Genomic DNA, 71,805 nt, shown 5'->3' with positions numbered 1-71,805 from the left:
ATAAGTACAGATAAAGAACAGATTTTTTTAATTTAAAAAAACACATGAAAATGTTATGACATTTTAAAAATTAATAATATAAACATATTTTTAGAAAAAGTTTCAAGTTGGCTGAAGAAGAAATTTAAAACCTGATTCACCCGATAGTATCAATAAAATTGAATTGGTTGTTAAACATTTCAATCTCTTAAAGGCACTAGGACCCAGATAAGTCACGGGAGAGATTCATCAACCTTTCATGAAACAGGTTATTTCTGGTTGGTTGTGAAGAAGGAGTAGGAGGACCCTAAGCTTGCCTCCCCCCCTGGATACAACTAGACAATACTCACAGCAGTGCAACTAACCCAGATAATGACCTGAAGACTGGCAGAACAAACTCCACAACTACAGGCAGAGAAGAGGCCACATTGAAGAAGGTTGGAAGAGTGAAGACATGGTCTAGGAGCAAAACAGACCAAAGCCATACTTGGTGAAGAGGGAGCTGGTGGTGCAGACAAGGGTGTAAAACAGACTCTCACACCGGGGAGCCAAGCGACGAGGGGGACAAATCCCCATAACATTGCCTTTGAAAGAGAGAGGGGCCGAATTTCATGAGCTCTTACAACCAGGAGGGTCTTAAAACCTGGAATTTTAAAAATTAGCAGGCTCCAGCCTTGGGCTCAGGGGGAGAGAGCACAATCAACAGCCCTTGCAGATATAACATAGAACCAGCAGTTTGAAAAACGCAGGGTGCAGACAGGAGGAAGAGTGATTTGCTCATATCAGAGTGTGGCCCAGAGAGACAAGGATCATGGAAAGACCCCTCCAAGAGCAAAGGAGCAGGCAGGTGCCATTTCCCTCCCCTGCCCCCAGCATAAACAACGGCCATCTGTGGGGAACAGTGCTATGCTTATACTACAGAACTTGTCTGCACCGAGCCCCCAACCCCTCAGTTCTCCAGATCTTCCCTTCCCAGTCATGCAGGGCCCCTCCCCTGGAAGATCGGCCCAAACCCTGTCTACCCCATCTCTGGACCCACAGGTCTTGCAGGGCCTCGGTTCCTGCAGCAGCAGGGGCACGTCTCATTTTGCAAGGAGACAACTGCACACCTTGTTAAAATTCATCCCACTCCTGCTGGGGACCAAATACTGCCCACAATAGGCAAAGACAGACTTTGCAGACAACTGGACTGAAGAAAAAAAGAGGCCAAGACCCAACAGACGAGCACATAGGCAACACACATAGGAGGCATTCCCTGAAGCCCCAGGCCCTAGGGAAGAAGGGACACTGCACTGCAGGGCACTTCAGTACCTCTTCTTCATAAGGCTATTATTGTTAAGAGTAAGAGAAGTCGCTGATTTTCCTAACACAGAACAGACACAATGAGGAGAAAAAAATGAGAGGGCAAAGAAATATCTCCCAAATGAAAGGACAGAACAAAACCACAGTAAGATATCTAAGCAAACTGGATATAAATAATATGTATGATAGAGAATTTAATGATGGTAAAGATACTCCCTGGACTTGAGAAAAGAGCAAAGGACATCAGTAAGACCCCTTCACACAGAGATAAACAGCCAATCAGAAGGCAAGAACACAATAAATGAAAATAAAAATACACTTGGTAGAATAAATAACAGGGTAGGTGAAGCAGAGGAATTAATTAATGACCTAGAAGGCAGAAGTAATGGAAAGTAATGAGCGACAGAGAGGAAAGAAAATTATGCAAATTGAGGACAGTCAGGGAAATCAGCGATTCCATTAAGCATAAAAACATTTGCATTATCGTGTTCTCAGAAGAAGAAAAGGGGGCAGAATTTTTTTATATGAAATTTATTGACAAATTGGTTTCCATACAACACCCAGTGCTCATCCCAAAAGGTGCCCTCCTCAATACCCATCACCCACCCGCCCCTCCCTCCCACCCCCCATCAACCCTCAGTTTGTTCTCAGTTTTTAACAGTCTCTTATGCTTTGGCTCTCTCCCACTCTAACGTCCTTTTTTTTTTTTTTTTCCTTCCCCTCCCCCATGGGTTCCTGTTAAGTTTCTCAGGATCCACATAAGAGTGAAACCATATGGTATCTGTCTTTCTCGGTATGGCTTATTTCACTTAGCATCACACTCTCCAGTTCCATCCACGTTGCTACAAAAGGCCATATTTCATTTTTTCTCATTGCCACGTAGTATTCCATTGTGTATATAAACCACAATTTCACATAGTAATTAAAATGTCAACAATCTGGGTCACCTGGGTGGTTCAGTCAGTTCCGCATCTAACTTCAGCTCAGGTCATAATCTCATGGTTTGTGAGTTCAAGCCCCATATTGGGCTCTGTGTTGACAGCTCAGAGCCTGGAGCCTGCTTCAGATTCTGTATCTCCCTCTCTCTGCCCCTCCCTCACCCATGCGCTCTCTCTCTCTCTGTGTGTGTGTGTGTGAAAAATAAGTAAACTTAAAAAAAATTTAAAAATAAATAAACAGTAAAAAAATTTTAATAAAAAATTCTAAAAAAGAATGAAATCTTGGCATATGCAACAATATGGATACATGGATGAAGCTAGAGTGTATTATGCTAAGCAAATCAAACCAGAGAAAAACAAATACCGTATGATTTCACTCGTATGTGGAAGTTAAGAAACAAAAAAGCTGAACATAGGGGAAGGGGGTGGGGAAAGAGGCAAACCATAAGGGACTCTCAACTACAGAGAAAAACTTGAAGGTTGATGGAGGGAGGTGGGTGGCAGATCGGCTAAATGGGTGATGGGTATTAAGGAGGGCACTTGTGATGAGTACTGGATATTGTATGTAAGTGATGAATCACTAAATTCTACCCCTGGGGAAAAAAAAAGAATGGGTTTAAACTTAAGTGACCATCAACTTAATATAGACTGCTATATACAGAAGATGTTATATCCAAACCAAGAATCAAAACCCAGTAATAGATATGCAAATAAAGAGAACGGAATCCAAATATATCACTAAAAGAAAGCCAACAAACCATGAAAGAGAGCAAGAGAAGAAAAGATCGGAGAAAATCTATGGAAACAACCACAAAACACTTAACAAAATGGCAATCAGTACATATCTATCAATAATTACTTTGAATGTAAATGGACTAAATGGTCCAATCAATCGACATAGGGTGACAGAGATCCATCTATATGCTGCCTACAAGAGACTCATTTCAGACCAAAAGGCATCTGCAGATCCAAAGTGAGGGGATGGAGAAACATTTGTCATGCAAATGGAAGTCAAAAGAAACCTGGAGTAGTAATACTTACATCAGACAAAATTGACTTTAAAACAAAAACTGTAACAAGAGACAAAAACATTGTATAATAAAGGGGACAATCCAACAAGAGGATATAGCAATTGTATTTATGCATTCAAATACATAAATCAGCTACTAAAAAACATAAAGGAAATAATCGATAGTGATACAGTAATTGTAAGGAACTTTAACACCCCCCACTTACGTGGATGGACGGATAATCCAAACAGAAAATCAACAAGGAAACAGTGGCTTTCAATGACACCCTGGACCAGATGGATTTAACAGACATATTCAGAACATTCCATCCTAAAACAGCAGAATACATGTACTTTTCAAGTGCACACAGCACATTCTCCAGAATAGAACACATATTCGGCCACAAAACAAGCCTCAACAAATTCAAAAATATCAGGCAGCTTTTCTGACCACAACGCTATAAAACTAGAAATCAACCACAAGAAAAAATAGGGAAAGGGCACAAATACATGGAGGTTAAAGAACATGCTACTAAATAAGAAATGGGTCTACCAAGAAATCAAAGAAGAAATAAACATGACATAGAAACAAATGAAAATCAAAATGCAATGGTCCGATATCTTTGGGATACAGCAAAAATGGCTCTAAAAGGGAAGTTTACAGCCATATAGGTCTATATCAAGAAGCAAGAAACAACTCAAAGAAACAGCCTAACCTTGCACCTAAAGGGGCTTGAAAAAGAAGAGCAAACAAAACCCAAACCCAGGTAAAGGAAGGGAATAATAAAGATTAGAGCAGAAATAAATATTAAAGTGGTGCCTGGCTGGATGAGTCAGAAAAGTGTGTGACTCTTGATCTCAGGGTTGTGAGTTCAAGTCCCAAGATGGGTATAGAGATTACTTAAAATATAAAATCTTTTAAAAAAATTTTTAAGAAACAAATGACAAAGAAACTTAAAAAAAAACCAGTAGAAATGATCAGTGAAAGCAGGGGCTGGTTTTTTTTTTTTTAAGATCAACAAAATCGATATACCTCTAGCCAGACTCATAAAAAAAGAATAAAATAAAATTTAAAAAACGTGAGGACCCAAATAAACAAAATCATTAATGAAAGAGGAGAAATAACAACCAACACCACAGAAATAGAAATAACTATAACAAAATATTATGAAAATCTATATGCTAACAAATTGGACAACCTAGAAGAAATGGATAAATTCCTAGAAACATATAAATTACTAAAACTGAAACAAGAAGAAATAGATAATTTGAACAGACCAATTACCAGCAATGAAACTGAATCAGTAATCAAAAAAAAAAAATCCCCCAAAACAAAAGTCCAGGACCAGAGAGGTTCAGAGGCGAATTCTATCAAACATGTAAAGAAGGTCAATACCTATTCTTCTCAAACTATTCCAAAAAATAGAAAAGGAAGGAAAACTTCCAAATTCATTTTGATGAGGCCAGTATCACTCTGATACAAAACAAGATAAAGACACTACAGAAAAAGAGAACTACAGGCCATATCTCTCATGAATATGCATTAAAAACCCTCAACAAAATATTAGCAAATCAAATCCAACAATACATTAAAAAAATCATACACCATGATCAAGGAGATTTTATTCCCAGGATAAAAGGAACAATCAATGTGGTATGTCAGATCAGCAAGAGAAAAGATAAAAACCATATGATCATTTCAATAGATGAAGAAAAACCATTCAAAAAAGTATAGTATCCATTCATGATAAAAACCTTTTGCAAAGCAAGTCTACAGGGAACATACCTCAACATAATAAAGCCCTGATCTGAAATCTCCACAGCCAAAATCATACTCAATGTTCAAACACTGAAAGCTTTTCTCCCAAGGCCAGGAACAAGACAAGGAAGTCCACTCTCACTACTTCTATTCAAAATTGTACTGGAAGTTCGAGCATAGCAATTAGACAACACAGAGAAATAAAAGGCATCCCAACTGGTAAGGAAGAAGTAAAACTCTCACTATTTATAGATGACATGATAATATATATAGAAAACCCTAAAGACTACACGAAAAAACGACTTACTAGAACTGATAAATGAATTCAGTAAACTTGCAGGATTCAAAATCAATGTACAGAAATCCATTGCATTCCTATACACTAATAACGAAGCAGGAGAAAGTGAAATTAAGAAACAATCCCAGGGGCGCCTGGGTGGCTCAGTCAGTTGAGCGTCCGACTTTGGCTCAGGTCATGATCTCACAGTCCGTGAGTTCGAGCCCCGCGTCAGGCTCTGTGCTGACAGCTCAGAGCCTGGAGCCTGCTTCGGACTCTGTGTCTCCCTCTCTCTCTGCCCCTAACCCACTCACATCCTGTCTCTGTCTCTCTAAAAAATACATAAACATTAAAAAAATTAAAAAAAATAAACAATCCCATTTACGTTTGTACCAAAAATAATACCTAAGAATAAACCTAATCAAACAGGTGAAAAGCCTGTATTCTGAAAACTATAAAACACTGATGAAAGAAATTCAAGATGACACAAAGAAATGGAAAGACATTCCATGCTTATGTGTTGGAAGAAAAACAATATTGTTAAAATGTCTAAACTACCCAAAGAAATCTACAGATTTAATGCAATCCCTATCAAAATACCAACAGCATTTTTCACAGAACTAGAACAAACAATCCTAAAATTTGTAAGGAACCACAAAGACCTTGAATAGTCAAAGCAATCTTGAAAAAGAAAAACAAGCTAGAGGTATCACAATTCCAGATTTCCAGTTATATTCCAAAGTGGTAGTAATTAAAACAGTATGGTTCTGTCATATAAAGAGACATGAAGATTAATGGAGTAGAGTAGAAAATTCAAAAATAAATCCACAATTATATGGTCAATCTTCGACAAAGGAGGAATGACTACATAATGGGGAAAAGACAGTATCTTCAATAAATAGTGCTGGGGAAACTGGACACCTACATACAAAAAAATGAAACTGGACTATTTAATACACAAAAATAAGCCCAAAATGGAATAAAGATCTAAATGTGATGAAAAAATGCTCAACATCGTTTGTTATCAGGGAAATACAAACCAAACCCACAATGAGATACTACCTCACACCTGTCAGAATGACTAACATTAACAACTCAGGCAACAACAGAGGCTGGCGAGGATGCAGAGAGAGAGGATCTCTTTTGCACTGCAGATGAATGCAAACTGGTGCAGCCGCTCTGGAAAACAGTATGCAGGTTCCTCAAAAAATTAAAAATAGAACTACCCTATGACCCAGCAGTTGCACTACTAGGTATTTATCCAAGGGATACAGGAATGCTGTTTCAAAGGGGCACATGCACCCCAATGTTTATAGCGGCACTATCAACAACAGCCAAAGTATGGAAAGAGCCCAAATGTCCATCAACAGATGAGTGGATAAAGAAGGTGTGGTATATATATGTACAACAGAGTATTACTTGTCAATCAAAAAGAGTGAAATCTGGCCATTTGCAACAATGTGGATAGAACTAGAGGGTATTATGCTAAGTGAAATTAGTCAGTTGGAGAAAGACAAAAAACATATGACTTCACTCATATGAGGACTTTAAGAGAAAAAACAGATGAACACAAGGGAAGGGAAGCAAAAGTAACATAAAAACAGGGAGGGGGACAATACAGAAGAGACTCTTAAATATGGAGAACAAATAGAGGGTTACTGGAGAGGTTGTGGGAGGGGGGGATGTGCTAAAAGGGTAAGGGGCATTAAGGAATCTACTCCTGAAATCATTGTTGCACTATATGCTAACTAACTTGGACGTAAATTAAAAAAAAAAAAAAAGCTTTCCAGAATACTTAAAATACCACTAATGGTTCTAATAAATTAAACCTAGAAACAAAATTAAATATAAATAAAAAATAAATAAATAAATAAATAAGACCTACATGTGAGACCCAAAATCATAAAAATCCTTGGAAAGATCTGAAAGGCAGGACTTTCTCTGACATTGGCTGTAGCAACATTTTTCTAGGTATGTCTCCTGAGGCAAGGCAACTAAAAGTAAAAATAAACTATTGGGACTACATCAACATAAAAAAGTTTCTGCACAATGAAGGAAACAATCAACAAAACTAAAAGGCAACCTATGGAATGCGAGAAGATATTTGCAAATGACATATCTGATAAAGGGTTAGTATCCAAAATGTATAAGGAACTGATACAACTCAATACCCCCAAAATGAATAATCCAATTTAAAAATGGACAGAAGACATGAACAGACATTTCTCCAAAGAAGGCATCCAGATGGCCAACAGACACAGGAAAAGATGCTCAGTATCACTCATTATCAGGGAAATGCAAATCAAAACTACAATGAGATATCACCACGCACCTGTCAGAATGGCTAAAATCCAAAACACAAGTAACAACAAGTGTTGGTGATGATGTGGAGAAAAAGGAACACTCTTGTGTGGCTGGTGAGAATGCAAACTGGTGCAGCCACTGTGCAAAACAGTATGGAGGTTCCTCAACAAATTAAAAATAGAACTACCATATGATCCAGTCATTGTACTGCTGGGTATTTACCCCCAAAATATAAAACTCTAATTCGAAGGGATACATGCATCCAAATGTTTATTGTAGCATTATTTACAATAGCCAAACTATGGAAGCAGCCCAAGTGTCCATCAATAGATTAATGGATAAAGAAGATGTGGTGTGTGTGTATGAAATATGATTCAGTTATAAAAAAATGAAATCTTGCCATTTGCAATGACATGGATGAAGCTAGAGAGTATAATGCTAAGCAAACTAAGTCAGAGAAAGATAAATACCATATGATTTCATTCATATGTGGAATTTTAGACACAAAATAAACCAGCAAAGGAAAAAAAGGGAGAGAGAAACCAAGAAACAGACTCTTAACTAGAGAGAACAAACTAATGGTTACTAAAGGGGAGGTGGCTGGATGAGGGATGGCAGGAATGGGTGATGGGAATCAAAGAGTACACTTATCATGATGGGAAAATATAATAAAATAAAGAAAAGGAGAAAAAAGAAACAGATCATTTCTATCTTACACAAACTCTTGCAGACAAGAGAAAAAGAAAGCTACCCTTATAAGGCTGGTATAACATTGTTATCCAAATCAGACAATATAAGAAAATTATAGGCCAATCTCACCTATAAACATGAATGCAACCATGCTATATATAAACTTTAGTTAACTGAATCCACATTATATTCTTTTTTTTTTTTTACAGAGCAACCATTCACTCTCTATTCATTACTGAAAAATCTTTTTACCATGTGGCTTAATTACACTTTACTTAATGCAACTTTAATTGATTATGAGAAAGCATTTTACACATATGTGAAATATCTACACAATCCTCATCAACTAGAACACTGGGTGACATAGACAATTAGATGTTAATGTTGAAAAGAAGGTAAAATATTCGCAGGAGACAAAGGATTTTAAGGAACAGAGTATTTTATATTCCATAATTATTTGAAGCATCCAGGACAGCGAGGCTTCTTTTTTTCCATAAGTATGTATGGGCCTCTTCCTTTGCTTGGCAATATTCTCGATATTCTTCCTGAATGAGGTTTATTCTGGCTTCTTGGGCAAGCTGACCTTCTGCCACAGATCTAATTACTTCTTTCACTAACTCACTCTAGCAGGAGAGAATTCAGATGAAAAAGTTCTGTATTTGGTGTATGTATGCGTTACTGCTTCTTATTTCAAGCCTGATTGTCTTAGAATGGCAACGTGATGTCTGTGCTGATAGTCTTACTGTTATGAATCCACATTATATTCTGACACTTAGGGTTTTAAAGCATTTTTTAGGATTAAAGAATAGTAATACTATTTGCCACATACATAAAGGAAGGAGAGACTCCACATGATCTTCCCAATAGATTAACACACATGATTTGATAAAAAATTTAACTCATTGGGGCACCTGGGTGGCTCCGTCGGTTGAGAGTCCAAGTTCAGCTCAGGTCATGATCTCCCAGCTCGTGGGTTCGAGCCCCACGTTGGGCTCCGTGCTGACAGCTCAGAGCCTGGAGCGTGCTTCGGATTCTGTGTCTCCCTCTCTCTCTGCCCCTAACCCACTCGCATTCTGTCTCTGTCTCTCTCAAAAATAAATAAACATTAAAAAAGTTAAAAAAAAACATTTTAACTCATTCATTATAAAAATTTAAAAAACCCACTTGATAGCAAACTCTCCTTACCTTCATAAAGGTATAAAACTAAAACAAACAAATAAAAAATCCCACTCGGGGTGCCTGGGTGGCTCAGTCGGTTAAGCGTCTGACTTCAGCTCAGGTCATGATCTCATGGTTCGTGGGTTTAAGCCCCACATAGGGCTCTTTGCTGACAGCTCAGAATCTGGAGACTGCTTCGGATTCTGTGTTCCCCCACCCCACCTCTGCTTCTCACCCGCTCGCACTCTGTCTCTCTCTGTCTCAAAAATAAACATGAAAAAAAATTTTTTTTAAATCTAACAGAGGAAACTAGAGTAATGTTCCCAGAGGGAGCACAAGCCCAGGAGATAACTGAGTAACTGCAGGTGCTCTTGGAGATATTCCCTTTAAGGACGGGAAAGCTAGTCAAAGTGGTTACAGAAAAACTGAATAGACTTTTAAGTCAAGAACTTGGGCAATTAGAATAGATGCCTTCACGTATTATTAAGTCAGTGTCCAGGTAAAGATTTTTGTATCTCCTGAGCCCTAGGGAACCAAGAGTTTCTAGAGTTAAATCTCAGAAGAGAAGCACAGAAGAAGGAGAAACACTAAAATGAATGAGGGAGGACCAAAGTGATTGACCCTAAGTCCATGTGGGGTAATGGCAGAGAATGAATTCATCCAATGGAGGTGAAGGTGGGCAAGGTTAGGTGAACAGTTGGTGGTTTGATAATTCAATAACTCCTTGGCTTCATATTTCTGCCTGTGGGAGCCTTCCCAAAACAAAAATAGAATCTGTTAGGGAAAAAACCAATGTCTGAGCCCTAAATCAAGGGGAAGTAATAAAGAGAGAGCAGCCAGTCCCACCAAACAGGGCTGCTTACAGGTTTCTGAGAAGGAAAGGAATCACTGTGAGGGTCAGGATAGGATTTATAAAACTAAGGGAACCTTCCTGAAAAGAGGAGAAGAAATGTAGCCTGGAAGAGTGGGTAGTTTTGCCATGGATCTCCACCACAGAAATCGGTGTGACAGAGGAAAGATTTCCATCCCATTCATGTGAAGGAAGTTCTTAGAGTATAGAAAATCCAAAAGCTGAAAAGGGTTAGTTTTTTGCAAGAGAGAACATGGCAGTAGGATTAGTCCTCACTAGGCCCAAGGGGTAAATACTTCAGTAGTGTGAATAACAGATTCTGTTCAGAAATCTGCTGAGGATGATTCTACAACTGAAACGGATGTGGGGACCTCAGGGTAAAGCGTCCCTAGGACATAGATTCTAGGGCCTACACAGATTCTGCTCAAGTAGGACTAGACAGAATCCACACTCAATCCAGGAGTACATGGTCTACACAGGCAATGGAAGTTCAGTGGCATTGGATTTTTTTCAAGGCATTATGGCATGCTAGTTAAAAGTATGGACTTTGAGGCCATTGTGCCTGGGTTCCTATCCCAGCTCTACCTCTTACTACCTGTGTGATTTGGAGCAAGTTACTTAGCTTCTCTCGGTCACATTTTCCACTTGTCAAAGCGAGAAGATAGTACTTCGCTCATGGAATTCTTAGGATTAAGTTATTTAATATGTGTGAAATTACTTAAAACACGTGAAATTCAATAAGGGCTATTATTATTAGACATATTTTCACCATTGAATGGGACTTAAAAAATGTTTTTAATGTTTACTTATGTTTATTTAATGTTTTTTTATGTTTATCATGACCTGAGCTGAAGTCAGATGCTTAACCAGCTGAGCCACCCAGGCACCCCACCTGTTAGATTTTTTTTAAGACTCTGGTCACTCTCTCCAGCCAGTTAGTTACTAAATTATTTCCCTCCTTTTAAAGTCCTACTCCATAAGCTGTCCATTCTGGTTGTTGTTGCTGTGTTATTCTTTCCATATGTCGAGCGTGACCTTCAAGATCTCCTTTTTCCTCTTCTGTTTAATGTGTTCTCCCAAATTCCAACACTTCCATTCAGGAAATCTCTATTTTTCTTTTCTCCAGCATTTTCCAACTTGTCTTCTGCTGTTTCCTGAGCCATCTTTTTAGGTATTGCTATACTACAGAAAAGGAGAAATTCACCTTATTATATAAAAAGGAATTTAGGGGCACCTGAGTGGCTCAGTCTGGTGAGCATCTAACTCTTGATTTCCGCTCAGGTCATGATCCCAGGGTCGTGGGATTGAGCCCCACATCAGGCTCCACACTGAGCAAAGAGACTGCTTAAGATTCTCTCTCTCTCTCTCTCTCTCTCTCTCTCTCTCTCTCTTTCTCTCTCTCTCTCTCCCTCTGCCCCCTCCCCTGCACTTTCTCTCTAAAATAAAATTAAAATTTTTTTTAGAAACTTAATGAAAGCCAATGATAAAGTAACTACTTCAAAGAGTTTTGCCATCAGCATTATGAACCCCAAGTCCATAAACCTGAGCTCTCTTGCTTCCAAGCCAATCCCAATGTACAAGAACTTATCAACCTTCGGCTGTGTCACAGTTGCTAATGTCCCATTGGACCAAGTAAGTCACATACCCAAACCCAGAGTCATTGTGGGAGGGAACCAGGACAAATCATAAATTCTGGGAGCCATGATTCATTGGAGACCATCAATATAAGAGCCTACCACCCTACCATAATATGTACATGCATCTTAACCATATGTTTCTTCTGTAACACTACATTCATGGTCAGTTCTTTCTGCTGCCTTTTCTTCAGTTTCTTTCTTAATTACTCGTGTTTCAGTTTTAGAGCTTCTTCTCAATGACCAATCAATTTATTAAATCTTTACATTTCAGTTTAGAAAAGGAAAACTGAGGGACTCCGTAATGCTCTGTGACAGATTATTATACAAGTTAGGAGAAACAGCTACACTGTGTTAATTGTAGCAACGAAGAAAGGAAATGGCAAATAGCTTAAAATAGGGCAGGGGAAAAGATGCAAAAAGATACCTCATGTCTCAGTGAGAACACAGGCATCTGAGCAGACCCTATGGGATCTACAGAATACATTTCAGCCATGATGTCTGCCATATTTGAATTAGATAATTTCTAGAGCGATGGAAAGATAAACAGGACCACCTAAGTTATGACTAACATTTGAGTGTCTTCTGAGTACCTCTGAGTAGGCAGGGATGAATGAGACAGAGCTTCTCTGAGGAGCTCATGGTCAAGTGTAGGAAACAGATTATCATAGAACTAAAATACACAGTTAAAACAAAAACATCTTATAAATATTAATGGGCAAATTTTTTAATAAAAAAATAAAATTCCCTTTATTTATATCAAACTCAGTTTGGCTAATGTGGGAGAATAGGTATTAGAAAAGGAGAAGGGGCGGGAAGCAAAAGAGAAGGGAGGAGAAGAGAAAAAAAATGGAGCACAGGGGCTGCTGGAGAAGGACTGGGGAACAGAAGGAAATGGAATCTACATGGTGATAGAAGATAAAAGGAATGCTTTGTCTGCTTCATTTTATCTAGACTGAAGGTGGAGAAGAAGTAGGCTAGATACAATTTTAAGTTCTAAACTATATTCTTGAATTCCCAATACCCATCCTCTCCTCATACAAAAGGCATTTTCTGAAGGATGGGGAATCCTATCCTGACACAGTAGACACCATTCTCAAATTGAAGGCCAGAGGGTCTTCCTGAATTGAAAGGAAGAGCCTTTAGAGACTTCCTTAATTAGAAGCCATGTCACTTCTAGGCCATGTGACAGCTTCACCTGGAGAAGTGTAGAGTTCTGAAACCAATCTTTCAGAGCCTTTCAGGCTTTGATCACTCAAAAATAGGTGATGAGCTCATTTTGGAAATGCTCTATTCCTTTTATGAAATGATGCAGAAAAACTGGTGGAAAATAACTAACAGTGGTATTTTTGATTGACATTCTAGACCCGCACAAACATTAGTAATCTAGATAGCGAGATTAATAAAATAATCTGGAATCAATAATCTATAATTAAGAAACTAGATAAAATCAAATCCCAGGGTGCATATTTTACTATGGAATTTATTCGCACTTCACAATGCCTGATTTAGGAGCAATTGTAGAAATTTACTTGTGTTTTGAGATGAAAGACACACATTGATGTTGTGCTAGAGAAATACTTTATAAAGATGGGCAGGAAGAGGCCCTGTGTTTGGATGTGTACATTATAGGGTACTTGTGAACACCTTCACCCTACCATTTCCTCTTAAATGTTTAGGAGAACAGCTGAGCCATTCTCTCCATAATGTAGACATGGTCCAACAAATGGAATTCTCAGGTCAGTTCCTGTATCTACAGACTTGAAATGTGATACAGAAGCCACTAGCTTTATAGCACACCAGCGATGAACTCAAGATGTAGCTATAATTAGGACTTGGAAACACAGAGGAAAGACAGAAGGAATCTTCAGTTTCCTTTACCATAACTTTGAAAATAGAAAACGGGTGCCATCCCTTTTGGGATGAGCACTGGGTGTTGTATGGTAACGAATTTGTCAACAAATTTCATATATATATATAAAAAAAAAAAGAAAACGGGTGCCATCTTGTGGTTATTTTAATAAGGTCGCTCTTAAACAATGACTTTCTGGAGAGGCAACTTAACAAAATCTCCTATTTCTTTCTCCTTGAAAATACTGTTAAAATTATCTTTCTTAAACTCTTGGACTTGGTACTCTTACAATCTGGAGATTTCATTAAAATGCTAGACCTACCCACATAAAAACACAATAATATTAGGTGACTACCAACCATGAAAAACATGGCAAGCAATTTTCATAATTCTTAAGAACCGCTCAACACCTGCCTCTCGGTTGCGAGCATGTTGAAAGGTAGGTAGAGGTTTTCGTAAAAACGGTGACATGAACACAGGGGTCCCTCCATCCTGGGAACTGCGGGTGGAATAGATCCAAGATAAATACCCACTTTTCAGCCCACTTATTTACTTCTAACTTTTTACAAGAAGAATATATGTTACGTTTGTAGTTAACAAAAAGAGTCACTAAACCAGGCATACGAGGTTCATCTTACCGGAGAACTGTGTTACTGGATGCTCCCCGGAAAGGTGACACCACGTGTGTGTGTGTGTGTGTGTGTGTGTGTGTAAGCTTTGTAGAAGAGGCACGCATCTTACCGTTAGGTAGTGTTTGTGTACTAACTTTCTGGGAGCATCAGGCACGCCACAGCCAAATTTGGGGCTGGATGGGCTATGAGTCAAAACACGTGCTCCCCAACGGAAGCCTCCGGGATCCTGGCGCAAGCGGCCAGAACTCAAACAGACTTCTGCAGAATTTCTCCAGGAAACCGTCGTGTGGGACGGAGATGGGCGCTCGGTCCAGTGGCTGTTTTCTAATCTGCTGTCACGTTTGAGACCCTGGCCTTTCCTTCCCGGAAATGAGCCTTCGTCCCTGCAAGGTAGTGCCAGAGGCCTGGCCGGAGGCAGAGGCGCAGGCGGAGCGGGAGCCCCCAGCGGAGGAGCCTGGGCCCAGGTCAGAGCTGAGGCGGCAACCCAAGGCAGGGCCTGGGCTCAGAGCCACTCCCGGCCTCTAAGCACGAGTCAGAGCAGTTCTTCGGTGGAAGACAGGAACCCGAGATGACGTGGGCTTCGGGGCACTTGCCAGAGCCCGCTGGGGTGCCCCATTCACATCCGGTGTCAGTGAGGGGAGACTCCTCGCTGCCCGCCTCACCGTCGGAAAACCAGGTGCCCGGGAGACCCCGTTGCCACACCGACTGCCTGGAGGCGCCCCTCTCCTGCCTCTTCCGAAGGCTGGGATGCGAAGTGGGCGCGCACCCCTGGATCTTCCTGCTGGTGCCCATGGTGCCGACGGCCGCTCTGGGCACCGGTTTGATTTACCTGCCCAAGGATGTAGAAGAAAACCTCGAGGAGCAGTACACCCCAATAGGGAGCCCAGCCAAGGCCGAGCGGCGCTTTGTGCAGGAACGCTTCACCGCCAAGGCGCGGAGGGGCCGGTCACCCCGCAGCCTGGCCTCAGCCTAAGTATGTCTGTTCTTGTTGCAGCTCCTTTCCAAGCCTCCTTCCTGCCTGGCTGGCTGGTTCCGATTCTGGTAGGGTCCTGGAGAGAGGGGTGAGGAAGGGTTTGGTGGCCAGGAGAGGCCTGTGGCCCCTGGGGTGGTCACAGAGGGTGAGAGCTATACCGGCTTGAGCTTTCCAGCCCTCGTGGGTCCGTCTTGTGGATCAGAGCAGGCGAGGAGGCTGACAGGGAGACAAATGATGGGGAGGGGGTAAGTTCACTCTACACACCATCCCCCCACTTTGGCTGGCAGAAGTGGTCTGGGGGCAGCTGTGGCCAGTGCTGGCTGGCTGCAGCTTCCAAGTTTCCCGGAGGTAGGGTGGGTAGGCCTCTGGTGCTCTAACTGAGCACTTGAGCCCCTTCAAGCCCGGGCGAAGGGGAGGTGGGTCCAGGCTGGGGAGGTGGGCTCTGCCCCCTCCCAGTTCCCACGTGTCTGGAAGGGCCACACCAGTCCAGAACACTCCTGCTCCCATCACACACACATAACATACGAGGGGGGAGGGAGCATACGAGGAGGGGTGTGGCCGTGGATAGTTAGGACTCCGCGACACCGCCGGGAGGTTTCCGGGCCAATTCTAAGAGGAGAGAAGGAGTGGGAGGGGCCGCTTCCCGCGTGGGTGCGCATAGGTCCCGGGAGCGTTCTCCCGGCGCCCTCTGGCGGGTGAAAGCCGCGCTGCACCTGGAGGGGGCGAGACGCGGGGCGGCCACAAACCCCGCCCCCTAGGGCCCTTAGGTGGGCCCTGGCTTCCCCACCCTCCCACCCGGGTGGTCGAGACGCCCGGACAGAGGCCACCCGTCCGGCAGCGGGACTCCGCCTCCGTGCCTATGCGCGCCTATGCTGGGCCCTGCCCTCCGAAGCAGCCTTCCGGTGGCTCCGCCGGCGGCCCAATTTCCAAGCGACTGTTTCCCGGCGACCATGAGGGTGGGGGTGGGGCGGTCTTTTTCCCCGCCCGCCCCGCCTGCCAGCGCCCGCGAGGCCCCGCCTCTGGTTCGGTGCGGGAGCCGGGCCTGCCTGTGGCTGAGACCGCGCGCGCGGCTCAGGGCGCGTCCGCATTGGCAGAGGCATGGCCCGCGTGGCCTCTGGGGTCAGCCACACCGCGGGTGGGCAACGTCCCTTCTCTGGGCCTCAATTCCCGCGTCTATTAACGGGGGCGAGAACAGAGCTTCAGGGCAGTACCGCCTGTGAGTCCCTCCTGAAAGCCCTGCCCCTGTGGGTCTGACCCGGTCTGGGGTCCAAACGCAGCGATGGACTCGCCGGCAGCACCCCAGGACCGCCTGGTGGAGCAGCTGCTGTCACGGCGGACCCGGGCCCAGAGGCGGCTCAAGGTGTGTGTGGAGAGGGGAGTGGAATGTGGGTCAGCGTTGTGTGTGCCTGCCGGGTCCCGGTCCCAAGGGCTCTGGGACGTGACAGGGACCGGCAGGGCCAGGGTCCACCTGACTGGGCGCTGGGACCCCGAGGGTGGGGGAGGCTCGGTGCCGCTGTCTATAAATAGCCCTTGCTCCCCTTGGTAGCAGCAGCCAGCCACCCCCCGCGGCTGGATGGTGGAGGGTGGCCTCCCACCCCCTGGTACACTCAGGAGGGGTGAGTATTGAGGCCAGGGGGCTTCTCCCGCCTATGGAGGGCCTTGGATGTGTGTGAGGGGTCTGGGTCCTGGTGCCCTCTGCCCACCACCCAAGGGAGGACCCAGCCTAGGACTACTGCAGCCAGGCATCCTAAACTCTACACACACAGACACATTCTCAGGTGCCTGCAAAGCCACTCACTGAGGCGGGGGCAAGGATGCCTGTCACCCCCTTACCTGCCTTCCCAGCTCCAGGCCTTTGCTCACAGGCCCTCACCCCATTTCTGCCATTGAAACTCCCCACACAGAGGACTCTGCCCTCTGCTGCCTCCATGTCTGAGCCGGGTAGGGAACAGGGCATCGGACTGCCCCAGGAATCCAAGCCTGCTCCTGACTTGCCTTGCCCCTGCCCCCCAGGATATCAACAAGCAGTACGTGGGCTTGGTCACACTGCCCGATCAGGTGCACCAGAAGTCTGTGAAGAAGGGCTTCGATTTCACTCTTATGGTGGCGGGTGAGTGGGCTGGACTCCCAGGTGGGGTGGCTTGGGCCATAGCCAGCTAGGCTTTGTCAGAGGGGTCCCAGACTTAACCTGACTCTTTCACTGTACCTGCTGGCAGGTGAGTCGGGCCTGGGGAAGTCCACGCTGGTCCACAGCCTCTTCCTGACCGACTTGTACAAGGACCGGAAGCTGCTCAGTGCTGAGGGTGAGTGGGCCCTATGCAGCCCTGGCATTGGTTCCCCATCCTCTGCTGTGTGACCCTTCAAAGGGGTCCCTTCTGGGTCCAGACCCTGCTCCTCTCTCCCCACAGAGTGGGTCTCTCCTGTTCAGGGTCCAGGAGGAGTGGCCCAGACCACAGTCAGGCCATGAGGCCAGGGCTAAATGCTAGAATGGATGAGAACAAGGGTCCTGGCTGCCCAGTGGGGGTGGGGTCTGAGAGTTGGAGAGACCCCTCCAAACGATGCCCCGACACCCACAGAGCGCATCAGCCAAACGACAGAGATCCTGAAGCACACGGTGGACATTGAGGAGAAGGGGGTCAAGCTGAACCTCAACATTGTAGACACACCGGGCTTCGGGGATGCTGTCAACAACTCTGAGTGGTGAGGAAAGCCTGGCTGGGGAACAGTCTGTGCCTAGGCTGATCCAGTGTCCCCCTGGCCTCACCAACCCTCCTGCCTACCTGCAGCTGGAAGCCCGTCACCGATTATGTGGACCAGCAGTTTGAGCAGTATTTTCGTGACGAGAGTGGCCTCAACCGCAAGAACATCCAAGACAACCGCGTGCACTGCTGCCTCTACTTCATCTCCCCTTTTGGACACGGGTGCGTGAATGTCCTGGGAACAGGCTCAGGGTGGGGGGTGGGGCCCGCCTCCGTGGTTCCCCGTTGGCTGCACCTGTCACTGCTTATCTTCTGCCTGTGCCCTCACAGCCATGCCCTCCCTGAGCCCATCCCACCCTCTCTCTGTGCCCCCACCACCCCCACCATGCCCCTCTCCACCCCTGGATGCTCTCTGCAGGCTGCGGCCAGTGGATGTGGCTTTCATGAAGGCTCTGCATGAGAAGGTGAACATTGTGCCCCTCATCGCCAAAGCTGACTGTCTCGTCCCCAGCGAGATCCGGAAGCTGAAGGAGCGGGTGAGCCTGGCAACTGGGCCTGGGCTAAGTCTCCAGGACCCAGAACACCAAGTGTGCTGATCCTGGGTGCCAGCGCACCTGGCCCCGGGTCCCTGGCCAGCCTCAAATCTGACAGCCCTTGCCCTGCCACAGATCCGGGAGGAGATTGACAAGTTTGGGATCCACGTGTACCAGTTCCCTGAATGTGACTCTGACGAGGATGAGGACTTCAAGCAGCAGGATCGGGAACTGAAGGTGAGCGGCCTGGGGTGGCAGAGGAGGGAACTGGAGGTCAGTTTACATGGCACCAAGCATCCAGGTCCAACCCGGTGGGGGAAAGAGTCTTTTGTCTGGGCAGCAGAGCCCCTCCACCTGGGGTCGGGTGGGGTGGGGGGGTGGGGGTGGGGTACAGTCACTCATGTCCCCACTGGCTTATGCAGTTTGGGCCCCGTGTGGTTAGCGAGTCATGGAGCACTTGCCAGGACCCAAAGGCACAGTCCTGGCCAGGCCTCCACCCGGACCCTGCTCCTCAGTCTTCTTCCAATGGGTCACGAGCAGAAGGGTCTGGCCTGATGGCCACAAGCCTGTGTGTGCCCTGGCTCCCAGAATTCTGAGCTCCAGAGGGTGGTTGTGGCTTTGGGTGCCCCGGGATCTAGAGTGGCAATAACCAAGCCTAAGGCACGGGATAGGCAGCCACTGGGCCAAGAGCAGGGTGGAGCCCTTGGCCCCAGCCTAAGTCAGCATCAGTAAGAGGAGGCAGGGGCTCAGCTCTGGGGAGGGAGGGATGGCGATGGTAGCTGAATGGAGCACTTCCTGATGGGGGATGGTGTCAGAAGGGGAGGATATGCCTGGCTGGGCACATACCCTGTGCCACGGGTATATGCCATGCCAGCTCTGGCTTCAGAGAAGCCACAAGGGTTGGGCAACCCCAGGATCTCTTTGGGGAGGGGCTGTTGATAGTGATACTGGAGGAGCGACCAGGTGCCGAGTGCCCATGTCCCTCTTCAGCCACTACCCCATACTCACACTAACTGGGCGCGAGCCCTTGTACCTGCCCTTCCCAGGAGAGTGCGCCCTTCGCGGTTATCGGCAGCAACACAGTGGTGGAGGCCAAGGGGCAGCGGGTCCGGGGGCGACTGTACCCCTGGGGGATCGTGGAGGGTGAGTTCAGGCATGGGGTGCGACAGAGGGAGTGGGGTGGCTCCCCCGGGCCTGCACCCACCCCACACCCGCTCTTGCCCCACAGTGGAGAACCAGGCACACTGCGACTTTGTGAAGCTTCGCAACATGCTGATCCGCACACACGTGCATGATCTCAAGGACGTGACATGCGACGTGCACTATGAGAACTATCGCGCGCACTGCATCCAGCAGATGACCAGGTGCGCAGCTCTGACCCGGACCTGGATCGTGCACCTCATGTTCCCAGCCAAGGCTCCCTAACAGAGGGCTGATCCTTGCTGCCTTCCCAGATCTGAACTTTGCCCCGACTCCCAAGTAGGCCCCCCACCCTGCACCTTGTCTTCCCAGAGCCGACCCAACGGTGTGGGAGCTCAGGAGGGCAGAGCCTCGGTAGTGTTGGGGGTCAGACAAACTGTGCTTCTTGTCCACCCCACAGCAAACTGACCCAGGACAGCCGCATGGAGAGCCCCATCCCCATCCTACCACTGCCTACCCCGGATGCTGAGACAGAAAAGCTCATCAGGATGAAGGATGAGGAGGTTAGTGGGGCCACAGGGGAGGAGAAGGGGTGGGGGTGGGGGTCCAGCCCCTCCTATCACGTTTGTCACTCTACCTTCTGCTATTCCCGTCTCACCTCCAGCTAAGGCGCATGCAGGAGATGCTGCAGAAGATGAAGTAGCAGATGCAGGACCAGTGACCCCAACCCAGCCCCGCATTGCCATGGATATACTGCCAGTTTCCAGGCTGGCCCTTCCCGTCCCTGGACCCCAACTGGCCTGGACTCCACCCTGGAATAAATCTGGATCTCCAACAGACCTGGGCACAACAGCAGTCTTGGAATGGTCCAGACCAGGACTGTTCCCGACTATTCCCAGCCTGACCCAGAGATGCAGGCTCATAGCCCCCAAACAACCCTAATTTATTCTCAGCACCAGTCCCTCCCCTTATTTGTATCTGCTTCCAAGGGGCCTGGACAGCAGCCCCCACAGCTGGCCCTCTTTGGCCTCGGGGGAACAGGAGCTAATTTGGGCCATGACTTTTGAGATCTACCCCTGCCCCAGAAGGTCATGAACTCCGACTCCAGGCCCTACTCAGGTAGGGGGGTAAAACAAGGCAGAATAGGGGAGCAGATCCTCGGCATCCCAGGTCTATTTCTCCATCCCAGTGCCGCAGAGTGGACGTGGGAACCCTCATGTGCCCCCTCCCTCGGGCCACCCAGCTTACGCTGAGGCCTCACTTTGTGCCGAGGTGGGCCAGTCCTTCCCTACCTCCTCACCCCTCACTGGGTAGCTCAGTGGCAGGTTGGGCAACAGAAGCACTTAGGATCCCTCCAGACCGAAGGAGAGCAGCTGGCTGCAGGCAAGGATCTCCCGGGGCTGGTGGGGCAGGGACGCCTGCAATTGCCCAAACTCCTCATCTAGGGCTGTGGCCTGGCCTGAGGGCTCCAGGAACAGTGGGTGCTGGGCAACCTGGGAACCCCCCACCCCTAGACTGCCATTCCCTGCCTGTGGCTGGAGGTCCTTTCTCCCCAGCAGCACTGTTGCCCTGGGTTTCCTAGACCATCCCTCCCCCACCCCCAGCATGATACCTTCCCCCCCCAATCCCAGTCTCCAGCTTTGTTCAGTTGTGAATGCTGCATCCCGTCCTGGTGACAGGAGAACAATGTTGGTGAAGTCGCAGCGGTGATCCGTGCTCCCCTGGGTTGGTGGGGGGGTGGAAGCCCTGGTAGCCTGCGAGCCCTGGTGATAGCGCTCTATCTGGGGCCGCAGCGTCTGTCTACTGGGCCTCTGGGTTATTTCTGGCGGGTGGCAGCGCTGTGGTCGGTTTGGCCAGGGTGCTGGGGCCTGGCAGGGGCGGGGCGGCATTATCACTTGGCTCTCCGGCCAACGCTCAGCGCTCCAGAACAAGCCAGGTCACCATCCTCTCGCCATGGGCTCCGGTGAGTTTGGGGTCAGGCAGGCCCGGGACTGCGCTCCTTGAGCAGAGTCGGGTTGGGAGGCGCTGCAGTCATCTGGGCTGCAGTAGGGAGATTTAGGGCGGACTTCCAGTCAGCGCGCGGATGGTCGAGGTGGAGAGGCTTTCGGGTAAGGCGGGGCCCTGGGTCTCCGGGGTGTACAGGGACCCGCTCAGGTGCCACACAGGCCACCAGGCTCACTGCGGCGCTTCCCTTGCAGGGCCGCGCCGGGCGCTGAGCCTGCTGCTCCTGCTACTAGCGCCGCCCAGCCGCCCAGTCGCGGGCTGTCCCGCGCCGTGTGGCTGTGCGGGGACGCGCGTGGATTGCGGGCGCCGCGGGCTGACATGGGCCTCGCTGCCCGCCGCCTTCCCGCCGGACACGACTGAACTGGTGCTGACGGGCAACAATCTGACGGCGCTGCCGCCGGGGCTGCTGGACTCGCTGCCCGTGCTGCGCGCCGCGCACCTGGGCGGCAACCCCTGGCGCTGCGACTGCCGCCTGGTGCCACTGCGCGCCTGGTTGGCCGGCCGGCCCGAGCGCGCGCCCTACCGCGACCTGCGCTGCGCCGCGCCCCCGGCGCTGCGCGGCCGCCTGCTGCCGTACCTGGCGGAAGACGAGCTGCGCGCCGCCTGTGCGCCGGGCGCGCTCTGCTGGGGGGCGCTGGCAGCGCAGCTCCTGGTGCTCGGCCTCGGGCTCCTGCACGCGCTGCTGCTGCTGCTGCTGCTGCTGCTGCTGTGTCGCCTGCGCCGGCTGCGCGCCCGCGCCCGCGCCGCGCACCCGTTGTCGCTGACCGCCCCGCTGGTGGCGGAGACGGCCGGAGCCAGCGAGTTCTACGAGTCGTCCTGAGAGGCGCTGAGCGACGCGGACGTGCCAGCCCGACAGGACCCTGCTCCAAGGAGCCCTCGCCCTGACCCGGATCGGGGCTCGTCCTCCGCCTGGGCACAGTCTTCCAGACCTCACCACCCCCCCTGCGGGCCCCGGGCCACACGCGCCCCTCTACAGCGAGGCGAGCCAAAGCCCAGGACGCTTAGGCGGGTCAAGGGGGTGAGCCGCAGCCCAGCCCCTGCGAGGTTCCCCACACCAAACTCCAGTGCAGAATAAACCCTTCTCCCAATCTGACTGGTCTCTGTGCCCCACCACCCGGAAATTCCCCTCCCAAACCACAGGACAAGCCCTAGGAGGTGATTCAAGGGGGATGCATCACATCTTCCTACACCCAACACGGGATCAGTGACTCTCCCAGACCACTCACTTTCAAAGGAGTTCAAGTGGAAGGCACACAAGAACTCAGACAGTGACCACATTATAGGGTAGTGAAGACATTGTGGGGACAGTGAAAACAGTGTTGAGACAGTGAGGACACTGAGGGGCAGTGAGGACACGGGGACGGTGAGGATACTGGACAGTGAAGACAGTGGGGACATCGAGGGCACTGCAGGACAGTGTGGTTGAGAGAAAGAGAGAGGATGTTTGGAGTTGGGGTCTCTGGGGGGTCAGTGAGGGGCCGTGAGGAGGCTCTGAGGACTGTTGGGAGCGTGGATGGGCAGATTTCAGGGCAGTCAGGGATGGGTCAGGGTGGTGAGAATAATCTGATGACCCACCTGGAACTCCCTGGGCATCTGAATTAGAAGCTCAGCCTCTGGAGGACAGGTGAGGCAGGTCCCTGCAGGGTTGAGTGGGTACCAGGGAGTTGCGCAGTGTCTGGAATCATGTTCTGCACTTGACCACCACTTCCCGTGGGAAGGTGCCTCTGACCGCTCGGACCAGCCTTGGTCCCTGGTCTCCCCTATCCCACCCCTGAACTCAGGCTGAGCAGCCAGGGCCTGGGACTCCTCCAGGGTGCCCCACTGTGGCACAAGCTGCTAACAAGGGACCCAGGGTGCCCAAATGAAGGGCTGACACTTTCCTCAATATTGGAGTCCCATTCCTGCCCTGGGTGGGGCCTCCACCCGGCTGGCCCTGTAAACAATGAAGGCCACTCTTCATGGACCCAAACAGGACCCTGACAAGAAGCCTCAGGCCTGGGCCTGGGGCGCCTGGCACAGGAAGGCTCTGGCCCCCATTGGCCGGGTCGGGGAGGCTGCCGCTGACATGGCCTTTGTCCCAGTCTTTGTGGGACAAGATGGATGGCCCTCCGGTTGGGCTGATGCTATCTCAGGGCTGCCGGTCAGACGTGAGGCAGGAGCCACCCCCTCCTTTGTGGGCAGGTGCGGGGCATCCGGCCCATTGTGGGCTGTGGCCGACTGTCCAGCTGTCCATCCGGCCTTATCACTACATCAGGGATGGCCCCTTTTGTACAAATGAACTGTCAACCCCCCCCACCCCACACACACACACACACACACCCTCAGGGATGGCCCAGCACACCCAGAGCCCCTGGTGGGGGTCAGAGGTAATAGTCTTTGTCACAGTAAGGTACACAGGCAGCCTAACTCAGTCCCAGCATGGTACAGGGAGGGGATGTTCCCCCTCACTTTCCAGAGGAGGAAACCAGATGCCAGAGAGGGGTCTTCCTGCTGGGCCTGAGCTTTCTCCACGCTGCACTGGAAGCAGAGCCCCTAGGACTCCTCTCTTACTCCTCACTGAGGCCTTCAGGGAACAAATGTAGGGCTCAGGAGAAGATGGCCTGGGGGTCTTAGGTGACCCCAAGCTAAGAGAAGGAAGCCTCCTGGGCTGTGAGCCCAGGCTCCAGCAGACACTATGGGGAGGGGTCAGCAGGAGCCCAGGCCCACTGCCCACAAGTTTGAGGGCTTCTGGGCTGTGTCCCTCTGAGAGGGTGGGCACAAGGAACCCTGAGAGCCCGGAGCTGCAGAAGCAGCTGGAGCTCCTCTGATGTAGGAAAGAGGCTGGTGTCACAGTCTGGTCAGACCTGAGGAAGAACTTCCTTACTCCCTGGTAAATAGGGCAGCTGAATTCCATGGTTCCTCCTAGACTCTCTCTCTCTCTTTGGTCAGTTCTCCATGATTTAGATTGGCTTCTGCCCAAGGTACTGACCACAGAGGGTGCTGGCCTGGCCTCCCTGGCGAATCTTTTCCGGGCTGCCTGGGAGTCCCCGGTCCCAACTTGTGACCCTGAGCTGACCCTCCATGCACTGACCCTGGGGCCTCCAAGGAGTGTGGGGAAGTGGATGGTCCCAGCTCAGCGCCCCTGAATGGCCCTGTGCAGGGAGGGGGAATGTACACCTCTACCCCCACCTCAAGGGCCTGCCATGCCCCTCCCCCCAGCGTGGTCCTCCATCTAATGGACACCACACCTGTCCCAGGGGCCCTTCCTTCCCCACTGACAGCCTGGTCCTCTCTGCGGTTTCAGACTCCTTCTCCTTCCAGATGGGAACAAAACGGTGGCCACTCAAGGCACTACGCATCCCCCCACACCTGCAGCCCCCAAGCTGTCCGATTCAGGGTCCTTTGCCCTACAGCCCAGGGGTCCTCTGACCACATCACTGCCCACCCCCAGCCTCTCTGAACAAGCCCCGGCAGGGCCAGACGGCATTCCTGGGACAGATACAGCCGTGACGTCCCTCTGGCAATCTTCGTGTCCTTGTCTGTGAAATGGGTTGCGGCCTCGGCTGAGGACCTCCCGCCCCCAAATCGGCATCCGGTTCTCCCCTCACGCGCCGCGACCCGAATGAGCCACCAGAGGGCGCTCGTGGTCTGCGGAAAACCCCCCACGTGGGGCGAGGGCAGCCGAGGTGAGCCCTGGGCGTGCAGACAACCAGGGTCCGCAGAGGAACAGAGGCCAGGAGAGGACGGATTTGCCCAGGCTGGTGGGGGTGGATCGCCGAGACGGCGGACAGGTCGCGCACCCCACGGGAACAGGGAAGGGTGCATCAAGTGGCGGCTGACAGGGAGGGGTGAGCGCGCCCCCTCTACACCCTTCCCCTCCTTTACCTTCCTCTCCCTTCCCCTCCCCGGGGTCGCTGACAGCCCATCAACAGGGAAGATAAGGGACTTCTTCCGCCAGGCGGAGGGAGTGTCAGCTCAGGTGCACCAGCCGCACTCCTGCCGCCTGTTTGCTCCATAAACATATATTGGGCCCCTGCTGTGTGCACCGAGGCGGGGCTGGAAGGAGCGGCTGCGTGGTGGCCGGTGGCGTGGAGGGCGACTAGAAGGAAGAAGCCGGTGGGGATGGTGGAATGGGAGCCCCCCAGGGGGAGTGGAACAGACGCTTCGCCACCTCCCGACCAACCTGGGGGCGAGGAGTGGGTGCGGGTCCTTTGTGGGCCCCCTCTTGCCTGGGGAGATGAAGGGGAGCCTGGGGAGGGGGGCGGCCCCTCGGTGGGCGGAGACTTGAGTGGGGCCCGCGTGGACGAGGCCCTGGGAAGGTCTGGGGGCCCCCGAAGCCCTGGCCACGTTGGGGTGGGGTGCACCCGCCGCCCAGACAGAGCAACAACATTGGGGTGGGTGGCGGGGCCCTGGGGGCCCATAGCTCACTGCACCGTCTGCGCCCACCCCCGGCGTTTCCGATGGAAGACAGGCAGCAGGCGATAAATCACCGGCTCCCACTCCCACCCACCCAGGCTGCCTCGGGGAAGGGGGGCTGCATGTGACAGAGACAGAGCCTGAGACAGAGACAGAGACAGAGACAACCACAGAGAGAGACAAAGGCAGCTATGGCTGGCCAGCTGACACTGGCCAGGTCCTTTTGCTCAGGGTGTCTGGCCTCCCACCCCAAGATGCCCCCCCTATCAGGCCCATCTGGAAACCAGCTGAGAGCCACCCCACCCCAACCGACCCCCAACAGGGAGGAGGAAGAGGGAGGGAGCAAGGCCTTAGCAGCCATAACTCTGTCCACCCTGGAGAACCATAAATCAGCAGGGGGCTCTCGGGAAGCACTCGCCCCCTAGGCTGAGGGGGGCCTTTAGGGTCATTGGTCCTGGTGACTGGGCCTGGCCTTAGCTCTTGTGTCCCGCCCTCCTTAAACAGCCCCTGGGGTATCCCCCAGGCCTACCTCCGTTTTTCCCCAACACAGTCACGTGCCCAGAGCTGTCTACACCCAGGGCTGTCTACAATGGATGCAACACTCTCCTCGTCCTCACCTTCTCTGTGCACAGACAGGAAATGTCTGCAGAGGATGACGTCCTGTCCTATCAGGAGAACCCATGGGCTGGCCCTGCAGGGTCTGGGGATCAGCAGTCCTTCCCAGAGAAGCCTTCCCATGGGGATCTTCTCTGCCCCAGAGGAAACACGGTCTTTCCCTCCTTCTGTCCTGCTTTCCTGTCACCACCACCCCGCAGCGTGGTGGAGGCCAGCTGGACAAAGGGTGCTGGGAGATCGACCAGGTGGGGACCCCTCCATTACTGTGGACATCCCCTGGGGGGTCAGTACTCAGTGGGCAAAGCTTGAGAGAGCCCATGAAAATGTTCCCAAGACCTATGGAGTGTGCTCAGCACCCCCACTGCCCAGACCCCCAGTTCAGCCACTGGCCTCATGGATCCCTGGCCCAGGGGTCTGTCCTGCAGACAACCCCTCAGGGCTCTTGTGGCAGAAAGAAGGCCACTTATACACAGGGAAACAAATGTCCACCATGAAATCTCTCAAAGAGCGGAGGGAGCGGGGACGGGAGCGTCCTTCAGAGCTCTTGGAATTCTGTGCCTGAGAGAAACCCTGGTCCTCATCATGTGGATGATCCCCTTGACCCTCAGAACAAACCTGAGTGCCCCAGCCCCGGGACATCAAAAGCACTGACTGGTATGTCGAAGGCAGGTGGTGGGGAGGGCTCCTGGGGATGTTCAGGCTGAGGGAGCAGCACTGTGCTGCCAGGAGACGCCTGTCAGGGGAGGGTACAGAGGTTGCAGGGGCCAGAGGTGCCCTGGGCTCAGCCTGTAGGAGGGAGAGGGCAGAAGGGCCCCAGATGTGTAAGGGGAGCTCCATCCAGTCATTTGTTGGTTCTGAAGCATTCTTCCCAGCAGTGTGCCATCCCATCTGGAGGCTACTGTCTGCATGGTCTGGGGGGGCTTGGGGGTGCAGGTCCCTTGGACTCCAGCCTTCACCTATCAGAGGCTCCCACCCTCCTCACCCCTTGTCCTACTACAGGTGTCCTTGTGGGGAGGGCCTCACCTCACCCTGTTTAAGTGTGTTAGACAAATTGAGGGGCTCTCGGCCAGATAGACACTCATGTGGCAAGGGGTGGGGGATGGGAGGGCACCTTCAACAACAAGGATAGCCTGACTGGCTCTCTCCACCCACCCCAGTGCTGCTCTCTCTGCCTCTGTCCCAGTCACACAGGACCCTGGGATCATCCCCACAAGGTCACTGTGTCCCCAGTGGGGTAAAAAAAAAAAAAACCCTTCAGAAGTGGCAGGGGCCTGGGGCATCTGGGTGGCTCAGTTGGTTAAGCGTCTGACTCTTGCTTTTGGCTCAGGTCATGGTCTCACGGCTATGTCGGTTTGAGCCCCTTGTCAGGCTCTGCGCTGATGGGGTGGAGCTTGCTTGGATTCTCTCTGCCCTTCCCCCACTTGCACTGTCTCTGTATCTCTCAAAAGAAGTAAATAAACTTTAAAGAAAAAAAAAAGTGAGAGGGGCTGGAAGGGAATCCTTCAAGCTTTGCCAGAGGGAACCCCTGGGGTTTGGGGGTACAGACCTCAGGGCAAGTAGAGGGTCTCCATGCTGCTTCTCTTGCCCAGGTGTGTGCATAGGCCTGGTGTGCCCATTCCCAAGAGGGAGACTATAGCCTGGGGCCAGGGGGCTGGGGAGGTGGGGGTGAGTGTCTGGGGCAGTGTGGGCATCGCCCAGGTGATTGTGCCCCTGGGCCTCTAAAACCCCCAGGCTTGAGCAGGGCTTTGAGGAGGCCTATGGGAGGCCTAAAGGCCAAGCTCTGCTGTGCTTCTGCATGGAAATCTATGTTAATGTGACTTGTATTTAGGAGCTCACTTTTCTCTGTGCTTTGTTTATTTAAAGATGCTCTTGAAGGATTCCAGCCAGATACGAGGAAAGGGCTTCTGTCTGGGCAGGGCTGCGGGGGGTTTGGGGGGAGGGCGGGGGGCGGGCGCCCCTGACAGCCGCCTGTCCCAACACGCCTGCACCCCTGTGTGCCCACTGAAGGTGCTCACCGTGTTCAAGTTGCCTCATCTCCTGCAAGAGTGCGTCTTGGGGGTCCACACCCGGGAGGACACCAGTGACACAGACCAGAGCAGAGCCAGAGCCCATAGACAACGCCATCCTGAGATGTTCATGCAGGGGAGGAGTGGGGGAAGACCATTGGCTCTCTTTATAGGAAAAATGGGGACAGACTTGTTTGTGGGAGCCCTGGGTCTCTCCTGGCACAGAATGCCTCACCTGGGTACCCCTTGCTCCGGGGGTCCCTAGTGAGGGTCCCTATTTTATGAGTCTCTCTGCTGCAGATCCTTTATCTAGAGCCCCTGCTCTATAGGTCTCTTCTCTTTGGAGCCCTGGTATGGAATTTCTGGTGTAGGCGTCTCTGGTATGCTGGTCTCTCCTCTGGGGATCTCTGGTCTGAGGTCACCGTTTGGCAGGTCCCTGGTGTGGAGGTCTCTGGTCTCAGAGGTCCCAGATCGGTTCTCCAGGTGTCTGCTCTGCATCTGGAGGTCCCCAGTGTGGAGGGCAGTGATGTTGTCTGTCCTTATTTGGGGTACCATGGTTTTGCCATGGTGGTCTCCAGGATACCAGTCAGCCCCTTTGCCCCGGGCTGGGGATCCACCGCCACAGAAATCCTCCCGGGGGGCCACACTCCTGACTCTCTTGTGGCAAGGCCAGCACCCAGGGCTGCCCGGAGCCCCCCTCCCCGCTGAGCCCAGAGAGAGCCCTTTGCAAAGACATGTCTGCCTCATCGAGGATAGGTTCCTGTCTCCTCCTTTGTCCCCACAAGCACAGGCTTGCATGGGTCAATTCATACTAAAGGTCCAAGTGCCAGTTTTCACTGACCAGTTCAACCATTTTGCAAAGCTTCAGGCCCCCTCAGATGGGGTTTCCACCAAGCCTGTCAGAGCTGAGGAAGATTCAGAAGTCCTGCCTATCACTTCAAGTGTTCCCTCCCTGCTGCATTCTTTATCCCCAATTCCAAATTCCCCCAAAGCTCTGAAACTTAAAGTGTTCAAAACTCTGTAACAAAGGCAGCCCTGGGCTGATGTGTAACCATGTGTTATGGCCTTTATTAATTCCAGTTCATGTAAATAGTCGCACTTCACTACCGACACCTTTTTTAAATGTTTGTTTGTTTGTTTGTTTATGTATTTATTTTAAGAGAGAGAGAGATTGTGAGCGGGAGACGGGCAGAGAGAGAGGGGGAGAGTGAGAATCCCAAGCAGGCTCCATGCTGTCAGCACAGAGCCCAAACCCGTGAGATCACAACCTGAGCCAAAATCAAGAGTTGGACGCTTAACCGACTGGGCCACCTGGACACCCCTCATTTCACTACAAACATCTTTAAAAGTTTTTTTTTTAATGTTTATTTATTTTTGAGAGAGACAGAGACAGAATACAAGTGGGGGAGGGGTAGAGAGTGAGGGAGACACAGAATCCAAAGCAGGCTCCAGGCTCTGAGCTGTCAGCACAGAGCCCAGCACGGGGTTCGAACTCACAGACCAAGAGATCATGACCTGAGCTGAGGTCGGACGCTTAACCTACTGAGCTACCCTGGTACCCCTCCACTACAAACATCTTAATGTGTTTGGTTACCAGCAGCTGCAGCCGGCTCCAATGAGTTATCATGTACTGTATGAGATATATGACAAATTCTGAATTCCAAACACATCTGGCCCTGAGGCTTTGGATGAGGGGTCTGAGCGGTGGAGTGTCCCCACACTGGTCACAGCTCTGGACTACATGGAGGTCCCAGTGGAGGGGGAAATGGGCGTTTGACACAGAACTTTGCAGAGCAATGCTGCTGCTTACATGGCTTTTTCATTTTCTGAGCAAACAACTCTGTGCTAGGTGCTGGTGATTCAGAGATGGAGGAGGACCAAGGGGCACACAAGGGGCTAGGGAGAAAGGAGCGCTTCCTGAGTGTGGAAGGTACAGCAGGCCATGTCCTCCTAAGGGGGCTGTCATTGGGGGAGCTGGTGACCACAGGTCTGCCTGTCCTTTCTGTGGGACCGAAGACTCCAGATATGACATCTGAGAGCACTCCAGGGAAGCCAAAGGTACTTGGGAGTGTGATAGTGACGGAAGACAGGACGCACTCATGCTTGAGAATCTTGCCAATCACTGAAGGTCTGGAGCCTCAGTTTCCCCATCTGTAAATGGGGTGCAGGCCCTGGCCCTGCCTTCAGTGCCACTGACTGGCCTCTAGCACAGGAGGCCAAGATCTCCCTGCCCCCCTTCTCAGGGTGGTAGCAGTTCTGGCTGCCATCTGCAGAGCAGAGGGTGTACAGCTGGGGTGGGGAGTGGGGGAGCAGGCAGGCTTGAGGTCGGTCCGTCCTGTCCCAGATGTCAGCTCGGTTACTCTTTAGAAATAATCCCAGAAAATAAGCCAGAAAAAGAGAAGAGGGACAACGGCCCAGGGGCTTGGACTTTGCAGCTTGCCTAGGTGTCTCCTCCCAGAGTAGATGTGCACAGCACTGAACAGGCTGCAGGAGGGAAGCTGGGGCACCGGCCCTGCGCCGGGCATCCGGCCGTCCGTGGGGTGACCATCACCTCTCCTGCTGTGGCCAGGCGCAGGACTCCACAGGCCAGCACCTCCATCGTCCATGGTGAGGTGAGGAGCGGCTGGCAGGAGGCCGCCAGTCCCTGGGGGGCAAGGTCTTACGGAAGAACCACACGTTGGGAAGGTCAGAGGCTGAGGCACCGACTGGGGTCCCTCGAGAGCGAGGCAGGCAGAGTCCAGGCCTGGGCATGGGAGACGCGAGGTGTGGCGGGAGTCGGGCAGCCGCCTTGCGTGGGCTGGGGCATCGTGGGCGTCGCTGGGTTCCCGGGGGGCGCTGGCCTGCGGCTGTGAGCGAGGGCGTCGCCCGGAGGCGGCGGGCGCGGGCCCTTGGGGGGCGCCTGGGTCCCCGTCCCCGCCAGCCGCGCCGGGTCGCGCGTGGGCGCGGTGGGCGCGATTGGCTGGCGGGCGCGCGGGTGGGGCGGGCAGCCGCGACTCTTACTGCTTCTCCATCTCCAGGAAGAGCACCGAGGTCAATTTCGCTTGTATGCTAGCGGTCTCCAACACCACCTCCCTGCTAGAACCAGCAATCTTATCAGAAGTTAGTAAAGTGGATGACGTGATCCAGGATCTGTATGCGATGGGGGAAAACGGAACCCAGATCCACTACAATCAGGTGTGTGCCAAGCACCAGGGTCTCTGCCTGCCTTCCAACCCACTCCTGTATGCCTGGCGGATGAACAGGGACCTCGACCTGAGAAATGTCACTTTCCCAATCTACAACCACACCAGTCAGCCCACCTACCTGGCTGGCACCATTGGAGGAACATTCTTAGGCGAGAGGATGGGGATGAACCAGATACTCCTGGAAGCCAAAGCCGTGAGGCTGCTCTACTACCTGAAAACTGAGGATGGAGAGGACAACGAGCGTAGTAAGAAATGGTTGACCCATTTTCTGAACCAATCTAGCAACATTGAAAAGAGTCTGGCCTCGAAGAGGATCCAGGTATCTGCTGGCTGAGTTTTATAGGGAGACCAGGAGAAGGTGGGAGGGGTAAGAACACGTTTTCCAAGTAGTAGCACTCCTGGATTATTTGTTGGAGTCCTTGACTTGCAGCTGGGAGTGCTCTACTCTGTTTGGCACTTAATCCAACTTCCTTAATCTCACACACCAAAGGATGCCACACAGCATAAATCCTTAATAATATTCTGGTGGAAAACACAAATCCTACATCCCTAAGGTAGGTCTGCTCAGTGCAGACATTGATCATCAGGTTTTCCAGTCAAATTACTTTAAAACCCTTACTCTTAAAGTCTTTGCTATTTGGCGGAACCCTCTGAAATGTGTTTGGGGTTCATTGGAATAAAAGCAACAAACTTTTAAGAAGTTCCATGGTATTATTGAAAAGAGAATTAGCTCACCGTTTACCAAGTAAGTTATATAGCCTAGTGCCAGGCACATGCTAGCTATTCTGTAACTAATAGTTGTGAATAAGCCTGGTCAAAGTGAGACAACTATTGGAAAAATACCAGATCCTTCTGAAATATCGATGAAATTAAAATAGTAAAAGACAACGACCTACTAAAATTCTAGAAAAAGCCACAATTTCTGTAATTATGAATGGTTTCACAATCTTAGGTAGATCTCAGATTTTGTGTATTCAGGAGGTTTAAACCTTGGGTTTCTGAAAGAAACTATGGAAAGCGTGCCACAGATTTGTGGGAAGAAGCACACCTATGTTAATCTTCTTTATTCTAAAATCACGATTCACATATTTTGATCTTTTACTAAATCTTCACATGTTTCAATCAGTAAGCTATAGTGTTTCAATAGGGTTTGTAACTCACACAAATATTGGAATGAAAAGTTATTTACTTGACTAAACTTTTGTGGCAGGTGGTCTACTTGACATCAATTTCTACACAACGGAACTTGAAGCAACTTTGATGACAGTGATCCGTTTGTTTCACTTGGCATAACTTCTAATCATATTATTTGCAATCCTATCATGCTACAGGTAAAATGGTTTCATTGTTTCTTAACTCTTTTTAACAGATATTTTTGGGTGGCAAAATACATATAATTGATATAAAATATGCCATTCTAATCATTTTTAAGTGTATATTTCAGTGGCATTAATTACATCCACACTGTTGTGCAACCATCACAACTATCTGGGTTTTTTTTTTCATTTTTATGTTTCTACGTTTCTTTATTTTTGATAGAGAGAGACAGAGCACAAGTGGGGGAGGGGCAGAGAGAGAAGGAGACAGGATTGGAAGCAGGCTCCAGGCTCTGAGCTGTCAGCACATAGCCTGCCGTGGGGCTCGAACCCACAGACCGGGAGATCATGACCTGAGCCGAGGTCGGATGCTTAATGAGCCACCCAGGCGCCCCACAACTGTCTGTCTCTAAATCTTTCCATCCCCCCAAACAGAAACTGTATAACCCTTAGGCAGTAACTCTCCATGGCCTCCCCCCAGTCCCGGCTAACCTTCATCTACTTTCTATCTCTATGAATTTGCTTATTCTAGAGATTTCATATAAGTGGAATCACACAATATTTGTACTTTTGTGACTGGTTTATTTCACTTGGCATAATGTTTTCAAGGCTCCTCTATATCCAGGCATGTATCAAACCCTCATTCATTTTTATGACTGGTATTTCACCGTATACATACAGCACTGTTTGTTTATACACTTAACTGTTGACGGGCACTTGGAATGTTTCCACTTTTTGGCTTTTGTGAATAATGCTGCAACGAACATTGATGTACAAATATTTTCTTGAGCTCCTGTTTTCAGTTATTTTCAGTATATACCTGGGAATGGAATTGGTGGGTGGAGTGATAATTCTATGTTCAGTTCTTTGAAGAACCGCCAAATCCTACCAGCGATGTATAAAGGTTCCAATTTCTCCGCATCCTCACCAACACTTGTTTTTTGTTTTATTGATAATAGTCAACTTAATAGTGACAAAGTGCGGTTTGATTTACATTTCCCTAATTACTAATGATCTTAAGTACCTTTTCATGTGTTTATTGGCCATATGTACATCTTTGGAGAAATGTCTATGCAAGTCCTTTGCCCATTTTTTAATGTGGTTGTCTTTTTGTTTTTGAGTCCTATTGTTTTTGGTTTGTATATTTTGTATATTTATATTGTACATTTATATTGTATTTTATATATAATATACAATACAATATATATTGTATATTTATATTGTACATTTATATTGTATATTTGTATACTTTGTATATTTGATTTTAAGTTTTTTTTTCTTATTTCGAGAGAGAAGAAGTATGAATGGGGGAGGGTCAGAAAGAGAGGAGAGAGAGAGAATCCCAATCAGGCTCCACACTGCCAGCACAGAGCCTGATGTGGGGCGTGAACCCACAAACCATGAGATCATGACCTGAGCTGAAGTCGGATACTCAACTGACTGAACCACCCAGACACCTCAGTATTTTGTATGTTTTAAATATTAAACCTTTATCAGATATATGATTTATAAATATTTTCTCCCACTCTGTGCATTGTCTCTTCACTTTCTTGATAATGTCTTTAATGCACAAGAGTTTTTAATTTTGATGAAATCCACTTTATCTTATTTTGTTCTTTTGCTACTTATACTTATATCTAAGAATCCATTGACAAGTTCAATGTCATGCACATTTGCCCTGTGTTTCCTTCTAAGAGTTTTATGGTTTTAGCCCTCATATTTAGGTTGTTGATCAATTTTTAGTTCACTTTTGTATATGTAGTGTGAGTAGGGGTTTAGCTTCATTCTTGTGCGTGTAAATCCATGTGGAAATCCATGTTTCCATGTTGATTGCTGGAAATCCAGTTTTCCAAGTCCCATGTGATGAACAGACTATTCTTTCCCAGTTGATTGGACTTGGCATCCTTGTAAACAATCAATTGGTTGTAGATGTATGGGTTTATTTCTGGACTCTAAATTATATGCCATGAGCCTACATGTCTGTTGATGTGCCAGGACCACACTGTTTTGATTCCTGTAGCTTTGTTATGAGTTTTGAAATCTGGAAATCTCAGCCCTCCAATTTTTATCGTCTTTTTCATGATTATTTTGGATATCTAGGACCCTTGCAATTCCATATGAATTTGAGGGTTGGCTTTTCCATTTCTGGGGTGGGGGGGAAGGTCATTGAAATTTTGATAAAGATTGTGTTGAATCTGTAGGTTGTTTTAAGTGAGATTAACATTTTAACAATACTGTCTTCCTCCCCGTGAACTAAGGTTGCATCTCCATTAACTTGGGTCTTCTTTAGTTTCATTCACTAGATTTTTGCAGCTTTCTGTCTTTCAGCTCCTTGGTTAAATTTATTTCTAAATATTTTATTCTTTTTTTTTTTTAACAGTCAAATACTTTATTTTTTTTATATGAAGTTTATTGACAAATTGGTTTCCATACAACACCCAGTGCTCATCCCAAAAGGTGCCCTCCTCAATACCCATCACCCACCCGCCCCTCCCTCCCACCCCCCATCAACCCTCAGTTTGTTCTCAGTTTTTAACAGTCTCTTATGCTTTGGCTCTCTCCCACTCTAACGTCCTTTTTTTTTTTTTTACCTTCCCCTCCCCCATGGGTTCCTGTTAAGTTTCTCAGGATCCACATAAGAGTGAAACCATATGGTATCTGTCTTTCTCTGTATGGCTTATTTCACTTAGCATCACACTCTCCAGTTCCATCCACGTTGCTACAAAAGGCCATATTTCATTTTTTCTCATTGCCACGTAGTATTCCATTGTGTATATAAGCCACAATTTCTTTATCCATTCATCAGTTGATGGACATTTAGGCTCTTTCCATAATTTGGCTATTGTTGAGAGTGCTGCTATGAACATTGGGGTACAAGTGCCCCTATGCATCAGTACTCCTGTATCCCTTGGGTAGATTCCTAGCAGTGCTATTGCTGGGTCATAGGGTAGGTCTATTTTTAATTTTCTGAGGAACCTCCACACTGCTTTCCAGAGCGGCTGCACCAATTTGCATTCCCACCAACAGTGCAAGAGGGTTCCCGTTTCTCCACATCCTCTCCAGCATCTATAGTCTCCTGACTTGTTCATTTTGGCCACTCTGACTGGCGTGAGGTGATACCTGAGTGTGGTTTTGATTTGTATTTCCCTGATAAGGAGCGACGCTGAACATCTTTTCATGTGCCTGTTGGCCATCTGGATGTCTTCTTTAGAGAAGTGTTTATTCATGTTTTCTGCCCATTTCTTCACTGGGTTATTTGTGTTTCGGGTGTGGAGTTTGGTGAGCTCTTTATAGATTTTAGATACTAGCCCTTTGTCCGATATGTCATTTGCAAATATCTTTTCCCATTCCGTTGGTTGCCTTTTCGTTTTGTTGGTTGTTTCCTTTGCTGTGCAGAAGCTTTTTATCTTCATAAGGTCCCAGTAATTCACTTTTGCTTTTAATTCCCTTGCCTTTGGGGATGTGTCGAGTAAGAGATTGCTACGGCTGAGGTCAGAGAGGTCTTTTCCTGCTTTCTCCTCTAAGGTTCTGATGGTTTCCTGTCTCACATTTAGGTCCTTTATCCATTTTGAGTTTATTTTTGTAAATGGTGTGAGAAAGTGGTCTAGTTTCAACCTTCTGCATGTTGCTGTCCAGTTCTCCCAGCACCATTTGTTAAAGAGACTGTCTTTTTTCCATTGGATGTTCTTTCCTGCTTTGTCAAAGATGAGTTGGCCATATGTTTGTGGGTCTAGTTCTGGGGTTTCTATTCTATTCCATTGGTCTGTGTGTCTGTTTTTGTGCCAATACCATGCTGTCTTGATGATGACAGATTTGTAGTAGAGGCTGAAGTCTGGGATTGTGATGCCTCCTGCTTTGGTCTTCTTCTTCAAAATTCCTTTGGCTATTCGGGGCCTTTTGTGGTTCCATATGAATTTTAGGATTGCTTGTTCTAGTTTCGAGAAGAATGCTGGTGCAATTTTGATTGGGATTGCATTGAATGTGTAGATAGCTTTGGGTAGTATTGACATTTTGACAATATTTATTTTTCCAATCCATGAGCAGGGAATGTCTTTCCATTTCTTTAAATCTTCTTCAATTACCTTCATAAGCTTTCTATAGTTTTCAGCATACAGATCCTTTACATCTTTGGTTAGATTTATTCCTAGGTATTTTATGCTTCTTGGTGCAATTGTGAATGCGATCAGTTTCTTTATTTGTCTTTCTGTTGCTTCATTGTTAGTGGATAAGAATGCAACTGATTTCTGTACATTGATTTTGTATCCTGCAACTTTGCTGAATTCATGTATCAGTTCTAGCAGACTTTTGGTGGAGTCTATCGGATTTTCCATGTATAATATCATGTCATCTGCAAAAAGCGAAAGCTTGACTTCATCTTTGCCAATTTGATGCCTTTGATTTCCTTTCGTTGTCTGATTGCTGATGCTAGAACTTCCAGCACTATGTTAAACAACAACGGTGAGAGTGGGCATCCCTGTCGTGTTCCTGATCTCAGGGAAAAAGCTCTCAGTTTTTCCCCGTTGAGGATGATGTTAGCTGTGGGCTTTTCATAAATGGCTTTTATGATCTTTAAGTATGTTCCTTCTATCCCGACTTTCTCTAGGGTTTTTATTAAGAAAGGGTGCTGGATTTTGTCAAAGGCCTTTTCTGCATCGATTGACAGGATCATATGGTTCTTCTCTTTTTTTTTTGTTAATGTGATGTATCACGTTGATTGATTTGCGAATGTTGAACCAGCCCTGCATCCCAGGAATGAATCCCACTTGATCATGGTGAATAATTCTTTTTATATGCTGTTGAATTCGATTTGCTAGTATCTTATTGAGAATTTTGGCATCCATATTCATCAGGGATATTGGCCTGTAGTTCTCTTTTTTTACTGGGTCTCTGTCTGGTTTAGGAATCAAAGTAACACTGGCTTCATAGAATGAGTCTGGAAGTTTTCCTTCCCTTTCTATTTCTTGGAATAGCTTGAGAAGGATAGGTATTATCTCTGCTTTAAACGTCTGGTAGAACTCCCCTGGGAAGCCATCTGGTCCTGGACTCTTATTTGTTGGGAGATTTTTGATAACCGATTCAATTTCTTCGCTGGTTATGGGTCTGTTCAAGCTTTCTATTTCCTCCTGATTGAGTTTTGGAAGAGTGTGGGTGTTCAGGAATTTGTCCATTTCTTCCAGGTTGTCCAATTTGTTGGCATATAATTTTTCATAGTATTCCCTGATAATTGTTTGTATCTCTGAGGGATTGGTTGTAATAATTCCATTTTCATTCATGATTTTATCTATTTGGGTCATCTCCCTTTTCTTTTTGAGAAGCCTGGCTAGCGGTTTGTCAATTTTGTTTATTTTTTCAAAAAACCAACTCTTGGTTTCGTTGATCTGCTCTACAGTTTTTTTAGATTCTATATTGTTTATTTCTGCTATGATCTTTATTATTTCTCTTCTTCTGCTGGGTTTAGGCTGCCTTTGCTGTTCTGCTTCTAGTTCCTTTAGGTGTGCTGTTAGATTTTGTATTTGGGATTTTTCTTGTTTCTTGAGATAGGCCTGGATTGCAATGTATTTTCCTCTCAGGACTGCCTTCGCTGCGTCCCAAAGCGTTTGGATTGTTGTATTTTCATTTTCGTTTGTTTCCATATATTTTTTGATTTCTTCTCTAATTGCGTGGTTGACCCACTCATTCGTTAGTAGGGTGTTCTTTAACCTCCATGCTTTTGGAGGTTTTCCAGACTTTTTCCTGTGGTTGATTTCAAGCTTCATAGCATTGTGGTCTGAAAGTATGCATGGTATAATTTCAATTCTTGTAAACTTATGAAGGGCTGTTTTGTGACCCAGTATATGATCTATCTTGGAGAATGTTCCATGTGCACTCGAGAAGAAAGTATATTCTGTTGCTTTGGGATGCAGAGTTCTAAATAGATCTGTCAAGTCCATCTGATCCAGTGTCTCATTCAGGGCCCTTGTTTCTTTATTGACCGTGTGTCTAGATGATCTATCCATTTCTGTAAGTGGGGTGTTAAAGTCCCCAGCAATTACCACATTCTTATCAATAAGGTTGCTTAAATATTTTATTCTTTTAGACACTAAATGGAATTGCTTTTTTCATTTCATTTTTGGATTGTTCATTGCACGTATATAGAAACACAACTGGTATTTGTGTGTTGATCTTGTATCCTGCAGCTTTGCTCAATTTGTTTATTAACTCTATTAGTTTTATTGTGGTTTCTTGGGAATTTTCATATACAGAATCATGTAATCTGTGAAAAGGGATCGTTATACTTCTTCATTTCCAATTTGGATTCCTTTTATTTCCATTTCTTATTTAATTCCTCTGGATAGCACTTCCACTTCAATGTCAAGTGTCATTGGTGAAAGTGGGCATCTTTATCTTGTTCCTGATTTTGAAGGGAAATCTTTCAGCTTTCACTTTGGATTATATTGTTAGATATTCAGTTCTTATAATGGTCCCTATCATTTTGAGGAAGTTCCTTTCTATTCCTTGTTTTTGAGGGTGTTTTTTTAAAATCATAATTGGGTGTTGGATTTTGTCAAATGCCTTTTTTGCATCTATTGAGATGATCATGTAGATTTTATCCTTTGTTCTATTAGCGTGATATGTTACTTGATTGATTTTTTCCCATGTTGAACCACTCTTGCATTCCTGGGATAAATCCTAGTCGGTAATGATGTATAATCTTTTTAACGTGCTATTGAATTGGGTTTGCAGAATATTATTAAGGACATTTGAATCTACATTCATAAGATATTGATCTGTAGTTTTCTTCTTGTAACCTTTGTCTGGGATTGGTATCAGTGTAATGTTGGTCTCATAGAATGAGTTAGAGAGTGTTTCTTCCTTTTCAACTTTTTGGAAGGACTTGAGAAGGATCGGTGTTACTTCTTCTTTACATGTTTAGTAAAATTTACCAGTGAAGCCATCTGGTCTTGGACTTTTCTTTTTGGGTGGTTTTTGATTACTGATTCACTCTTTTTACTTATTCAATGTCTGTTGAGGTTTTCTATTTCATCTTGAGTCAGTTTAGGTCATTTAGGTGTTTCTAGAAATTTGTGCATTTCATATAGTTTGTTGGCATAAGTTGTTTATAGCATTCTTTATTTTTTTAATGTTTATTTATTTTTGAGAGAGAGTGCTCGAGAGGGAGAGAGGTGGCGGGGGGCGGGGGCAGAGGATCCAAAGCGGGCTCTGCACTGACAGCAGTGAGCCCCATGCAGGGCTCAAAACCATCAATCGTGAGATCATGACCTGAGACAAAGTCGGAGCTCAACCAACTGAGCCACCCAGACAACCCTATAGTGTTCTTTTATACTCCTTCATATTTCTCTAAGGTTAGTAGTAATGTCTTCAATTTCATATCTGATTTAGTTATTTCTGTCTTCTTTTTTCTTTGTCACTGTAGATAAGAGTTTATCAATTTGTTTATCTTTTTAAATAATCGATTTCTGGCTTTGTTGGTTCTCTCCATTGTTTTTCTAGTCTCAATTGCATAGATCTCTATTCTAATCTTTTCATTTCCTTCCTTGTTAGCTTTGGGTTTTGTTTTGTTTTATTTTGTTTCTATTTCTGCGATATGTCTAGTACCGTAAGGTGATTGAAGACCTTTTTGTTCTTTTTTAATGTAGTATAAATTTACCTATGAGCACTAGTGTTGCTATATCCTGTAAGTTATGTTTTGCTGTGTCTTTATTTTCATTTTTTGCTAAGTATTTTCTAATTTCCCTTGTGATTTATTCTTTGACCCCCTGGTTATTTGATAGTGAGTTGCCTAATTTCCATACATTTTGAATTATCCAGTTTTCCCTCTATTATTGATTTGTAGCTCCATTCCATTGTTGGTTAAAAAGACACACTGGGTAATTTCAATATTTTTACATTTTCAGACTTGTTTTGTGACCTAACGTATGCTGTATTCCAGAGAATGTTTCATGTTCACTTGAGAATAATGTATATTCTTCTATCATTGGGTTGAGTGTTGTATATATCTCTGTAAGGTCTAATTTATTTAGTGTTGTCCATTTCTTCTGTTTCCTTACAGATTATTGGCCTAGATGTTTTACACATTATTGAAAGTGGCATATTGAATTCTCCGTCTATTTCTGTCTACAAATCTGTTAATATTTGTTTCATTTTTGGGTCTCTATTGGCAGTGCATGTATGTTTGTAGATGAATCTTCTTGATGAATTGTTCTTTTCATCAATATAAAAGGCCCTTCTTTGTCTCTTTTAACAGTTTTTAAAATAAAATCTATTTTGTCTTATAGAAGTGTATTCAATCCTGCCCTCCTTTGGTTATATTTATATGGAATATCTTTCTCCATCCTTTAGCTTTCAATCTATTTATGTCTTTGGATCTATAATGAGTCTCTTGTAGACAGCATATAGTTGAATCATGTTATGTTATCCCTTCTGTCAATTTCTACCCTTTTATTCAAGAGTTTAATCCATTTACATTTAAAATAACTGCTGACAAGGAAGGACTTCTGCTATTTTGCTATTTGTATTCTGTGTATCATACAGTTTTTTTGTCCCTCACTTCATCCATTATCCCTTTTTCTATGTTTAGTTTCTGTTTTTCTAATGAGTTGTTTGATTCTCTTCTCATTTCCTTTTGCCATGATTTTGTGAGATTTTCTTTATGGTTACCATGCTGATTCATATAATTCTAAGTTTAAAACAACCTACATTAAACTGATACCAACTTAACTTCAAAAACACACAAATCTGCTGCTTCTGTACACCTCTGTCCCCCACTCTTTATGTTGTTGTTGTCACAAATTATGTCTTTATACACTCTATGCCCAATAACAGAGTTATAATTATTTTTATGTTCTAAATTCTGTAGGTAATAAAATGTAGGGTTATAAACCAAAAATATAATAATACTTGCTGTTATATTTGACCAAGACCTATGTTTCCTCATATGACTTAGCATTACTTTTTATTGTTCTTCCTATCCAGCCTGAAGGATTCCTTTTACCATCTCATATAGGGCAGGTCTAATTAACAAGCCCGCTTAGCTCTTGTTTATCTGGAATGTCTTAATTTCTCCTTCATTTTTGAAGGACAGTTTTGATGAATACAGAATTTCAGTTGATGGTTTTTTTTTTCTTCTTTAAGCACTATAAATATCCCATTGTCTCCTTGCCTCCATGGTTTCTAATAAGCAATCAGCTTTTACACTTATTAAGGGTCCCTTATATTTGGTGAGTTGCTCCTCTCTCAGTGCTTCCAAGACTCTCTTTGCCTTTGGCTTTCAGTGATTTGATTATCATGTTCTCAGTCTGGGTCTTTTTGAGTTCATCCTATCTGAACTTCATTAAGCTTCTCGGATTTGTAGCTTCATATCTTCTACCAAATTTGGGAAGTTTTCAGCCATTATTTCTTTAAATATTCTTCCTGCCTCCTTTCTTCTCTCTCCTGGAACTCCCATAATGTGTATGTTGATCTACTGGCTGGTAGGCCCACAGATCTCTGAGGTTCTTCTCACTTTTCTTCATCCTTTTTTCTTTATGTCTCTTAGACTCCATACATTTCAATTGTCCTATTTTCAGTTCACTGATTCTTCTGCCTATTAGACCTGCTGTTGAATGCGTCTAGTGTTTTTGGGTTTGTGTTCTGTCATTTCAGTTATTGTATTTTTCAGTTCCAGAATTTCTGTTTGGTTCCTTTAAAAATTTCTACCTCTTTATATTATTATTTTGCTCATACATTGTTTTTCTTATTTCCTTGTCAGAGCTCTTCTTTAGCTCTGTAAGCATGTTTAGAAAAGTGTTTATAGTCTTTGTCTAGTAAGTCCTAGCTCTGTCTTTCCTCAAGGATGATTTCTGTCTATTTATTTTGTTTCACACATAGTTTGAACCACACTCTCCTCTATCTTTATATACCTTGTGATTTGTTATTGGTGGTGGTGGTGGTTGTGTAGAAAACTGGACATTTGGCTAACTGGAAATCAGTTTCCACGCTCCCCAGGGTTTTCTGTTGTTTTCCTACGTGTTTATTTAAGATTAGTGGTCCATTTTCTTTGTGATTTTCCGAAACTATTATCGAAAGACTGTAATTATTGTTTTTCGTGTTCACTGAAGTTTCTGTACCTTAGCTAGTGTTTTGACATAGATTTCCTTGGATGCCAGGAGCTCTCCCAGTGTTTGCAAAATGGTTCTGTGCCTGGAACCTCCAACACTTACCAAGGCTTACACTGTACCTAGGGATCAGCCCTAGGTGAAAGCTTAGGGTCTTCTTAGGTCTTTTGTGAGCATACATCTTGCCCTGGGTAATTTTCTAAATTCCCCAGTATAACTGAGAGCTTTTTAATCTCCTAAATTCCCAGAGAAATGCTCCTCATCTTTTTCCATAGGCAGTCTTTTGTATTTTTGAGCTATAATCTTTTGCTCTATGCACATGAGGCTTGTTCATTCAACTTGTGGTGTTTCCAGCTTTCTCAACCTGAGTTTTGAGTTAGACAAAACAGAGGAGTGCCTTGCATCAGTCCTTCAGGTAGCCCCCAAATAGATTAGAACAGACATATAAACTATTTTAGGAATAACCTCTGCTCTGCTTCCTCCAAAAACAGGGAAATGGCTCCATCATGGTAACATGAGCTGTTACCACTTTAAGATCCCTGCTGTCTGAGGGACAATTTGGGACTGGGGCCACTTTAACGTATCTGCCACATTATGATCACTGCCACTTTAAGGCGACTATCACACTGGAGAAGGAGACAGGGCATGTAAAATCACTATAAAACATTCCTACTATTTTGAAGTACTCCCCTGATTTTCTTTCATTTAGCGCTTGCTTAGTTGCTGTAAGCTTTTGACTGCTTTCCAGAGTTCACAGAATTCTGAAAATATATGCCCGTTTTTCTATATTTCTTTGTCGGGATGAGACTTGGGAAATTCCTACGCCATGTTTTGCTGATATCCAGCACTAAACTCTTACTTTTTAAACTTTCTTTTCTCCCCAACCCCCATTGGCAATAGTGTGCAATCAGATGGAATCGTAAAAACAAATAAAGAAACTATGGCCAGTTTTGTTTGATTTGGCATATGGTTTTTACTTTACATATTGTGCCAATTGTGATTAATTGTTCCATTTGGAAGCAGACATGCTGATAGAATTAAACAAGTCCTTATTTCTGTATAAATTTGAACGAGTACTTTTAACTATATAAAAAATCAACCTCTAATTTAATTGACTTGGGTGTCCCCATTGTTCGGATGTGGGGTTTACCTTGTTAAGCACTTAAAAATTGTTATCTAGGCATTAGGGTTAGTTTGAGCTCTTGTAATCAGAAAGCTAAAATACTGAAAATATCAGCAAACACCAGTATTTCGTTGTAGAAGTAACCCCATAGAATATATTAATTGAGTGATTCTCACAGCAGAGTTCCAGAGAGGACTCTACACCTACTTATTCTGAAGCCACCTATTGAATCAAGTCTCTGGGGTTTCAGTCTGAAAATCTATATTTCAAAAATGTCTTTAATTGATTCTCCTGTATAGGCAGACTTGGGAACAAATGATATAATTCAACTCTCTAGATTTTCAGGTAGAGAAACATAAGGCCCCAGTAGGTAGAGGGAGTTAACCATGATGGGTATCTCGTTAGAGTTAATAAACTGCCTCACAACTTTGTTATTTTGGAAAGAAAGACCACATTCCCTAGAAAACAAACAAAATCAAAAAACTAAGAAGGAAGGGTGAGAGGGAGGGAGGGAGAAAATAGGGGAGGAAGGATGGGAAGGAAAAAAGACCAAATTCAGTCTTGTTAAAGTCATTAGAGTATAAAAATAATGTTAACCTAGTGTGGAATCTCCAAGGTACCAACAATTGGCTTGACAAAACTTTCCTACTAGGTAGTTGGTTCTGAAGATACACATTTATATCAATTCTCGCTTATCTTTACTAATAATTATGGACAGTGGTACAGAAAATCTTACACTCTAGGCAATTAGAAAATGATTTTTTTAATATTTATTTAATTTGAAAGAGAGAGCATGGTTGAGTGAGCAGAGGAGAGGCAGAGAGAAAGGGAGAGAAAGAATCCCAAGCAGGCTCTGTGCTTTCAGAGCAGAGCCCGACACAGGGCTTGAACTCACAAACCAGGAGATCATGACCTGAGCCAAAACCAAGAGTTGGATGCTTAACCGACTGAGCCAGCCACACACCCCTAGAAAATGATTTATATTTATTTGTCTTTGAAGACTTTGTGTTTATGTAACCAGCATATGAAACATATAGGACTCATGAGGTATAAACATAATGCAACTTTATTTTTGTCTCCCTTTGTTCCCTTTAAGTTTTGTGGGTAAGAGCAAGATCTTCCTCTGCCCCATGAAAACTCAGACAGGCTATGTGACTTTTGTGGTCATTAGCAGGTAGGACAAAATCCTCCAGTCAGAGTTAAAATGTCCATGTCCAGGTCCATGTAATAAACAAAATTGGTGACTTGATTTAAAGTTAAGGTGCCCTCCAGCACCCTTTGCTAGAGCATGCTGCATGGGATAGCCCTTAATGGGGAGAAAGGAGCTTACCAGTTCTCTTCTTTTTTTTTTCCTGAATATAATTTATTGTCAAGTTAGCTGACATACAGTGGACACAGTGTGCTCTTGGTTTCAGGGTAGATTCCCGTGATTCTTCGCTGACATATAACACCCAGTGCTCATCCCAACAAGTGCCCTCCTCAATGCCCATTACCAATTTTCCCCTCACCTCACCCCCCCAAATCAAGCCTCAGTTCTCTGTATTTAAGAGTCTCTTACGGTTTGCCTCCCTCTCTGTTTGAAATGATTTTTTACCCTTCCCTTCCCTCGTGGACTTCTGTTAAGTTTCTCAGATTCGACATATGAGTGAAAACATACGATATCTCTCTTTCTCTGACTGACTTATTTCACTTAGCATAATACCCTCCAGTTCTATCCACGTTGTTGCAAATGGCAAGATTTCATTCTTTCTCATTGCCAAGTAGTATTCCATTGTATATATAAACCACATCTTTTTTAAATTTTTAAAATTTAATTTATTTTTGAAATTTACATCCAAGTTAGTTAGCGTATTATTGCAACAATGATTTCAGAAGTAGGTTCTTTAATGCCCTTACCCATAGAGCCCATTCCCCCTCCCACAACTCCTCCTACAACAGTAACCCTGTTTGTTCTCCATATTTAAGAGTCTCATGTTTTGTCCCTCTCCCTGTTTTTGTATTATTTTTGCATCCCTTCCCTTATGTTTTGTATATTAAAGTCCTCATATGAGTGAAGTCACATGATATTTGTCTTTCTCTGACTAATTTTGCTTAGCATAACACCCTCTAGTTCCATCCACGTAGTTGCAAATGGCAATATTTCATTCTTTCTCATTTTCAAGTATTGTTCCATTCTATGTATAAACCACATCTTTTTTTTTTTTGTAATTTTTTAACGTTTATTTATTTATTTTTGAGACAGAGAGAGACAGAGCATGGACGGGGGAGGGTCAGAGAGTGGAGACACAGAATCTGAAACAGGCTCCAGGCTCTGAGCTGTCAGCACAGAGCCCGACGCTGGGCTCGAACTCACGGACCGCGAGATCATGACCTGAGCCGAAGTCGGCCGCTTAACCGACTGAGCCACCCAGCCGCCCCATAAGCCACATCTTCTTTATCCATTCATCAGTTGATGGACATTTGGGCTCTTTCTGTATTTTGGCTATTGTTGATAGCACTGCTATAAACATTGGGGTTCATGTGCCCCCATGAATCAGCACTCCTGTATCCTTTGGATACTTTGTTTTCCAGAGCAGCTGCACCAATTGTGCATTCCCACCCACAGTGCAAGAGGGTTTGCCTTCCCACCACAGTGCAAGAGGGTTCCCATTTCTCCACATCCTTGCCAACATCTGTTGTTTCCTGAGTTGTTAATTTTAGCCACTCTGGTGTGAGGTGGTATCTCACTGTGGTTTTGATTTGTATTTCCCTGATGTTGAGTGACGTTGAGTATCTTTTCATGTGTCTGTTGGCCATCTGGATGCCTTCTTTGGTCTAATCGTGTCTTCTGGCTATTTCTTCACTGGATTATTTCAGGTGTTGAGTTTGGTAAGTTCTTTATAGGTTTTGGATAATAAGCCTTTATGTTATATGTCATTTGCAAATATCTTCTGCCATTCTGTTGGTTCGCCAGCCCTCTTCTATCCCTTCTCTTCCTGCTTCCCATCTTGCTAAGTTAGTTGGAGCATGTCCAAGGAGAAAAAGAAAGGGAGGAGGGAAATCCTTAAGGCACAGCTGCTGCCACGATGCTTCAATACATGCCTTCTCTAGGCTTTAAAATAAAACCAATTCTCCTTTGAGTGTGTTTGTAAATTCCTAGGACATCTCCCACTCTTACCTCTTCTGTTATCACTGAGAATCTCTTATCTCTGGTCTGGACAATAGCCTCCTAGACAGTCCCTAAGACGTTGCCCATCCTGCCTGACTCATTTACACTTACATATGAAGGTTATCCTTGCACATATGCATTTACCTCACACAGAACCCTTATTTGCACCTATTTTAGGGTTCCGTATTTATTGTCTGATTGTGAAGTCATATGAACAAACTTTTTCAGGTATATGCTCTAGCTTGAACCTCATTCTACAGCAAGTAGTGGTATATTGATCTTCTTGACTCCTTCAAAATTGTCTCACATTTTGGACATGACAACATTTACGCCAAATATTAGATCTGTTTCTGAAACAAGCTGGAAAATCTTTCCCTTCTCAAATACACTGTAAACTGTTGTTTACTTATGAGAAACATCATTACCTTTGAAGGAAGATGTGGATCTCTTAGCAAACATATGGATTGTTGTCTAAGAATAAGTTCTAATTTAGCCCTTCCTGTCAGGTAAATAAAACATTCAGAAGGTTGGCCATCTGGCTGCCTGCACTGGAGTCATCTGGGGAAGGTTTTAGACATAAAGATTCTGCAGCTTCCCTACCAACCTACTGAATTAGGATCTGCATAGCCAGGCTCCAGGAGATCTAAAGTTCTAAGACTTCCCTAGGTCATTCTGATAAACTGCCTGAAACAAAATCCTTCTCAGGGGTGCCTGGGTGGCTCTGTCAGCCAAGCGTCTTGACTCTAGGCTTCGGCTCAGGTCATGATCTCGTGGTTCATGGGTTTGAGCCCCACTTCATGTTCTGCGCTGACAGTGTGGAGCCTGCTTGCCATTCTCTCTCTCTCTGTCTCTCTCTGTCAGCCTCTCTCTCTCAAGAGAAATGAACTTAAAAAAAAAAAACTTTCTTGGAGACCGGAATATCTGCAAGTGTATTCACCAAACTCCTGCAGCGTTCCATCTTAAAATCTTTCCTTCCATTGTCTATTGCACATTAAAATAAAGATCATTTAGACAAAGTCAACTCAGCACGTAGTCAAAATAAAGTCACTACAGGCAATAATATACTTCACTGCCGCCCTTACATCATCTGAAAATTTTATACCAAAAAATCCAGAAACTTGAAAGATGGAATGTCATATGTAACTCATTCATCTTTCTGATTTCAAAGTTCATCTTTGTTACTTTCTTATTTCAAGCTGCTATAAAACAACATTGTTGTTTTAAGAAAGTATTCATTATAATCAAATTTTATTCTAACAAGGAATTTTACTTTTGCTCTGGAATTTTGCACATGTGGTTGGTTTGGGGCCCTGAGTTTAACTCATAGCACTGGTGTGTTGAAAAAAATAAATAAATAAAACCATGGTGTAGAAATTTTTTTGCAGAATAAGAAAGATTAGCTATTTTACTGTTGTCTTGCCTAAAGGTCATGGTCATGTTGCTGTATTGGAATCAGTGCTTCTATTTCCATAGTTGACTCTCCTAGTCTTCAATCCAAACGTAGTTTCTCTCTCCTCCTAAAAATATCTAGAGACAAGTATCAGTCATTTGTTTTGAAGCAGTTAACAAAAAAGCAAAATATAAAACCAGAGGTGGTTGTCAATATTTTCAAATGTAATATTGTGGTTATTGGGTAGGTAAAGTGCTGAATCCATACTTTAAAATGCTGCCTATATATTCCCATTTTTGTTGGTCCAGCAAAGAAAAAGGCACAGGCTGTTTTATTAAAAATGGACTGGAGGGGCACCTGGGTGGCTCAGATGGTTAAGTGTCTGACTTTGGCTCAGGTCATGATCTCATTGTTTGTGGGTTCAAGCCCCACATCAGGCTCTGCACTGGTAGTGTGGAGCCTGATTGGTAGTCTCTCTCTCTCTCTCTCTCTCTCTGTCTCTCTGCCTCTCCCCCACTTTGCTCTCTCTCAAAAATAAATAAGTAAACGTAACATTTTTTAAACATTTATTTATTTTTGAGACAGAGAGAGAATGAACAGGGCAGGGGCAGAGAGAGGGGAGACAAGTCCAAAGCAGGCTCCCAGCTCCAAACCATCAGCACAGAGCTGAACATGGGGCTCAAACCCACAAACCATGAGGTCATGACCTGAGCCAAAGTCAGTTGTTTAACTGACTGAGCCACCCAGGCGCCCCATAAATAAACTTTTTTTTAATGGACTACATTTCTAATTCTTTTGTAATTAGTAGCAACTTTCCTAGAGCCCTCTTCACCAGTAGACAAGAATCCTGAAAACGTTTTAGGAGGAGACTTTCATACATTTTGTTAATCACAATACATATTGAACTGGTTTGGAAATACAAGAGCTGTTTAGAATTGCATCAATGGCTACTTGGAGTCAAGGGTGGGTGAAAAGAGCACTGAATATGGGTACTTTCTCTGCTAGAGCTTGCCCTCCCTTTGCTGTTGTATTCCATTGACACTCTTTGAAGATCAGGGTGTAATTAACCATCTGAAGTATTTGGTATATCTTTATGGCTCTGAACTGGTGGTGAGTGAATTTGTGCTTGCCCAGCTGCGGAAGAATTGCTCAGGAAGTTTGGTAAAAGTACTGATTCACAGCTTTTCTGCTCCCTCTGCCCTTTTTCCCACTTGGTCTGGGACAGTGCCTGGGAATTAAAGGTCTTCAGCAGACAGGTATGGGAATGATCGCCCAAGAGCTTTCTGAACAGATGTCCAAGTAGAGAATGTTATAAACTGATGGAATTTCAGTGTGGAAGCTCCCACCACAAATTCCATGATTTTTCCCTCCAAATGAACAGGAGTGACTGTGTACGAAACAAAATGTGGGCTGCAACCTTGGGAGTGATTTCTGCTGCCTTGGCAGTGGTGAGCGGCTTTGGCCTGATGTTGTACATTGGGGTGCCATTTGTGATCATAGTTGCAAATTCACCACTTCTTATTCTAGATGAGTAAAACCAAATGTGAAGCTACACATTGTGTATGTAGGGGTATGGGGTAGATAAGGGAAGGAATTTATGTTAGATTAAGCAAAATAATTATATTCAGGTGGCTCCACAGATCCAAAATGAGGTGACAGAAGAGAAGAAAATCAAATTGAAGTGTGTGTGTTTACAGGCAGAAAAATCAAGCACCCCGGATGGAAAAACACAGACAAGAGACATGAACAGGCAGTTCACACATACACACACACACACACACACACACACACACCCCTCACTGGAAGTAGAGGGAAAAACTAATTTGACTTCTCAATTAATGAATGGATGCAAATTAAACCAAAAGTGAGATTCCTTGTCTTCTTATTAAATTAATAAATATTAGCAAGATTGAAGATATGAGGAAGGTTGTATATAAATGAATACTCATTCTGCTGGGAGAAAATTATAAATTGTTACACGCTTTTTTAAATCCAATTTTGCAGCAAATCAAAAGAGTTAAACATCAAACAGCAAATATCTTTGGCTTAACAATTCCATTTTTAGAAATTTGTCTTAACAGTTAGACAAGTACTCAAAGAGCAGAACGAGTAGGTTCACTTCAGCATTATTTAGAATGGAAAAGTTTTGAAAACCTAATTCCATATCAACATGGGATTGGTCAACTCAAACACAGCACATTAATACTTTTGAATCATATCCAGTCTTCAAAAGGAGGTAGATATATAATGTTAAATGAAAAATGCTGGTATTGAAACCAGGTGTGTGAAATAGAGAGATACAGTTATATGTGCATATTTGTATAGAGCAAATTCTGGATGGATATACATAAAAATGCAGGGTGGAATTACTCTTGTTTACACTTTTTCTCTGCATTTTCTTGTACTTCCAGAATTTATTTGACAATAAGCATGAAAAACAAAGGTGTTTATATTATATTTTATTTTTTTAATTTAAAGAGACACCAATTATTTATTTTTTGTTAAATATAATTTATTGTCAGATTGGTTTCCATACAACACCCCGTGCTCATTCCAACAGGTGCTCTCCTCAATGCCCATCACCCGCTTTCCCCTCTCCCCACCCCCCCATCAACCTTCAGTTTGTTCTCAGTATTTAAGAGTCTCTTATGGTTTGCCTCCCTCCCTCTCTGTAACTTTTTTCCCCTCCCCCCTCCCCCGTGGTCTTCTGTGAAGTTACTCAGGATCCACATGTGAGTGAAAACATATGGTATCTGTCCTTCTCTGCCTGACTTACTTCACTTCGCATAATACCCTCCGGTTCCATCCACGTTGCTGCAAATGTCCAGATTTCATCTGTTCTCATTGCCAAGTAGTATTCCACTGTATATATAAACCACATCTTCTTTATCCATTCTACATTTTAGAAAGTAAGGAACTTGGGAGGAATAGTATTTGGTTTCCACGGGGAGACAGTGGAAAAGCTGTTTACTGGATGTCAACTTATTTACTCTAACTCTTCAGGACACACCTACCTAGTACACACCCACGCTTAGCCCCTCAGTATTCCCCACAGCCATAAACAACTATAGTTAAAGTGTATATACTTGATTTAATATAAACCAGCACTGAATAGTCCGTGTGTACATAGGAGTGTGTGTGTGTGTGTGTGTGTGTGTGTGTGAGATTTAAGCAACTCAAGAAGTGTTCAGGGACAATTTCTGAATAAGTTTCTATAAATCACAAAACTAGTTTTTCAATACCTAATACATATCAAGAGTTCATTCTTGGTGCCTAGTACTTCTGATTCTTCCCTTTTGTGCTGCTGAGCCCAAGTGAAATCCTCAAAGCTAGTAAGCCATGGGATGTCAGGATGCAGTTTATGACAGAATGTTTAGACTTGTGTCAATACAGATTCTTCTATCTTCTTGATCATACCTGTAAAACATCAGAGGCAAAGTTGCAATTCCCAGTACCCTCCCATGTAATCCATGCACAAGATCCCCCCAAATTGAAATTAGATCAGCATTTTATTGCAGTTTATTTCCCTATATATTTTATTGAGTTTGCATCAATATACATGGGAACAAAGGTATACGTGAGTGAAAGTAGTGTCAACTCTAGTAGAAATCTTGAGAGAGGTGCCAACATTGCTAGTTAGATGCTAACTGTAGAATAGATAAGTCCAGTTTATATTTTAAGCAACAGAATGTTGGCTTCGTGTGTTTGTGCATTCATTAAGATGGTTTATGAGGGAAAATGGTCTTTCAAGTCATCCAGTAGAATCAAAGATACAATGCTAATCCTGCTTCGACTAACACCTACAACATGTTTCCTGACTCATCATTACAACACCCTAAATGAAGAGTAGGAGTAGAGTATCCTGTGCTATGTACAAATAATAAGAGTATGAATGAAGCACAGAGTTATTACAGAGGAAGGGGTGGATTCTGTTGTGGATTCAGAAGCAACCAGAGAAAGTAGTAGTATCAAAGCACAGATCAGGCAAGATAAATAAGATCTAAGAGATGGAAAAAGAAGATGGTTTGAGTTTATGTGTTTAATTTTTCATAGATATTAATATGTATGCAAATTGTTTCTTTGTTTCTTTAACAGGTGTTGGGGTTGATGACATGTTTATAATGATTTCTGCCTGGCAGAAGACCAGCCTCATGGATAACATCAAACAGCGGCTGTCCAGTGTCTATTCCAAAGTGGCAGTGTCCATTACAATCACCACTATCACCAACGTCCTGGCCTTCTATATAGGGATTATGACCTCTTTCGGGTCCGTACAATACTTTTGCACTTATACAGGAACAACCCTGCTCTTTGGTTATTTTTATAACATCACCTGTTTTGGAGCATTTATGGCCCTGGATGGTAAAAGAGAAGTAGTCTGTCTACGCTGGTTGAAAAAGCCAGAAACTCCTGACCAAAAGTGTTCTTCATTTAAAAAGTCCTGCTTTGTCCCATGTGATTCTCTCCCAGATGAACAAGAAACTGATGTCCATCCAATGACTTTGTTCTTCAGAGACTATTTAGGCCCTTTTCTCACAAGCACTGAGTCCAAGTTTTTTGTAGTGCTTCTATACATTTTGTACATCATTAGTAGTATGTATGGGTGTTTCCAAGTGCAGGAAGGGTTAGACCTTCGAAATTTGGCAAGTGACGATTCCTACACCACACGATTTTTTAAAGTAGAAGACTATTTTTGGATTATGGCCCCAGGGTTATGGTTATTGTCACTGAAACTCTTGACTACTGGGATAAAGATGCTAGGCAAAAACTGGAAAAATGTCTGGCAGATTTGGAAAACAGTGACTATGTAGATACAAATGTTACAGAGTTTTGGTTACGAGAGTATGTGCAATATATGGAAAATAGCAGGCAAGATGTAAATGATAAGAATACTTTTATAAACAGTTTGCCCAGTTTTTAACAAATTTTCCACTTTTTATGTGTGATATTAATATTTCATCTTCACATGAAATCATTGCTTCCCGGGGCTTCATTCAGACCATCGGCGTTTCTTCTTCAACCAATAAGGAGATGATGTTATTCCAGTTACGAAGCATAGCCGAAAAGTGTGAAATTCCCCTAATGGTGTACAACCCGGCATTCATGTATTTTGATCAGTATGCCGCAATATTAGAAAACACTGTTCGAAATGTCATTGTTGCATCCTCAGCTATGTTCATTGTTTCCTTATTGTTCATTCCTCATCCACTGTGTTCCTTCTGGGTAACTTTTGCTATTGCTTCTGTGATTGTGGGAGTAACAGGGTTCATGGCATTCTGGAATGTCAATCTTGATTCCATATCCATGATTAATCTTGTCACTTGTATAGATAGGGTTTTCTTTCGATTTTTCTGCACACATTTCTTACGCATTTTTTCCAGTTCTAAGCCCTCAGTAAACCAAAAAATAATTGAGGCATTGTATCTGCTAGGCTACACAGTGTTACAAAGTGCAGTTTCAACAGTAATAGGGGTGTGTGTTTTATCTGCAGCTAAAGCATACATCTTCAGGACATTTTTTAAGATTATGTTTCTTGTTATGGTATTTGGGGCTGCTCATGGCCTAATTTTTATTCCAGTATTCTTAACCTTTTTTTGAAGGTTTGTTTGAACATCCACTAACAAATCAATTCCTTCTTGCCACAATCCAATCTGGTAAAAACACACTATTTGAAATAGTCAATAAACTAAAAACAAAGGCATGTTTCCTTGTCTTGGAAATCCCATTTAAAAATGTTACTTAAAACTGAGGGTTGATGGGGGTTGGGAGGGAGGGGAGGGTGGGTGATGGGTATTGAGGAGGGCACCTTTTGGGATGAGCACCGGGTGTTGTATGGAAACCAATTTGACAATAAACTCCATATATTGAAAAAAATAAAGATAAATAAATAAAAATGTTACTTAAAATATCCTGAGAAAAATTAATTAGTCTTACATTAAAATATCTTTACTACGGGCGCCTGGGTGGCTCATTCGATTAAGCATCTGACTTTGGCTCAGGTCATGATCTTGCGGTCCATGAGTTCGAGCCCCGCGTCAGGCTCTGTGCTGACAGCTCAGAGCCTGGAGCCTGTTTCCGATTCTGTGTCTCCCTTGCTCTGCCCCTCCCCTGCTCATGCTCTGTCTCTGCTGTGTGTGTCTCTCTCTCTCAAAAATGAATAAACGTTAAAAAATAAATAAATAAAATACCTTTACTAAATTAGGAAGTGTTATCATCCTTATTATAGTCTATACAATCAAGCATAAGGTATAACTCTCCAGTTATTTTTTCCTTTTGTTTCATTGTTACAAGTTTATGCCTGGAATTCAAGTATTTTATATATTATAATATAAGTGGAATATTAATTGCATTATACTTTCTATATAATTATTATGTAAAAGTACAACTTATTATTAATCCTCACAGTGTGGGGCTTTGTATGCCTTTTCTTAATGGTGTATTTTGACAAACTGAAGTGTTTGAAGTTTTGAAATCAAATTTATCTTTTTGTTTTGGCTAGTGTTTTCTGTGTCCTCCCTAAGAAGTCTTTGCCTATTCTAAGATCACAAAAAAATCCATCCATGTTTTCTTCTCAAGGCTAATAGTTTAATTTTACATTTGGGTCTATGATCCTTAGATCTATATCTGTTGAGAAGTGTGGAGAAAATTCATTATGTTCCCATAATAATTATCCATCTAGTTGTCCCAGCATCATTAGTAAAAACACTACATTTTCAGCACAGGATTAATTTGGGACCTCTGTCAAAGAATCAATTGACAATGTGTGTGTGGCTCTGTTTCTGTGCATTGATCTGTTTCTCTGTTCTAAAGCCAATGCCACAGTGCCTTGATTACTGAAGCTTTATATTAATTCTTGAAGTCAGGTTGTATAATTTATCCAGCATTTTTCTTCTTTTCCAAATTGCTTTGGCTCTTCTAGGTTCTTCCCATTTAGATACTCATTTTAGAATCACTTGTCAATTTACCAGAAAGCCTTCTGGGTTCATGATTGGGTTATGGTGAATCTACAGATCAATTTGGGGAAAATAGGTATCTTAGCCATTTGGAATATTCTAATCTGTGAACATGGTTTATCTCTCCATTTATTTATGTCTTCCTTAATTCTCTCAGGAATATCTTACAGATTTAGGTAGATTTACTTCCAAATATTTTTATCTTTATGGCATTGTAAATAAATTCCTTTTCCATTTTGCTTTTACTACTACATAAAAATACAATGGATTTTGGTATACCTACCTTATCTGTGTAACCTCGTTAGGTTCATTTATTAGTTTGTGTGGATCTTTGTAGTTTCTGTAGTAGTTTTATCTGCAATTATGTAAAGGTCACAGAAAGGCCATTTTATTTCTTCCAATATAATCTTTCTCTCTTACTTGGCTTACTGCTTAAAACATCCAGTAAAAGGTGGGAAAACCTTCTAAAGGCCACATCTCACTGCCTTGTTCCCAACTCTACAGGAAATGTTCAACATTTCATCATTAAATATGATGATTACCTGGAGATATTTCATAGTTATTTCTATCAGTTTGAGGAAGGTCCTTTCTAGTCCTAGTTTGCTGAGATGTTTTACCATGAACGGGTATTGAATTTTGTCAAATAATTTTTGTCCATCTGTGAAGATTATCATGTCATTTTTTAATTTTAATCTGTGAAGGTGGCAATTTATGTTGAATGACTTTTTAATATTACACCACTTTGCATTCCTAAGTTGACTTACATTTGGTCATGGCATATTATTATTTTCATATGTTGCTGTCTTTGTGGTGTTCATATGTTGTCAATGACATTTGTTCCTATGATCATGAGGGATATTAGTCTACAATTCCCTTTTCTTGTAATGTCTTCCTCAGATTTTGATATGAGGGTTATGCTGCCTTCAGGAAATGAGCTGGAAAATATTCCTCTTCTATTTTCTGAAATATATGACATATGGTTGATACAATTTCTTACCTAAATGTTTGGTAGAATTCACCAGTGAAATCATCTGGGCACAGAGTTTTCCTAGAAAAGTTTCTTATTTAAAATGTACTTTTTTGGGGATGGCTGGGTGGCTCAGTCAGTTAAGGGTCTGACTTCGGCTCAGGTCATGATCTCATGGTTTGTGAGTTCGAGCCCCATGTGGGACTCTGTGTTGACAGCTAGGAGCCTGAAGCCTTCTTCAGATTCTGTGTCTCCCTCTCTCCCTGCCCATCCCCCACTCACACTCTGTCTCTCTCTCTTTCTCTCTCTCAAAAATAAATAAAACATTAAAAAAAAATTTAATAAGTAAATAAAATAAAATTTACTTTCTTTAACAAATATAAGGGCATTCAGATATTTTCTTCTTGGATCAGTTTTGGTATGTTTTAATGACCACTTTTTATTAAGTGGCCAAGTGATTATTTTCTTATCATCATTTTAATGTCTCTAGTGATGTCCCCTGTGTAACTCTTGATACTAATTTGTATTATATCCCTTCTATTTTTTTAAATTATTTTTATTTTGAGAGAGGGAGCGAGCAGGGGAGAGGGGCAGAGGGAAAGAGAGAATCCCAAGCAGGCTCCACATGCCGCATTCAACATGGAACCCAAAGTAGGGCTCCATCTCACGACCCCAGGATCATGACCTGAGCCAAAATCAGGATGCTCAACCAACTAAGCCACCCAGGGCGCCCCCCACCTTCTGTTTCTTGATAGAGGGATTCTCAATTTTATTTTTTCCAAGAACCATCTTTTGGCTTTATTGATTTCCTCTATTATCTTTCTGTTTGCTACTTCACTGGCTTCTTCTTTTTGTTCTCCTCTGGTTTCCTTATTTATTTATTTATTTATTTTTTAAAGTAAGCTCCTTGCCCTATGCTGCACTTGAATTCTTGACCCCAAGATCAAAAGTTGCATGCTCTACCAACTGAGCCAGCCAGGAGCCCCATGTTCCTCCTTGTTTTCTACTTTAAGTTTAATTTTCTCTTAATTTTCCAGCTCTTAAAGGTAGTAAGTTAAATCGCTGATTTGAAATCTTTTTTAAGAAAACATTTAATACTATAAATTTCTTTGTAACTACCATTTTAACTGTATGCACAAATTTTATAGGATAGGTGATTTTCAACATTTCTTTTCAAGATAAGTTTCCATTTCTCTTGTGATTTCTTCTTTGGTCATGGAACAAACAATGCCTTTGCTTTCTCTTTAGTTTTTTTTTTTTTTTAAGAATTCTTTAACTGGATATAGAATTTCAGGGTTTCTTCAGCACTTTAAAAATGTCATTGTATTGTCTTCTTGATTAGAATTCAGCTTCTATTGTTACATTGTTCATATGGAATATGTCTTTTTTCACTAGCTGTTTTTAAGATTTTTCCTTTATTGTTGTTTTTCAGCAATTTTACTATGATGTGGTTGTGTGTAGTGTTTTTCCTATTCAGCCTTCTTGGGTATCTTGAGCTTTTAAGACCTGTAGCTTGATGTTTTCCATCATATTTGGAAATACTTTAGCCTTTGTTTCTTCAAATGTTTCTCTGTCGCATTGTCTGTCTCTTCTCCTTCTGGGACTCCAATTACAAATACGTTCTTGTTATTTTTAGTCGGTACATAATAATGTAATGTTCTTCAAGTTTGCATTTCATCACTAATAAATTTGTTGACACCTTCAATAGACTTTTCTCTGTAGCCCATATTGTACTGAAAAAATAGTCTTTCTACATATGGTGAGATTCCTGGTTAAGTTCAGAAAAATTCTGCTTTGCGAACGTTATTGATTATGCCTTTGTGTCTGGAAATATTGGAATATTTCAGTCAATATATGTTCATCGTTACTGTCCTTTTTTATTTCATTGAGATTGTCATTCTTTGACAAATGTTTTATTACAAAACATTCATCAAATAAGATGTCTCTATTTCTGATTATCTTGAATGTTTGGCAAACCAGTTGGAGATGTTGCAACATAATAAGTCTTTTCCATTTAATTCCATTCATTACAGAATGTAAATTTTTTTCCAAAATTGAAGATCATCAAAAAATTCTTTTCCCAACTTGAGAAATTACAAAGCACAATTAAAAAATTGCAAAATTAAATCAGGTACACTGTCTGAGCTCTCCTTGTTTGATTTGTTCCTTTCCTTCCTTCCTTTTGTAGTGATAAATTCAATGGCTTCCTATTCACACACTTCGTTTCCGATAATTCCAGTTTGCTAAAGGCTTCAAAACTTTAAGTTTCTTTGGTGTTCCCTTCATTGAACATTTAATTAAAGACTCACAACGAATTTTGAACAAATTGCAACAAGAACAAATGGTGGACTCACTCACAAACTAGTTCAACACCGTTGTAGGGCGCTAGATTGATTTGCAAAGTAGTTTTTCAAAGAGTCAGACATTTGTAACATCTGGCTGATGGTGGACAGCTGAGAGGAAAAAGTACATACTGCCATGTTTGAATATTTTTAAATTCAACCTCCGCTTCATCACCAAATATTTGTCGTTCCTTTACTGTACATATTTTATCAGCTCATCTTGTTCCTTCTGCATGTATTCCTCAGATGTAATCTTTGCTTATCCATTCACATTTACAAATGAAGCCTATTGTGCTGAGTATAGGTCATTATTAATTTGCCTGTGTGATTGTTAACTCTATCTCCAGCAGCCAAAAACTGGTTTTCCACTGTTGTCTTGGTATGCCACCTAATTTAAATTTGCATGTCTTACTTTAAATGAAGTATTAACACTAACAGTTCGATTAAAATAAGCCTGGAATGGTTTGATACACCTCTGCTTTTTGCTTTCAGCTTCTGCCACGTGTGGTCTAGTGATGTGGATGACCCAGGAGCAATAAATAGAATTCTCACTTTAACATGTGGTTAACTCTGAAAGTTAAACTACCTCCCTTCCAGAGCCTTTACAAATGCTGTGTAACTAACACTTCCCTTTCACTGGAAGTTGGCAGAGTACTCACTGAATATAATGAACTGCTCTCAGACATGAGCGGTCAGGGTCAGCTATCTCTTCATTGGGTGCCTTATTGGTAAAGCCATACTAGCCACTTTAATAATAGGTTCCAACACTTTAGTGGCTTATCCCAGTGGAAGTATATTTGTCACTCATGTACCAGTCACAGTGGATGTTCCTCATCAGTGAGTAGCTATCCTGATCATGGTGGTTCAGGGACCCAGATTCCTGCCAACATACGGTGTCACAATTTAAATAGACTCCTCTGTTGTGTGTCTAGATGGCAGATGGAACAGAGAGCCTCTTACAGGTCTTGACCTGTAGGTGACATACATCACCTCCACTTATATTCTGTAGTTGATTACAGACTACATGTCTATACATGTAGGTCAAAGGGACTAGAAAATGCAGTTGTTAAATTGGGCAGCCATGTTTCAACTGCCATTCCTTATCGTAGAAAGATAGCACAATTTTTAGTTGACAGCAAGCACTCAATGTCATTGATTCTTAACCTTATATTATACTAAAACAAATTGCAGATGGTTATTTACATTTTTTAAGTAGATAATTATAATCAAGGAAAGGGAAAAGTCTTTGTATTATGATGCAAAATGTAGAACTCATGAAACCAAAACATTAATTAATTCACCTAGAAACATACACCGAGGTCACCAGCAAGTTGGCAGGGGTAAGTAGGTGGAGGGAAGAGCTCATGACTCAAACCACAGGTAAAAGTGATCGCTTCTTTAATACATGAATGGTTCCCATAAATGAAGAAGAAAACCCAACAGCCCCAAAGGTAAACCAGAAAAACACATGAGGTGATAGTTCACCCAGGAGCACCTAGGTGGGTCGGTCAGTTAACCTTACAACTCTTGGTTTCGACTCAGGTCATGATCTCACAGTTTGTGAGCTCCAGTGCGCTCATGGCCTGGAACCTGCTTGGGATTCTCTGTCTCCCTCTCTCTCTGCCCCTCCCCTGCCTGGTTTCTATCTCTCTCTCTCAAAATAAATAAACTTAAAAAAATAAATAACAAAGCCTATGCTTTTTTTAAAAATAAAAGATGATAGTCACCCAAAGAGGAAATATAATAATTCTAAGCCATAATTTAAAAATAACACCAGCAGAGTAGCCTGGGTGGCTCAGTTGTTTAAGTTTCCAACCCTTGATTTCTGCTCAGGTGATGATCTCACCGTTGTGGGATCAAGGCCTGTGTTGGGCTCCATGTGAAGCCTGCTCAGGATTCTCTCTCACCCTCTCTCTCTCTCTCTGCCCCTCCCCTGCTCACTTCTCTCAAAATAAGCATTTAAAAATAAATAAATAAATAAATAAATAAATAAATAAATAAATATTTTTAAAAAGCTGTTAAAATTACTAGGATAAACCATTTAAAAAATTTCCAGGCCTCTCCAACCACATATCCTTCTCCTCTCCACCTTGCTAAGCTGGCTCCTGGCCTGGAGCACAATGTAGGAGGGGTTACACAGCTTCTCAAGGTTCTCTGATCAGGTGTCCTAGTGATGTGGGACTGGGCTATATTCTGCAGTACACAGGCTTTGAATTAACTTCCTTGCCTGGGTGTAGTGGTAGAACAGGCTCTCCAAGACTGGTATGACTGGCTGGATGGGTACTGGAATCAGGAAGCACTCCCCACCAAGTTTCCTGACCCCACAGACAAGTGACTCAGCTCTGTAGATTGGCAAAACCACTGGCTGGGCTCTCTGTGCAACTCCTACTATATATATATGGGACTGTAGGATTGTCTGTGCAGCTTCCCCGGTAATCTGGTTAGGCTTCCTGTTCTGGCAGGTGGGAATATTAGGCAGAGCCTTGAGCCTGATTCCCTGCCAAGGCATGAGTATTGAACAGGCTCCAAGATGTGTATGGCTTATTTGCTGTGGACCTAAATCCCCAACCAGACTGGGCCACCAGCTCAGCTCGGCAGATGGTCAGAGCCACTGGCTACCATCTCTACTTGGCTGCTCCTCCAGGGAAGAATGCTGTCAGCCAAGCTCTGAACACTGGTTGCTGTAAACTCCACCCCCACTCCTCCATCTCAATATGATCCCCAGGGATCAAGGAGACAGGTGGGGTTTGTATTTTTGAAGTAGGGTGCTTGAGGGAGGCCCCATGAAGAGATGCCATTTGAGCAAAGAAGAGAAGAGTACATTGGGGGATTTCTGGAGGAAGAGCATTCCAAGCAAAGGGAAAAGCAAGTGCAAAGGCCCTGAGGTAGGAGTGTGCCACTGGGTATGACAAATAGCTAGGAGGCCAGTGAGGCTGGAGTGGCATGAACAAGAAGGATTGGCAGTCTTCCAAGGCCTGTTGAGGCCTTGAAGTCCACTTAAAGGACTTGCATCCTGCCCTCAAAAGCCCCCTGGTTTTCAGCCCTCCTGTCACAGGTCAGAGCACACCCTCTTGCTGAGGGGATTCAGAGTCCCCTTTTCTCCATTTGTCAGTGCCATAAGCCAGAGAAGATGATTTTGACTAGCTTAGGGAAAAGAAAATAAGCTGGAAGGATAATGGGCATTCCCAGAGTCCAAGGGGGGCCTGGAGGACTGGGTTGAAAGCAAGGTAGCTCCAGAAAGAGAGACCCATGGGAATAGTCGCCTGGCAAGGACAGAGTGGTTAGGGTGCCACCACTCAGGTGGAAGGAGCTCCAGCTGTTGGAGGTTCCCGTTCCAAGGAGGGAGCATCCTATTGACCTGGCCTGAGACCTATACCTGCTTCTTGCTGGGCAAGGGGAGTCTCAATCATAACCCATCGCCCCACTATCTCCATTGAGAGTCCCCAGGGAGCCCAGAGAATGTGAAATTGTTGCTTGGTAGCCAACCCCCCCTATATCTTAGAACCATATATTGAGGACCTACTGTGTGCCAGCCACTGCATTAAGGGCTTTAAGGGTTTGGGTTGCCTGCTTGAAACACAACACGGACATGAGCCCAAGCTTCACTTTTGGCTTCTTAATATTATCTTCTTCAATATATTACATTGTGAAAGGTGAAATGAAATGGTCACTTATGTCAACAGGTTTTCAAATGGAGCCAGAGGCCAGTAAGGAGATGGGCCTTATGCACATCCTCACCGGTAGGAGAACCACAAATGGTGGAACCAGGCCAAACTGCAACTCTTCCAGGGACCTGGCCCAAACACCTGCAGCTTGCTATAGTAAGAGACCCTGCTTAGTGATAGCCTTAGACACCAGTTACGGTCACCAAGTTTAGTTTCCTGTCACCAACACCAATCCTGGTCATCAGAATTCTTAGTAAACGACATATCCAAGCATTCCCTTTTGTCTTCAAAAACCTTTTCCTTTTATTCCCTGGATGGGGGTGGGGAGGGTAGAGGCACTACTTTGGTTGCTGACCAAATGTGTCTTTCCCAAACTGCAATTCTGAGACCCCAAATAAATAACTTCGTTTTTATTTTAGCTCTGCCTCTTCTCTCAGTTGACAGAGTTACATTGTGCTTCGCTAAGTAGGAATGCACAAATGCTTTCTTCACAGCTTCTAGGCCTCTTCATTTTGATACAATTTGAAACGTGTGGGGGTGGTGGGGGGGCGAATTCAAGCACAGCACAAAGCATCTTGATCTATTGATCAACTGAATTCATCAGTTGTTAACTGAGATTCATCAGCTGTTAACATTTGCTGCATTACCTTTATGTTGTCTGTCTCCCTCTTTTTACAACAAATTGCACACATTGATTGTATACATCTTGATGAATTTTCTCCTATGCACTCCCCTGTTATACCATCACTATAACGAAGGTAGTAAACATATCCATCACCTCCAGAAATGGATGTGTGTTCTTTTGTGGTTATTTATTTACTTGGGTAGGAACGTGTAGCATGTGATCTATCTCCTAGAAGCAGAGGCGTGGGAACAAGGTGTGGGAGGGAAACATGAAGGAAGCAGAGAGGGAGCAATTGATGTGATTTTATGCAAGGTGGTGTAGACAACCATCCCTTTGACCCAGGTTTCTCCATTACTTTGCAGAGGCCTGCTAATTATTCCTCTTCTCATCCTTTCCCTCTCTGTGATCATTTCTTCATTATCTTTGCAAAGATTCTCGGCGCTTTCTTTTTGTCTTCATTAGGCTTCTTGGTGGTTTAGCCGCTTAGCTGCTATCTTGATTTCTTAAAGAACCACCTTAGTTTTTTCACCTTCCGTTTTGTCAGCCTCTTCCATTAGGTTTATTTTGGTGTGTGATTGTGTTTTCTCATTTCAGGTGTAAGTAAATACATACATACGTAAGTTCATGCAAGAATGTGTGTGTAGGTCCAGTATATGTACAAACTGTATATCCAAATTGCATTTAGTTGTCTACCGCTTTTTGCCTGTGTATCCCCAGTTTTCCAACTTAAATACCACCTTCTCTCCCAATGCCCTCCTTTCCTTTTTTTTTTTTTTTTTTTTTGCCCAGAAAGAACACTGGCAGATTCCTGCATGTCATCAGTAAAGTAATGATAATCAGATCAACTCTGTGGCAATTGGGGTTGTTTATAAGAGTTATAAGTCAGGTGCACCTGGGTGGCTCAGTCATTTGCACGTCCGACTTCGGCTCAGGTCATGATCTCGTGGTCCGTGAGTTCGAGCCCCGCATCAGGCTCTGTGCTGACAGCTCAGAGCCTGGAGCCTGTTTCAGATTCTCTGTCTCCCTCTCTCTGCCCCTCCCCAACTCATGCTCTCTCTCTCTCTCTCTCTCTGTGTGTGTGTGTCAAAAATAAGTAAACTTTAAAGAAAACAAAAGAGTTATAGGTCCGATTTCCCAGGGATTCATCATTAAATGTAATCAATCATTCATGCATCCATTGATTCTCTCTTAACATATGAATTGAGTGCCTAGTCCTGGTCAGGTACTGTTATCTCTATTGGAGAAAGAGCAGAGAAAGAAGAGATCCTTCCCCTGAGGCCCTTCCATTCTGTTGGTGAAAGACCAGTCATAAGTAGCGATGTAGACTCTATGGAGTGCAGGAACAAATTCAGTGCATGACCCGTTAATGCCAGTGGGCAGAAAATGGTATAACTTTTCTGAAAGGCATGAGAGAAGACTTACTGGGAAGAGTCCCAAGTGCCATGAAGAGGCAGATCCTTACTGAAAGATGCATCTCAGGTGTGCTTAATACTAAGAACCTGCTATACCCAAGGACTGGGCTGGACTCAGGGCAGGACACCGAGTCCTTAAGTGATGTCTGGGCGTCTCATCCAATTTGCTATTCCAGAGTTTTCTCCTCTTCTTCTCCCTACACCCTCTCACAGGTTACCCTCCACCAGACAAACCAGAATCTGAAACCAGAACACTCAGTACACTTAGCCTAGTATGTGAAATTTTCAGCTGTGTAGATTGAAAACGTCAGGGGGTTCAATTTTTTCCATTATTTTTTTTTTCTGGGCCTTTTGTCTTTCTCATTTGTTTTGCTGAAATTTTTTTTATTCATTTAAGAAATAACAATAATATTTGCTGGCTTTTTTTTTCCCTGTGAAATCATCAGTTAAGAACTCATGTTTGACTAGGGCAGTGGCAGGGGAAAGATAAAGCAGAGACAGAAACAGTATAGTTAATACGAATTTGTGATTCTTGAATATGAAAAGTTAGGGGGTGAGAGAGAACTCTCAGAAGACTCAGAGGTTTCCAAGTTGTGTGCTAGCGTTTAAATTGGACGTGAAGAATGAGTAGGACTTTATCAGATGAACAGAGGAGAGCAGCAGGAATGAGGAAGACCAGTAGTTTTCTGTATATGTTGACTTTGATGGAATATCCATGTAGGATATTCTCAGTATTTGGATAATTGAATAATAGGAGTTTCCAGCTGGAGATAGACCTTCAAGATTGGAGGTGCAGATTTGAAATAATCTGCTTAGAATTATTAGGCAGAGTCATAGCTTGGATAAAGATTGAGCTTGTCCATGATGGAGAACATGGAGAATGAGAAGGCCAGTGAACAAACCCTGGGAATACCAATTTAGAGAGGATGGATGGAAGAATGGCAGTTAGTAAAGAAGACTGAGGAGTGCTAGGGAAAAAGTAGGCGAGGAATTAGAGGAAGTGATGTGGAGAAAATTTTCAAAAACTTCAAGCAGGAGTATTTTATCAAATTACTACAAAGAAAGTTGGATTTAACTTTTAAAAGTTCTCTGGTGGTAACCTTTTCAAAAGAACAATTTGAGAGTTAAGGCCTTTTATTTACGTGGTTGGTGCTTTCGGTGTCCAAACGTGGAAAAATAACATATCAGCCAAGGTCCTATCTAACTTTTTGTAAATGCAACACCTACCCAGGCAGGGTCAAGGGAAAATGGTCTAGCCTGGTGAGTATACTTGCCCAGCATTTTTCCATAATTGTCAAAACCTAGGAGTCAAGTGTGAGGAAAAGTGTTGTCGTTCTTACCTGCTGCTTGTGGGAGTACTTGGGGTTTTCCTCAAGTCCTTGATGAACTCTTCTGGATGAATACTGGGACAAAAATCTGGCAGCAACAGCTGGAAGCCACTGTCAGGCCCTGTCTCTGGCACGGAATCCCGAGACAGCTGTATTTTTAATAGCTTTAAGTTTTGATCAGAAATAGTTTCTAGAGCAGCAGACTGGAGAAACCGACCTCGTGTCAATATGTTATTGCAGAAAACTAATATCATAACAAGGAGAAAATGTCAGGTGATGCGCTGAATCTACTAGTTCTCCGTAGTTTGGGAATTCTAGTGATGTCAGTAAAAAAGTCAATGTGGGATTATTTTTGCTTGTGTCTTTTTTGTTATGTTTGAATACCTGACTGTATTTTGTTAGTGCTGTCTCTCTTTATTTTCTTTTGATTGGCCTTCTTCTGATATCTCTCCTTTTAGTCTGCCTTTCTGAATTTCATCCCTACAGAAAGCTCTAAGGAAAATTGTCTTGGAATCTTCTACTATTAGAATACATTTTCACCATATGCATGTTGAACATATATGTATATTTCCTTCTAAGGCATTGGGCTACCTAATCTCAAGTTTGTGACATCTTTATGAGTTTCTTAGGCAAAACGACTTTCTACCTGTACACACAGTGATAGTGACAGTGATAGTGTCCGTGATGATGTCCTGTCAAGATTGAAAGCATTTTCTGGATTGTCAGGTAGAAATTTTTGTAGGGTACAGTTTTAAAGTGAACTGCTTTAATATTTTTTTCACAAATTGGTAAGCTGTGACTTAACAAGAATATGTGGCCAATTGGAATACCAAGTTTTGAACCAATTATATAGAAGATAACTCACTTTGCCTTCCCCCAAATGGGTCCTATTGATCTTCAATGCTCAAATCTGCTGTTTTCAGGGTGGAGTGGATAATTCCCCTGACAATTTGGACACAGTAATTATGACTTTTTGATTATTTTGGCAATAACTGCCTTTAATAGGTGAACTATATTTTTAATTTTCTAAGAAATTAAGGAAACGAGACAAAAAGAATATAATCGGTAGTATGTTTTTATACTGGGTCTGATAGTTCTGTTTTTTCTAGAACGATCCCTGTTACTTCTTTGATTCCTATCTGCCAGAAAAATGAACTAAGTCCTAGTGAGTTGGAGAAAATGAACTTATTTTTCATATTTGAGAGGAACTTGTATATGGTAGAACATAGTGGCAACCACCAGGATTCTCTCTCTTTTGTTTTTCTGAGTAAAATCGGAGTGTTGCTTGTTTCACACTTTCTGACATCATGATTTCATCTATTCCTTTGAAACCTTTCCTCAAATGGATATATAGGAATGTAGGAATTTTCTAGGCAAATACCAAGAAAAAGAGATTCCAGGACAGGTATTCTGTGACATAACCTTCTGACTGTAACCATGTGTAAGACATCAACCCAAATAATAAAAATTTCATATAACACAGTTGTGTTAGAGGCACCCCAATGGCACCCAGATTTGATTATTCACTAGAAGAGCTCACAGGACTCAGCATATAGTTGCACTCATGCCTGTGGTTGGGTATGGGGACAGGCTAGAAAGGCCAATCAGCACAGAGAAAAGGTGCATGGGGTGAAGTCCAGAGGAGACCAAGCGCAGGCTTCCAGGAATCCTTTCTCTATGGAGTTAGCAGGATGTGCTTAACTCCTCCAGCATGAAATTAGGACAGCGCAAATGAAATGTTGTCTGCCGGTACGAGGCTTATGGATACTCAGTGCCCAAGGTTTTCATCAAACGCTAATCACATAGGCATCTTCTCCTTAGCATGTGCCAAAATTCCAGGTTTCCAGAAGGAAATCAAGTGTACGACCTTAAGCACATTGATTGTACCAGCACTTAGGCACAGTGAGCCACTCTTAACCAGCTAGGAAATGGTGGGAACCCTCCTTAAGTCCAAGATCCCAGGGAACAACCAAGGGCCAGTCATTCAAGGAGGATGTTCTGAGGGTAGCCATCTTTGGCCTGCTGGATGAAATCTGTTCTGCATAGGAATTATAGCCCTGATTTAATTTTTGGTGGTGTCTTAAAATTTTATTTTACTAGCAAGTAATATGATGGTTACCATGGTACTGGTTTCAGTTTCATCATCCGTATGAAGTAGGTATTTGTACAAAAAAGACTAGGGCCATATTAGGTCATTATAATCTTTTATGATGTGATTAAGCTTTCCTTATGATTCTTAGATACGATCAACATAATGATTTTTGATTTAAAATTAGTATAAAATCTCTTAATTATATGCAAAACCCAGGTTTCATTCATATAGTACTGAATTCCTGTTTATAGTTATAAGATATTTGATCATATTCACCAATTGTTTTCTTTCCTAAGTATACAAGTAACTTTTGTATTTTTGTATTTTGCCTTATGTATTTTCATATAATTCCATATGGGAGACAGTACCCCTACTGTGTTACTTTCATATCTATCTTAATTTTCAAGGTGATTGTATCATGCGTTAATATATGGTAAGAGTAGCTTCAATGGATACCGTGTTCTGTTGTTGTTGTTGTTGTTGTTGTTTACATTTAATGAGCCTTATTGTTACAGCAGTTTTAGGTTCACAGCAAAATATAATAGAAAGTACAGAGAGTGTCCATATACCATACCATGCTCCCGTACACGCCTAGCCTCCCCTGTTGTCAACATCTTGCACGACAGTGGTCCATTTTGAGTAGTATCTTTTCTTCAGTTCCTTTGTTTAGTTTTGAGTGAGAGAGCATGCATGCATGTGAGCAGCGAAGGGGCAGAGGTAGAGAGGAGAAAGAATCCTGTGCTGTCAGCACAGAGCCTGATGCAGGACTTGATCCCATGAACTGTGAGGTCATGACCTGAGCTCAGATCCAGACTTGGACGCTGAACCAACTGAGCCACCCAGGCACCCTGACAACAGTGGTGTGTTTTATATGGACACTAACTCATCATTTTCAGGCAAAGTCTCTAATTTGCATTAGTGTTCAGCCTTGGTGTTATATATTCTATGAGTTTTAAGAAATGTGTAATGATGTGAATCCACCTTTGTGGTATCGTGTGAAAGAGTTTCACTGCCTTCAAGGTCCTCTGTGCTGTGCCTCTTTATCCCTACATTCACCCCAACCCTTACCTCCATAGTCTTGCTCTTTCCAGAGTGTCATATAGTAAGAATCATACAGTGGGCATCTTGAATGTTTAGAAAATTAAAATTCCCCCGTAATTGAATGTAGGCATTCAAGATATTCTTTGCCCTTGGTTTTGTTTTGTTGCTCATCAGTAGAGGATCTGATGATACCTGCCTTCCATGAAAAAAGCATGATTTCTCTAGATGTGTGTCACCTACTGGGGAGGGTTGAGAAAAATGACATCATGAACCACTACATAGCATTCACATTGGGATCATCCTCCTCTGTGATGTACGGTGGGACTAGATAGACTCTCTAGCAATAGAAGGAGACAGTCTCAAGAGGTTAGAACTTTATCAAATTGGAATGCCAAATCCTTCTTACTTACCATGCCATTGGAAATAAGGCCAGCGAGAGTCTGTTTACTATGGTTTGGCCATGCTGCAAAGTACAGTCGCTATAGAGCACACTTTGTGAGGGGGTGTTTCATCCTAAAACTGAACGGTCTGTACTGAAGGGCTGGGGAAGTTCTGCTGTGTTAGAACAAAATAAAGATACTCTCGTTTAACTCCTCTAGTAGTGGAAGTCCAGAAAAATCATGCTAGTTTCAGTTTGACATTGTCAGCTTAGGATAAACATTCACCTAACGATACCATTTTCCTCCAGCTTCATAGAGTCGGTCAGTGATGGTCTTTGGGAACATCAGTCCACCTGTAGGTGTCAAATTCCGATAAAACCCATTCTTGCTTTTGGTCAATATAGAGGAGAAAGTCAGATTTCTTAGTGCTTTAAGCCTACCAATGGTATAATTACCATTCAGTGTAGTGTGGTTTCCAGGTGTGGTCCCAAAGGAATACTTTTGAACAAATCATTAGCCATACACTTGTAATTTCCTATATTTTTCGATTGTTGATTAAACATGTATTTTGCTTTTTTCTTTAGGAGTAGATAAGAATGCTGAGGAAGACTCTATAACCAGGTAGGATTTTTATGGATTTGTAATCATGTCATTTATTGGGGCACCTGGGTGGCTCAGTCGGTTAAGGGTGTGACCCTTGATTTCAACTCAGGTTTGTGAGTTCAAGCCCCACGTCGGGTTTTGCGCTGACAGCCTCCTTGGGATATCTTTCCCTCTTTCTGTGTGCACTCACTCTCACAGTATAAAGGAATGAAATGAAATGAAAAGGAAAGTGAAAGGAAAGGAAAGGAAAGGAAAGGAAATGAATGAACTGAAAATTATGTGTTTCCTAAGGGAACGCAGAGAACAAAAGCAGTTTTGAGTCTTCTACCCTTGACTGGACATTATATCATATGCATAACATCTGTTAAGTTATATAGTCATTGCATAGCTTTGCAAAGTAGCTGTGTTATTGTAGCCTACTTTTAATTACTCTGGCAACTGTGGTTCAGGGAGGTTGATTACTCGCCCCATGATTCGATAGTTAATGAGTAGCTGAGGGGGTTTGACCATCAGACTGTGTAGCTTCCACATCTATTCTCTGGTTCCTCAGCAGCACTGAGATGAAGACACAGATTGTAGGACAGATCAACTCAGAATGTCAAAGGTAATGATGTCAGAACTCTAATTTAGGGTTTTCTTAAGAAACCAGGTTAGTCCAAGCATTTGCCCTCATATGTTTGACCACTAGTGCCAACAAAAGTAATTAGTGCAGTGGTAACTAGTCCCTTGTTTTTACCATCAGAGATTTTAGGGTGAATGTCAGCTATGGCCATGGTGTCACGCTGTATTCATAATAAGCAAGATCTAGTCAGGCAGCTCCTTAGATGTGGTGATATCCCGTCTTCTTGAGACAAATGAGTTTTCTGTAAGGGAAGGATATCTAGTTGTAGACCATGTTATGTTAATTAAATTCAGCCTCTATTTCGAGGATATTGCTCTATGATTCTCTGTTGCCTAAGTTCCCAGTCTGGTTTTCCTTTTGGGCTAGTACCCTTGACTAGTTCTAGGAAACTTTTTCTTTTTTTCGAGATTTCTTTCCCCATGACTTTTCTGTACTGTGGTTTTACCTTTTTACTTTCTTCTCCGGTTTTCTTTGTATTTCTTTTTTTTTTTTTCATTAACTTTTCCACTTCTGTCAGCTAAGGACTCTCCATTTTTTCAGAGGCCAAATCAAAAGTAGTTAGAATCTCAAGATGTAGGGAACCTCAGAGATTAATTCATCAAAATATCCTCTGGTACTTCAACCTATGTTTAACCTCCTTGCCCAATGGTTGTTTCCATGGAGAATTTGAAACTCAAAAGAGATTGAAGTGACCTATTTGGATATGATAACTGACAGAAATGAGATTTAAATTCGGGTTTTCTTTCTTTCTTTCTTTCTTTCTTTCTTTC

The 71,805-nt window shown here is 44.1% G+C and overlaps 3 protein-coding genes across 3 annotated transcripts; all 3 read left to right on the top strand.

Annotated features, from left to right (window-relative positions):
- The first annotated feature begins 14,952 nt into the window (after nucleotides 1–14,952).
- On the top strand, nucleotides 14,953–54,615 carry LOC124525670 (patched domain-containing protein 3-like). The gene is given in 10 exon segments (XM_047098222.1): nucleotides 14,953–15,314; nucleotides 31,740–32,253; nucleotides 33,145–33,172; nucleotides 33,175–33,265; nucleotides 50,387–50,530; nucleotides 53,099–53,691; nucleotides 53,694–53,915; nucleotides 53,918–54,333; nucleotides 54,335–54,377; nucleotides 54,380–54,615. Coding segments are annotated over 10 exon segments (2,649 nt in total).
- Nucleotides 17,427–20,566, top strand: LOC124525705 (septin-5-like). Its single transcript, XM_047098267.1, has 10 exons — nucleotides 17,427–17,467; nucleotides 17,574–17,660; nucleotides 17,934–18,057; nucleotides 18,144–18,278; nucleotides 18,475–18,592; nucleotides 18,725–18,826; nucleotides 19,636–19,732; nucleotides 19,818–19,953; nucleotides 20,190–20,292; nucleotides 20,394–20,566. Exons 1-10 carry the CDS (start codon nucleotides 17,458–17,460, stop codon nucleotides 20,430–20,432), a joined length of 951 nt encoding a protein of 316 aa, XP_046954223.1. The 5' UTR covers nucleotides 17,427–17,457; the 3' UTR covers nucleotides 20,433–20,566.
- Nucleotides 21,592–22,821, top strand: LOC124525707 (platelet glycoprotein Ib beta chain-like). The gene is made up of 2 exons (XM_047098268.1): nucleotides 21,592–21,692; nucleotides 21,928–22,821. The coding sequence occupies exons 1-2, from the start codon at nucleotides 21,683–21,685 to the stop codon at nucleotides 22,551–22,553; spliced, it is 636 nt and encodes a 211-aa protein (XP_046954224.1). The 5' UTR covers nucleotides 21,592–21,682; the 3' UTR covers nucleotides 22,554–22,821.
- Nucleotides 54,616–71,805: the final 17,190 nt, after the last annotated feature.

Source organism: Lynx rufus, unplaced genomic scaffold (assembly GCF_022079265.1).
Source record: "Lynx rufus isolate CCGP_SWC_20201006 ecotype Redwood Valley unplaced genomic scaffold, mLynRuf1.p SCAF_45, whole genome shotgun sequence".
Lineage (NCBI taxonomy): Eukaryota > Metazoa > Chordata > Mammalia > Carnivora > Felidae > Lynx > Lynx rufus.
The sequence above is the reverse complement of the archived record's forward strand: the minus strand, read 5'-3'. Positions and strand labels throughout refer to the sequence as shown.

Excerpts from the sequence above, each read along its gene's own strand:
- LOC124525705 (XM_047098267.1), top strand. Across the intron at positions 18,593-18,724 it reads TCCGGAAGCTGAAGGAGCGG|ATCCGGGAGGAGATTGACAA; the intron begins GTGAGCCTGGCA and ends GCCCTGCCACAG. Across the intron at positions 18,827-19,635 it reads AGCAGGATCGGGAACTGAAG|GAGAGTGCGCCCTTCGCGGT; the intron begins GTGAGCGGCCTG and ends TGCCCTTCCCAG.